The sequence below is a fragment of the Akebia trifoliata genome, chromosome 4 (genome assembly GCF_017979445.1).
Source record: "Akebia trifoliata isolate Shusen 1 chromosome 4, ASM1797944v1, whole genome shotgun sequence".
In the NCBI taxonomy this organism is placed as follows: domain Eukaryota; kingdom Viridiplantae; phylum Streptophyta; class Magnoliopsida; order Ranunculales; family Lardizabalaceae; genus Akebia; species Akebia trifoliata.
The window spans coordinates 24,637,480-24,698,427 of NC_141378.1; the positions used below are offsets into that span (position 1 = coordinate 24,637,480).

General features: G+C 38.6%; 2 protein-coding genes across 5 annotated transcripts; both read left to right on the top strand.

Moving 5' to 3' along the window:
• The first annotated feature begins 2,891 nt into the window (after positions 1-2,891).
• Positions 2,892-3,710, top strand: LOC147404569 (uncharacterized). The gene is made up of 2 exons (XM_086437862.1): positions 2,892-2,976; positions 3,055-3,710. Exons 1-2 carry the CDS (start codon positions 2,892-2,894, stop codon positions 3,708-3,710), a joined length of 741 nt encoding a protein of 246 aa, XP_086293988.1.
• Positions 3,711-20,795: 17,085 nt separating this feature from the next.
• On the top strand, positions 20,796-60,439 carry LOC147404570 (Thioredoxin family protein). 4 transcript variants are annotated; one of them, XM_086440585.1, is made up of 10 exons: positions 20,796-21,231; positions 49,591-49,629; positions 49,872-49,998; positions 50,390-50,451; positions 53,481-53,548; positions 53,943-53,992; positions 56,695-56,764; positions 59,107-59,230; positions 59,693-59,809; positions 60,160-60,439. In XM_086440585.1, the coding sequence occupies exons 1-10, from the start codon at positions 20,890-20,892 to the stop codon at positions 60,253-60,255; spliced, it is 1,095 nt and encodes a 364-aa protein (XP_086296711.1). In that variant the 5' UTR covers positions 20,796-20,889; the 3' UTR covers positions 60,256-60,439. The 4 variants fall into 4 exon arrangements, 1 of the variants encoding a protein (XP_086296711.1); XR_015177828.1 differs by lacking the exons at positions 20,796-21,231; positions 53,943-53,992; positions 59,107-59,230; positions 59,693-59,809; positions 60,160-60,439 and adding exons at positions 40,070-40,992; positions 46,372-49,330; positions 50,562-51,712 and having other exon boundaries at positions 50,340-50,451; XR_015177829.1 differs by lacking the exons at positions 20,796-21,231; positions 53,943-53,992; positions 59,107-59,230; positions 59,693-59,809; positions 60,160-60,439 and adding exons at positions 40,070-40,992; positions 46,372-49,330; positions 50,562-51,712.
• Positions 60,440-60,948: the final 509 nt, after the last annotated feature.

The window sequence follows — 60,948 nt, forward strand, 5'->3', positions numbered from 1 at the left end:
TATGCTCAGATTATGCTCAAATTATGCTTAGATTTTACTCAGTTCCAACTTAAACTCTTTCAAATTTATCACAGATTTTAAATCACACACTTGCATAGTTATTACATCAGTAAAGGGTAATTTTCTAAAATTCAAGGATCTGACACTGTCAGTAAGAGCTCTCGCTCAAGGACCTGACAACTTTTTAGTTCGAGGAGAGTTTTATCCTCAAGTATCCGAACACCTCGACGAATTGCTAAATTAGGCTGCAAAATGAACTGTCACTAGTTTTGGCATTCGGATATCGCACCATCTACCAAAATAGATTTGTTATCTAGTTTGCTTCAACCCTCTGCCAAAGAGGGGCATCTGTAGACACCCCATTTTTGTATTCGCCTAATTAATCAACTCGTCAACCCGATCGCAACGGTTTCCAATGATGGATGTTTATTCCAATGCTTTATTTTGTTACCAGATATGTTTCAGAAATCCGGATGAGGTATCTCGAACTGACAAAACCTTAGAAACCACGCTACGCTAGGAAAATATGACCCTAGAAACATAGAAATCATCATCTTGCAGACAAAAAAAAGTTTCACGATAAAAATCACTAAAAAATGACAAAATTATCAAAATACCCCTAACATCAAAATATCCTTAGAGCCTACATTACACTTAAGAAAATCAATTCAAACACATAAAACAAAAAATCGAAACCAAATAAATCATTTTGCCAATTTTAACAGAATTTAACAAAATTACGAAAATGCCCCTCATAAAGTTCACGATCATTTCACACAAAAAACTTCATAAATGATACAAACCAATATTTCCATTGAATTCCTTATGAAAAATCGATTCTAAAACATTCGGGAACATAAAAAAACTGACTTAAAACGCGAAAAGTCCTCTCTGGGGGCAAAACGATAATTTCATAATTTTCATAATTAAAATTTTTGAAATTAATAAATAAAATATTAAATAATTAAAGTGAAACATTAATGAAATTAATTTAAAATTTTGAACTAAAAAAATTGATCAAACATGCTCTCAGGAAAAATTGTTGAGGGTTCTCAAGATATTTCTTCAAGGACCCCTCTATTTGGGGGTCCAAAGAATTAAAGATATAATAGAGGGGGGTTCTCCAAAAAAATTAAAGTCAATCAAGCAAGACTAAAGTCAAGGTATTAAAGTCAATCAAGTAAGACTAAAGTCAAAATTAAAGTCAATTAAGTAAGACTAAAGTCAAAATCTTAAAGTCAATCAAGTAAGACTAAGGTCAAGGTATTAAAGTCAATCAAATAAGACCAAAAGTCAAAATCCTAATAGAGTTCTAATTAAATAATAACTCTATTTAATAGAATTCTAACTAAAATATAACTCTACCTAAAATAATTCTAATTAAAATACAACTCTACCTAAAATAATTCTAACTAAAATACAACTCTAACTATAAGAATTATAATCAAACACTTATTCTATCTAAATTAACCTTTAAAAAATCTATAAATAGAGGTCCTCACACCTATTTTCGTATCAAATTATAAATTCTAAGAAAAGTAGGTCAAAAAGTCCCCCTAGCCACCCATAAACCTTAGTTTTGAAGCCCCAACTCCTTACCTAACACCCATACTTCAATTTTAGCTTGAAAAACACCTAGAAGCCCTTCAAAAACATCCTAAAATCCATAGAAAAAATTTGAAGAACCCAGATCTAAGAAAGAGATACCTTGCCTCGGAGATCAGAAATCAGATCCAGTGACAGAACGAAGCGACGAGTAGTATACAAGAAGTTACTCAATCAGATCTGAGGGAACGATAAAGTTGTCTTCGAAAAGGTATAATTTTTTAATTTTTTTTATTGTCTAGGTTTTGTTAGCAATGTAATTTATTTGGAAAATTAGTAGAAATCGACTTTGGTCGGGCGGGGTTGGTGCCTAACACCTTCCAACCCCGTAACGTGATCCTTGGACCCTTTTTTTTTCTTTCGTAGATTAGTCATGTTTGCCTTTTTTAGAGTTAGTTTGGTTCCTAGACCGTAATAACTAGGTGGCGACTCCCAAACCTCAAGGGTCAAAAGCGGATCCGCGTACCCTACGGATCGAGGGTTCTTTCAACTATTTTCACCGATGATAATGAATTCGAAACTCCCAAGAGCGTTCCATGCACCGAAATTTGAAATCTATGACAGAACAAGGGATCCTATGGACCACATCCTTCACTGTAGGAGCCAGATGGTGCTATACCAGAATGACAACTCCTTACTCTACAAACAATTTCCGTTAACTCTGAGGCACGGAGCCATGATGTGGTTTTAGGCATTGCCAGCTGAATCAATCATGAACTTTTTCGAGCTAGAGGAAACGTTCGTCAGTCAGTTCGTGCACCTGCGGAAGAAGAGGGTCAGCATTAAAACCCTGTTCAACCTATTATAGGAGGTCGGGGAAAGTATCTGATCCTTCGTTACTCGGTTTCGGACAAAGGTGTTAGATGTAGAAGGCATAAACGAGGTAACTGCTTGTGCTGCATATATCGCGGTAGTCATTCCGGGAACACGGCTGCATTAATCATTGATCAAGTCCGACCCAACCCATTTGGAGGACTTGTATTCGAAAGTGGAAAAGTACATCCTCGTGGAGGAATTTGTGAAGGGTAGAAGGTGGAGCGCTCAAATAGTGGCCAATAGCGAGGGAGGCCACGAGGCACCAAAAGCACCAGCTCAGCTTGGGAAGGAAGGAAGTAAGAAAAGGCGACGAGAATCGAAGGACCAGTCGAGATAGAAGAGGGGTTGGGTATATACACCACTTAACGAAAAGTTTTCAGTAATACTTAGGTATATAAAGAGCAACCCCGACTTCATTCAGCCACCTCGGGGTTATAGGGAGAAACCCAGAAAACTATACTGCTAATATCATGGAGCTGAGGATCACCCAATCAAGGACTGTTATAGATTACGCCATATCATCCAGGATATGGTCAAAGCGGGGAAGCTTAATAAGTATGTCTCATCCAAGAGAGAGAGAGAGAAGGGAGACCCCTGTGGAGGGTGGATGAAAGTCTCGATCTCTATGGTCAGAAGAAGGAGGACACCGCGAACCGGAGGAGCGCAGGATAGTGCATACCATCATAGGAGTGTTGGGGACTAGAAGGCCGTCTAAGCAGATAATTCGGGAGAGAGTAAAGAGAATTCGACATGAGGTTGGTGTCAATCAGGTAGCATCGGGAGTATGGGTAACCGGGACGTCAAGCAACAGAACAGATGCACGGGCAATAACTTTTACAGAGGATGACCTGAGGGGAACGAAGATGCCCCATCAGGACGTCCTCGTGATAGCACTCCCAGTTGGGAACGTCGAGCTTCGAAGAATACTGGTGAATTCTAGAAGCGCAGTTGATATTCTTTTCTTGAACACAGCCAGAGAGATGGGGATTTCGGACAGTTTGGAACCGACCCAGGCCCTAGTGTACGGGTTTAACGGAGCTCCTAGCAGTTCGGTGGGAGAAATAACCCTCCTGATCACAGCAGGATCGAAAGTGGTAATGACGAGGTTCATAGTGATTGAAGCGAACTCAACCTATAACGCAATCTTTGGGCGAAAATGGATACACGAAATGAAGGCAGTCCCTTCAACTTATCATCAGGTAATTCGATTTCCGAGTGAAAAAGGAGTGATGGAAATCAGAAGTGACCAAAAGATGGTGCAGCGGTGTTTTCACCTGACCTTGAAGTAAGGACGGGACGCTGGGCCACTCCTTAGAAGAAGATGAAGGAGTCGCCCGTTGAAAGAGAAACGTTGTAACAGTTACAAAAGGAGCCACAACAGGAACGGATGGCAACAGTAGAGGAAGTTGAGATGGTAGATCTCGACGATAGTGGAGACCAGCTGGTTAGTGTCGGCGCCACAATGTTGCAGGAGGAGAGAACGACATTGGTCCAGCTACTAAGGGTAAACAAAGACGTGTTCGCATGGTCTTTCGAAGATATGCCGGGAATAGACCCTTTGGTCGCATGCCACAGATTGAATATCGACGGAGCCTTCCGACCTATTCGACAGAAGTTGAGGAGACTATCACCCCGCCTAAGGCAGGGGGTAAATGAGGAAATCGAGAAGCTACTAAGGGTGGGGTTCATCAGAGAAGTAGACTACCCCGAATGGATAGCCAACATAGTTGCAGTACCAAAGAAGGACAGAAAGGTGAGGGTATGCATTGACTTCACAAACCTCAATAGAGCATGCCCGAAGGATAGCTTCTCGCTTCTGAGGATCGATAGACTAGTCGATGCTACGGTCAAGCATGATAGAATGTCGTTTATGGATGGATGCTTGGGTTATAATCAAATCCCTTTAGTAGCAGAGGACCAGGAGAAAATGTCGTTCATAACCGAGCAAGGGCTGTTCTGCTTTAAGGTCATGCCATTCGGCTTGAGAAACGCTAGAGGTACTTATCAGAGGCTTGTAACAAGAATGTTCGACGGGTTAATCGGGAAAACTGTGGAGGTATACATCGATGACTTGCTAGTAAAGAGCAGGAGAGCGGGAGAACATTTGGCAGATCTCAAGGAGGCGTTCGACCGTTTGAGGAGCTTTCAGATGAAGCTGAATCCGAAAAAGTGCATATTTGCAGTTTCTTCTGGGAAATTCCTCGGACACATCATCATTAGGAGGGGCATTGAAGCCAACCCAGATCAGATCCGAGCTTTGATGGAGATGTTGAGCCCAAATAATCAAAAATAGGTACAGAAACTTGTAGGAAGAATAGCAACACTAAATAGATTTATTTCTCGGGTGTCCGACAGATGCCGTCCACTATTCAAACTGCTGCAAAAAGGGAAAAGTTTGACCTGAAACGAAGAATGTGAAGTAGCATTTAACGACCTAAAGAAGTACCTAGGGCAATCACCTATCGTCAGCACTCTAGAGGAAGGAGAGGAGCTAGGAATTTATTTGGCAACTGGCTCATCATCGGTAAGCTCGGTTCTTTTCAAAATTGACTTGGGACGGGAGTACCCTATCTACTATGTCAGTAAAACACTGGGTCCATCAGAGATGAGGTACACGAAGATAGAAAGAGTGGGATTGTCACTTGTTTATTTGGTACACAAGCACAGGCCTTATTTTCTATCGTACCGTATCCGAGTTGTGACTGATGGCCCTTTGAAAGAAATGATGTATAGGTCAGAGAAATCCAGAAGAATGGCAAGGTGGGCGGTGATACGACTTACAGTTCGAGTCACGAATGGCTCTGAAAGGGCAAATGCTAGCTGACTTCCTCACGAATTTCCCGATCGAGGATCCATACTGGGAAGAGTTGGATGAAGAAGATGAGATGGTGGAAGAGACATAATTGTAGGACAAGCATGCAGGTTGGAGGATGCTTGTCGATAGCTCGTCAAATTATTCCTGTTCGGGCGTTGGCATAGTGCTAGTGACGCCGAGCAATGACAGACTAGAGAAGGTTATCAAGCTCGGATATGGGGCATCGAATAATGAGGCAGAATACGAGGTAGTTATCAATGGGCTGAAAATGACAAGTGAACTAAAAATCGACCGAATTACATTGTACACCGATTCATAACTTATAGCAAATTAGTGCAACAAAAAGTATGCAGCAAGGAACGAACGAATGGCAAAATACCTGTCCACGGTAAATCGGGAGATTGGGAGATTCAACCAAGTAAAGATTTGTCGGATCCCGAGGGACAAAAATAGGCATGCAGATTCGTTGGCATACATCGCTTCAATGCTAGGGGAGTCAGAAAGTCGAGTTTTACCGATAAAGTACCTGCCCAAAGTAAGCATTGATTACAATGGAGGAGAGTATGCACAGGTAGAGCGAGTTTTGGGTGGATGGAAGTATACGTGGAATACCTACAGGCTAAGGCGCTACCACGGGATAAGAAAGAGGCAAAGAAGATACTACGCCAAGTCGAGAAGTATACGATCGTTGGAGGAGACTTTATAGGATGTCATTTGGGGGTCAACTTTTAAAGTGCCTTAACGAAGCAGAATCCGAGCTCATAATGGCAGAAATCCACGAGGGGATCTGCGGCAACCACTCGGGGGGACGATCGCTCGCCAATAAGGTAATCAATCAAGGTAATTTTTTGCTAAGAATGCAGGAGGATTGCAAGAGGTACATCAGGACGTGTGATAAATGCCAACGCCCCCATGCACCTCCAACCGGCCAGTGAACTCCACCCCTTGCAATCACCCTGGCCATTATCTGTATGGGGAATGGATATTGTTGGACTGCTACCTCAAGGAAAATGGGGTAAGCTTTTCATCTTGGTGGCTACAGGTTACTTTACTAAGTGGGTCGAAACTATTCCACTTACTCGCATTAGGGAGGAAGAAGTCATCAAGTTCACTTGGAAGCACATCATAACACGTTTTGGAATCCCCTATGCATTGATCTCTGACAACGAGACACAATTCAAAGGTAACCACGTGCAGTCATACTTCAGGGAACATGGGATCCGATCGCTTCAGTCATCTTCGAGGTATCCACGAGATAATGGACAGGAAGAAGCATCCAACAAGACAATCCTCGGAAACTTGAAGAAGAAATTAGCTGAGCACAAAGGAAGATAGGTGGATGAGTTACACAACATTCTATGGGCATACCGGATCACGACCAAGAGAGCAATAGGGTTCACTCCATTCGCATTAGCTTATGGAACCGAGGTCGTCATCCCGACCGAGATTCAAGTCCCTACTACCAAAACACAAGTGGTCGAGACTAAACTAAATGACGAGATGATAGCTCGGAACTTGGATTGGTTGGACGAGACACGAGAGAGGGTCATAGAAAGATTGGCACGATACCAGCAGGTGCTAAAGAGGTCTCATGATCGGAAGGTATGTCGCAGGGAATTGAAAGTCGATGACTTGGTGCTACGTAAAGTGTTCCCCAACATGAAGGAAATTAACAGTGGGAAGCTCGGGGCAAATTGGGAAGGACCTACATTATAAGCAAAGTCGGAGAGGCTGGCACATATCACTTAGAAACACCAACGGGGGATGTAATTCCGTCACCATGGAATGTATTCAACCTTAAAAAATACTATCAATAAAGGAGAAGTTATCTGTTCATGCGCTTGATCGCTCTGAGTAGCCTCGGCACCTCAACAGGAGCCGAGCCCAACTGAGGAGTTGGTTCAAAGTTAAAGCCTTGGCCCTTCACAGGTGCCAAGCTCAACTGGGGAGTTGGCTTAAAGGAAAGCCTCGGCCCTTCACGAATGCTGAGCTTATTTAAAGAGTTGGTTCAAATAAAAGCAGGGTTAATTATTTTTTGGGATTGTTAATAGTAGACCTAAAACAACAAAGCAAAATAAGGTAAAGCGGGACACAAGCATTTTAAGAAGTACGAATCTTTCATTAATATGGAAAGTAAAATTACATTCAGAATATGTAAAATTACAAAAATTGTATTACAAGACAAACAAAGAAAAGAAGGATCACGCGTTTGCTCCAACTTCGGCCTCTGCATCATTGGGGGTTCGTTCCTCGACTGGTGCTGTAGGAACTTTAGGAGTAGCGTCAGGAGTGGCTTCTGGCTTCGTCGTCGTTGCCTCAGCCTTCCTCAGCTTCGCTTTGAGCTTGTTGTAAGCTTTCTCCCAAGCTTCCTCCGAAGAGTCTAGTTGGGCTTGAAGGGAGTTGAGCTGATCCTGAAGGGCTCTTTCTTGCTCCACTTATTTTGCCTTCACCAGCTCTTTCAAGGAAGAAATCTTCCCCTCCGCTAGAGCCAGTAGATCTTTATTTTGCTTCAGCTCAGATAGTGCGCTATCTAAGTTTGATCGAAGCTTCAAGGAATTGACCACAGCCACATCTCTCTCCTCCTGAAGGTTGAGAACTCGACCTTCCGCTACATGGAGGTTGTGTAAGGTAGAGTCTCCGGCCTGAACAAGCTTGGCCATGGAGTGCTGCGCCTGATAAGAAAAAACAAGGAAATAAGGGTTAAAATTTTGTAAGTATAGCAGTAACGGAGAATAAAGAGGAAGAGGAAAGGAAACTCACCGCGGCCAATACTCGAAAAGCGTCGTTGCAAAATTTTGTCAGATTATCGGTAAAACCACGACGGGTTTTGTCTACATCTCTCAGCAGTGCGGTCACCTCAAAGACGGCCCGCGCTACCGCAGGATTAGACAAGACCGAGTCTTGGTTTGTTACTGGCCTCCCCCCAACCATGGGTCTTACCATCCAGGGGGAAGGGATGGGCAGATTTTCCCTCAGCTCAGAACCAGCCGAGGAGGCCTGAGATGGCTTTGGTGGATGGATGGTCACCTCTGGAGCAGGAGGGGGAGGTAGTTGGACCACCGGTTCGGGGGAGCGGGGCCCCCTCCTCAACCTCTTGAGAAGAGGTTGGTGGTCTTCTTCTTCAACAGCCACATTTTCCACCCCGGGAATCCCTTCTAGAGCGCTTGTAAACAGGATGGGAGGGACCTCCACGATATCCTTCTCGAAATCTGATCCCAAAATCAGGGTCAAGCGCTTAGATTGAAATGTCATGCTTGGAGGTCGGATGGATGGAGGTAGAGGCTCGGTTACGTAGTTGAAGAACTCGGGGTTTGATAACAAATAGGTTATCACCACCGACTCTTCAGAGAACTTGTCTTTGCTCGGACCTACAAAATATTCAAACAATGAGTAACAAATTCTAGGAGACAAAGAAATGTAGATTTCAAAAAGTAGATGAGAAATACTAAGTGAAACTCACCGTAGGGTTGAAGGATTGGTACGTCAAGGGGGGAAGCTCGTCCCCGGGAACTTTTTCCCACTGACCAGACAACTGGATCGGAAATAGGAACCATTCCTTGTCCGAGTCAGGAAGCTCGATCAAGGACGGCTTCCCTCTCCTCTTCGATAGGTAGAAGAAGCTCGGCCTGTTGGGATACTTCTTGAGGGCAAATTGGGCCCTAATGTCCGGTAGGCCGAGTTGCAGACCTTCTTCCAGTCATTTATTCATTAGCTTGAAAGCTTGAATTAGACGGAAGAAGTTCCCGCTCATTTGGCCGGGAGCCCTCCTGTAGAAGTTCATGACCTCTCGAGTTAGCCTGCTAAGGGAAACTCGGAGGCCAACCTTCAGTTGACCTCAGTATACCACAGTGGTACCTGGGGATCATTCGCGCTGGGTGAGGGTTTCATCCACGAAGGACAAGCCCAAACTGTTGGGGATACCAAAAGGATCCCGAACAGAGCCCAACGGGGGAATAAGACTTCCCCCTGGCCATTGGAATGGAAGAAGAAGTAAGAGGAGAGGGGAAGGGCCTTGATTTCGTTACCTTTTCCTTGTCCTTTCTCTTCGAAAAACCAGGAACTTCAGGCCACTGGATAACTGGAAGCACAATGGCACAATGAGGGTACAGTGAGGGCACAGTGTAGACAAAGGAAGCAGAAAAACAGAGTGACAGCAAGGAAGATGAAGATAAAAATAAAACTGAGAAACGGGGAAGGTATATATAGACTCGAAAAGCCTCCAGATGTGTATTGAGAATCAACGGTTAAGATCTTATCAACAGATAATGATGAGGCATTAAATACCAAGAGATCCGATATGACCGTTCGACCATTTCACGCTAATCAAGTAATTCACAGAGCGCCACGTGTACACTGTACATAATTACACCGTAAAAACCAACAGGCAGGTCACGTCTTATGAAAACAACCCCACCGACCGCCGTCCACGAAAACGAATGAGCTAAGTAATGATTCGTCATAATAAAATCATTAACCCAAGCTAAATCCCGCTGAGAACTTGCCACGTGTCAACTTTTCACATTTTAAAAGTAATTTCTCGAGCACCCAAGCAACTTGCCCGAGCCCTCGAGAGGGGTATTGTGGGGGAAATTCTCGAATATGGACACGTGGCTCGAATTATTCTCGGAAGCATGGACTTGAAGCTCGGATGGATTGCTTGACGGGCACCATTTACAAAACTCTTCGGATACACGAATGCTCAGCTCGAACATGCACCACCAACCCATCAAGTAGCTCGGATGGAGTACTCCGTGGATATCAAATGTTAGTATAGATTGGCAAGATGGATCTGACAGATGAGCCATTGATTGACAGCTCTGACAACCCATACCATGTCAGATCAGTTCTGATTACTCCAGGATTGGCAGAGCAGTTGCAACTACCCCTGCACCTGACATGCCAGAGAGTAAGCAAACTGCCCTGAGTCACATCGAAGAATGGCACAGAAAATGATCATTATAGACGCCTATATAAGGGAGAAGACCATGGAAAAAGGGGAGGTTTTTCTTTTCTTCTTCTATCTGAAAATAGATTAAGATTTATTTGAATATCACAGTCTCTAACGTGATCGTCGGAGTGGGCTAATTCGCAGGTCCACCCGAGTAAAGAAAGGAAGGAAAAGTGTAGAGCGGAAAAAAGCATCTACAGAAACCAAGATACCTATAAGAATGGGGGGGTGGCTATCCACAAAGGGGGAGAACTCATTCGCCCGATCAAGCAATGACCTCGAAACTAGAAACTTTCAGCCACCTCCCTCCTTCACCTTCTTAAACTACTCAAATTTGAATTCCATCTTCATGTATCATCCTCACAGTGGTGACGAGACAATCAATTGTGAGTTTTGAAGGAAACATAGTAGTCATTACACACGATTTCTACTTCTTTTCGTGCACCTTGAGGGAGTCAATCTAACCATCGAGTCGAATATACTTCTTGGCCTGATTGAAAGATGAGTTTTCATTCATATTTCATCATTTTTTTATCATTACTAATTCATGGTGGTATTGCATGTATCAATCAAGCATAATTTCATTGGATTCTTGATTTTTGGTTACTAATCTTATTAATGCAGCCAAAGATTGATCATTCATTGAATCCATGTAGGTTTCGAGTATATTAAGTGCTTGCTTCTTTGATCTAACTTTTGGTATTGTGAAAAAATTGTATCCACGATAAACTTATGTTGATTTTCAAAAATCTCTATTTTAGAATTGCATTCAAATTCTTTTAACCAAAACATGATGATTAATAAAAATTCAGATTTTTTTTAAAGAGGGCTTCCGTTTTGATCATGGTTTAAGTAGGGAAAGTATTTCCATCTAGTTTTTCTCTTTGAATGATTTATGCATGAAATATAAGTAATCAAATTAATTCCTAATTTAAAATCATGTGGTGTGTTTGAAAACTAGAATCACTAAAGGCACCGAGTTGACTCACTGATTTTCATGCATGCGGCATTAAAAAGTAATTTTCCTTTTTTCAAAATAGAATATGTGAGCCAACTCACTGATTTTGCACATGGGAAGGGTAAAATTGGTTTTCTTTCTATAAAAAATGGCACGTTAGTCAAGTCATTGATTCTGTGTACATGAGGTAAGATTGATTTTATTTTCATAGGAAATTCCCATTGTGCCAACTCACTGATTTTTGTGCACGAAGCACTTAAAATTGATTTTCTTCTTTTCCAAAATGTGACCATTGAGTTGACTCACTGATTTCAATGGCTAATGAATTGGATCGATTTAACTTTGATTTCATAAGGTTGGATGAGTTGACTCACTAGTTTTGATGGTGTATGGTTTGAACAAGGCAATTTTCTTTTGTGAGATAATGAATCAGCTCACTAATTTTGATAGTATGTGACATGATTGGATTTGGAATTTTATTCCGTAAATCATATAGGTCAACCCACCAATCTACATAATTAATGGCATTGATTAAATCGATTTGATTCATTAACTTTGGGGTGTGGTAATCAAAATTAGACATGCGTTGAAATTTTGGCAAGGAGAGATTTACAATATTGGTCATCTTTCATTTCCTTTAATGTGAAAAATTTGGAGAATCTATGTGATAAATGTTTTTAAGAAATTATAAGTCATAGGTTTAATTGGCCAACTCGATATAAAATGACGATGATTTGATTGGCCAATTTGGCATAAGATGATGATGAGACCCGACCCATTTGACTTTAGATCTTAACCTTGATTTTAGTTTTTGTTTTAATTTGACCCTAGGACATTAGTTTTACACTTTTCTTCTTCTCTACCATAGGATAGTTTTTTTTATCATAATAGAGATCAATCATCTCGATCCGGCAGGTTCAGTGTCTAACACTTTTGAAACCCGTAACTTGACCCCTTACCCTTATCTCTTATTTGTAGACCAACCCAAATCTTATTTGAAGTCCATTGTTAGTTCCTAGACTATAACTAGGTGGTGGCTCCCTTTCCCCAAAATCCTGCAATGTTCGATTTTTATTTTAAGAAGTGTCGAAGCGCTTTCAATGATAGTAAGATTTTGAGGTATGCCCTAACAACAATATCAGACAAGTTCACAATGCCAATTGGTAACACTCATATACTTTATCTATTTCCAAAAAATTATTTTTATTTTTCTATGATATTCTCATGAGACAATTTCATATTTAGAAAAATACTATCTAAGCGATATAGGTTTTGCACGAGCTCTTGGATTTTTAGTTCCATTTCATGGAGTTCGATACCACTTAAATCAGCACAGGGGTTGTGCACCTTCAAATACACATAAAATTTTCAATTATCATCATTTTTCTCTACAAAACGTAATTGAACACATTCTTTGTCTATTGAAGAAAAGATTCGCCTATTTACGAACTTACCCGTTTGTCCCTGTAAATACTCAGATGAGATTGATAATTGTTTGTTGTGTAATTCACAACCATATTATGGAAGTGGATCCAAATGACTTGTGTGAAGAATGGGAAACTCTTGAGGAAGAGGAGCACGGTGATTTAACCCCAATAAAAGAGATATCAACACTTGAACCGACAACAACATGGGCAAAATTTGGGAATATCAATTGGCTGAACTAATGTGGAATGAAAAATTTGATAGTCTTTATATGTAGATAATTTATTTTCTTTTTTTATTTGTGTTATTAGTTTTATTTATAATAGATAATGCCTTTTTGATATTTAAACATGTGAAATAAAAGTATGTTTTTTTAATAGTTGTGAAACATAATGTTATTGAAAATAAATTTATTATAGTACTTATGATCTTGGATGATTACATGTTATTATTCTCACTATCCTTTTATTTTAAATTATAATTCATACGATACACATTTGAACATTGTATAAATATTTATATATTTATTGTATTTATTGTATAAATATTTATAGATCCTCCTTGAGAAATTGCAAACTGAATTGGTAAGTGGAAAATGTACGAAAAAGAAATAAATGATGCTACTTACACTAAAATTAAATAAGCCTTAAAAGAGAACACAGGTGAAGTGATTGATACTTATTGGTACACCTGATGCCAAATCACAAGTCGAAACTCAAATAACGGAAATGAGAAGTCACAAAGTTGTCATCAACCACCACAAATCAAGCACAAGATAATAGGATGCGTAAAATCTGGGATTCAATAATAGGATGCGTAAAATATGGGATTCAGTTTTTGTATTTCAAATTTGAATATATATACGTTATATCTTTAATTGATTCACCAATTGTATTATAAATAGCAACACTTGTACACATATCAGTTATCAATAAAAATAAAAAATAGAGAATATTCTCATATATCATTTTCTTCATTCCTTTATGGTATCAGAGCAATAAACCAACGTCATCTCTCTGTAATTTTTTTCCTTCTCTTCATCATGACTACTACTCAGCCTACTCAACTTCCCCTCTTCAATCCCACCTCCTTTCTCAATATTACTAAACTCAACCGTACCAACTACCCCACTTGGAAGGCCACCATGCTTCCATATTTGAAAGGCCAAAAGGTTTTTGGCTACCTCGATGGTTCTCTCCAGCCACCGTTTAAGGAAATTGTTGCCGACAATGGCACCATGACTCCAAATCCTCTTTTTGACATTTGAGAAACTCAAGACAATTTAATTCTTAGTTGTCTCAATGCTTCTCTCACTAATGAAGTTCTTGCATAGGTTGCTCACTGCACAACTTCTCGTGAAGTGTGGCTTACTCTCACATCTTCTTTTGTTTCTCAGTCCAGGGCTCAAATCATCCAAGTATGGACTCAACTCTCAACAGCTTGCAAAAACAATTAGACGGCAAGTGAATATTTCATGCATATTAAACGTCTTGCAGACAACCTTACAATTGCTGGGCAACCATTGAACACTAATGACATCATTACTTATCTGCTTGCTGGTTTGGGACCAGAATATGACTCCCTTGTCACTACCATCTCTGCTCGCGATGAGTCACTGACAATGTAGGAGGTCTACTCTATGCTTCTTACTTGTGAAGCCCGAATTACACACCATTCCCAGTCTACTCCAACAACGAACGTGTCAACCAATGTAGCTGCACGCCAGTAGAATTTTTCTGGCTATCGTGGTTGTAGCAACTCTAGTAGAAGGCGTGGTTTTGGAGGCTCAAATCATGGCACTGGTATAGGTAATTTCTCATCTCGTAATTCTGATTTGTGGTGCCAACTATGTGAAAAATCAGGCCATACTGCCTCTTGATGTTATAAGTGTTATGATCCTCACTTTCTACCCCCCCACCACGTCGAATTGGACAAGCCAACCTCTCCACCAACCAAACGCGGTAGCCATTTGACCAATAATGGCATGTTGACTCTAGAGCAACGCACCATCTAATCAACAATTTCAATAATCTCAATGTACGTGGAGAAGACTATATTGGCACAGATCAAATCCAAGCCGGTGATGGTACATGTTTGTCTATAACCCACACTGGCACCACGTGCTTATCCACACCTTCAAAATCTTTTGTTCTTGATAAAATTCTTGTTGTTCCCCAAATCACAAAAAATATACTATTCAAAAATTTACTCGAGATAATAATGTTTACTTTGAGTTTCACAATGATTTTTTTCTCATCAAGGACTACTCGGGGAACATCCTTCATCAAGGCCATAGCAAAGATGGGTTGTATTGCTTTTCTCCACCACTTCCACGCATTGCCTCTTCTGTCTTTGTCGTTGTTCATATTTCCATCTCTGATTGGCATCGTCGACTAGGACATGCTAATTTTTGAACCGTCAATCATGTGTTAAATTCCAATAAAATTTATGTTCAAGTTAATAAAAGGTAATCTGTTTGCCCTGATTGTGAGATGGTCAAGAGCCACAATTTTCCCTTTTCAAACTCTGTTAATCATGCAACTCGACCTTTAGAACTAAGTTATTCGGATGTATGGGAACCAAGTGTTGTTACCTCAAGCTATAACTCTCGTTATTATGTTTGTTTTTTAGATGATTGTACAAAATTTATTTGGCTTTTCCCCCTAAAAAATAAATCTGAAGTTGAAAATATTTTTTTCCAATTTCAAACATTTGTTGAACGACACTTTGATACAAAAATTAAATCTATTCAAAGCAATTGGTGCGGAGAATTTCGTCGACTCAATACTCATTTCAAAAATTGTGGCATTGAACATCGTATTGCATGTCCTTATACTCATGAACAAATGGGTTCGGTTGAAAGACGCCGTCGTCAAATTGTTTAAATGGGACTTGCTTTATTAGCTCATTCAAATCTTCCACACTCCTATTGGGAAGATGCTTTTCAAATGACAACCTATATTATTAATCGTTTGCCAACTAAAATCTTGAATAACCACTCTCCGTTTGAAAAATCATATCACAAAAAGCCAAACTACGACTTTATGCGTGTTTTTGGTTGTGTTTGTTGGCCCAACCTACGACCCTATAATCGTCACAAAATTGATTTTCGCTCCAAAACTTGCATTTTTGTAGGTTATAGTATCTCACATCAAGAGTACAAATGCCTAGACTTATCAATAGGAAAAATCTATGTCTCTCGGCACGTAGTCTTTGATGAATCTCTCTTTCCATATCAAAAATTAGATCTTCCTTCTCTCGGTCACTCTCAGTCTGACACGACATCCCTTCATTTTAATTTGCATTCCACATGTCCACACACACAAATTTTAAATGCAGGTGCTCAAATATCTCAACCTCATCCAGCGCCACTTGAATTTGATCTAATGCCACACTACTACAACGACATTGCACCATCCAGATGATGCCAACGCTCCAGACCCGCATGCTGCATCAAGTTCGATGCATGTTGAAATTCCACAACCCAATACCTTGCCGAGCCAATTGTCTACGTCTGCTACAACACAGCGCATGGTCACACGGTCACAAACAAATAACCTCAAGTCGAAACTGCCTTACGTTGGATACATGAAATATCCTCTTCCAAAAGCATTCTTGTTGAAGTAAATACTTCTTACATTGAGCCACGTTGTTTCACCAAAGCAAATAACCACTCACAATGGAGGAATGCAATACTTTCGGAATTCAATGCCTTAATTCAAATGGAACTTGGGATCTAGTTCCACCCCGACAAGAATACAATCTTGTTAGGAATAAATTTGTGTACTGTGTAAAAAAAAAGGCGAATGGTAGTATTGAACGATTCAAAGCCCGCCTTATTGCCAAAGGCTTGCACTAAGAAGAAGGTGTTGATTTTACTGAGACTTTTAGCTCGGTGGTTAAACCAACCACAATTCGACTCGTCATCTCTCTTGCAGTCTCTAATAATTGGCCACTACACCAATTGGATATTCAAAATGCATTTCTTCATGGATTTCTACAAGAGGATGTTTATAAGTAATAACCACAAGGATTTATTCATCCGGATTATCCTTATCATGTTTGCAAATTAAAAAAAAGTCTTTATGGCCTTCGGCAAGCACCAAGAGCATGGTTCTCTCGCCTCACGGATTAATTGCAAACAATCGACTTTAAAGGCTCCAAGGCTGACACCTCTCTCCACACTTTTCAGCAAGGAAAAATACAAATAATCATCCTCATCTATGTGGATGACATAATTGTTACAGGTTCAGATACTAAGGCTATTGATCAATTAATTGGCACTTTATCTTCAATTTTTCCAGTTAAATACCTTGGGCAATTATCTTTCTTCCTTGGTGTAGAAATTTTGCATATGGGTGATGATTTGTTCTTAACCCAGTGCAAATACATTGGTGATCTGTTACGAAAAGTAAACATGGACAACGTGAAACCATGTGCAACTCCCATGGCAACCACCTGTTATCTCTCTAAATTTGAAGGTGCCGAGTTCAGTGATCCTCAATTTTATCGGAGTACAGTTGGAGCTTTGCATTACCTTAGTTTTACACGTCCAGATATCGCTTATAGTGTTAATCGCGTAAGCAAGTTCATGCATCAACCAAAAGAACCCCATTGGCAGGTAGTGAAGTGAATCCTTCGATATCTTAAGCATACCATTCCATTCGGCCTTCACTTTACTAGACAAATTAATCAAGCTCTTCATAGCTTTAGTGATGCTGATTAGGCGGGGGATATCGACCATCGAAGAAGTGTGGGTGCTTACTGTATTTTCCATGGCAAGAACTTAATCTCATGGAGTTGTAAACAACAACAAACCGTGGCAAGAAGTAGCACTAAGTCCGAATAAATCTCTTTCCAACGCCGCTGCGGAACTTCAATGGATTCAATCGGTTCTACATGATTTACACATTTATCTTCCTCACTGCCCAACGTTATGGTGTGACAATATTGGGGCCACATATCTCTCATCCAATCCAATGTTTCATGCCCGAACCAAGCATATTGAAATTGATTTTCATTATGTGTGAGATCAAGTCCACAAAAAAAACTTCAAGTTTCGTTTGCCTCTTCAAAAAACCAGTTGGCTGACTTGCTCACCAAAGCGTTGAATACTCCTCGATTCACTTTGTTACGTGCCAATCTTCAATTGCAAGATCTACCATTTCGATTGCGAGGGGATATTGGTGCACCTGACGCCGAATCACAAGCCAAAACTCAAGTAATGGAAATGAGAAATCACAAAGTTGTCATCAGCCACCACAAATCAAGCACCAGATAATAGGATGCGTAAAATCTGGGATTCAATAATAGGATGCGTAAAATTTGGGATTCAATAATAGGACGCCTAAAATCTAGGATTCAGTTTTTGTATTTCAAATTTGAATATATACGTTATATCTTTAATTGATTCTCCAATTGTATTATAAATAGCAACACTTGTACATATATCAATTTTCAATATAAAAAAATAAAGAATATTCTCATCTATCATTCTCTTCATTCCTTTAATACTAAGAATGCTAGTAATAGGACTAGGAGTTTGGAAAAAACGTGTTAGTGACATGAAAGAATTGGAGAATCTGAACAGCTTTGGTTGGGATCCTATGAGGGAGATGATTACTTTTGATGAATCAATTTGGGAATATTTGATTAAGGTATAGTGCTTAAACATTTTTACTCTATAAGTTATAGTTTTTGGTAATTTCATTTGATATTATTATATTGTTATCATATAGAAAAGGACAAACCTCAAACATTACAAGGATGCACAAATACAAAGAATTGGCCATTGTGTTAGGTCGTGACATTACCACAATAACAAGTACTGGAACTGTTGAAATTTTAGAGGGTTGATTGAATTACAAAACCACCCTTTAATATTCATTGGGTATTGATCTTAAGGTAAAAATCCAATCCGACATTTTGCTTTTTGTGTTAGTTGAAGCATAGTTTTTTTTCCTTGCGTTATTTTAGTCTTATATCGACTTAGAGTAAAGTTGATTTGCAACTCTTATAAGATTGTATTTCTATTAGTTTTAAAGTTGATAAAAAGTAGTAGTCGGGCTCATGCACGTACACAAGGACCCAATAGGAAATCCAAGATTCCAATTAGGATTTGGATCTACTGATCCGAAAATCTTAATGCGTGTGTGCGCGTATAAGATGCACTCAAGAGGATTTAGACCTTACGTGGGTGTGTGCGAAAGCCTATTTTATTTAAATTTTCAATCGTGTTTTAAACGTTGGTGTTTTGATTATTCTGATTTCATTTCTATTTTAAACAGTACAGGATGAAGAGGTTTGTGACTATTCTGAACAGTCACTTTCTCTTTTATCTACACACTTCTATTAAGTCAATAACACACTTCTTTAATCCCTTTTACTCATTTTGTACTTACTGTTTAATCGGCATTGCTATATATCTACTGCATTTTGAGAGCACACAATATCGTCAAGTTTGAAGTTATGATCTAATTAGAGTACCATCTTGGAACGTGGGTTGTTGTATCCTGGAAAGCGAACGCCTATAGATTGTGGTACTATAGCAGAGGCAAAATTCGCTTTAGGACAATGCTTCGTGCATGCCTCAATCATTTCTTATGGGTAAAGTATTTTTTATTGCATTCAATTCCAAAATCAAGAACTTTCTCAAACTTTTTCTCTCTCTTTCCATAGGAAATCAATACCTTTTTTCAATAGGAACATGACCAATGTTAGATGAAAAAGTTTCTCCAATTGATCTTATTGAAGATGAAAACATAGAAACTCATAGTATAAGGAGTCAACCGTTTATTCTTGATGGAGGCCCTGGTTCACAGGTAAGAGCTCAGAAGAAGAGAAGTAGAAATGGAGAGACTAGTTTGCATGATGATTTCATTCGCATCAAGGAAATCATTGGTAATCTTGCAAATGTGTTTGAAGCACTAAATGAAGTACATAAACAAGAATCAAAGTCTTTATTGATAGATGTTATAACAAAAGAGATTGAATTGATGAATTTTTCCAATATTGAGGACAAGTATAAAGCATGGAGTTACTTTCAACATATGAAAGTTTTGCTCGTGTATTTACGTTAATGTCTGACATGAACTCAAAGCAGTATTGGCCAATGAGGTGCTTAAACTGATACTAATGAGGATTGTTGTTTGATTTACTAGGATAGGCATTTTTCTTATTCTATTGTCATAAATGGTGGATTATTTTTAACATTTTTTTTTTCAAGTGACATTTGGTATGGTGGATTATATATGTTTTTGGGACTTAATATGATATATTTCTTGATATTTAGTATGTGTTTTATCTGATTTATCTCTAATAAATTGAAACAATATAGTTACTGGTATGGTTAAATTTCATTAAAAAAATAAACATATATGATTTTTTATTACAATTTGTTGGTGAGAGAAATCACGATATTTAAAAAAAATATTTGAAAAAAGAAAGAAAAAGGTGGAATGTACAAATTTACATGTGTAAATTTACTAATTCCAACTCTAACTTGGCTTGCCAAATGTAGGAGTTGGAGTTCTATACAACTCCTAGACTGAATTCATTCAAGAGTCAAACATTGGAGTTCATTTTAGGAATTATAATCAACTCTTACAAATCCAACTAAGTAATTCGGTTTGTTAATCCAACTCTAATTCCAACTCCAATTCAAGAACCAAAAAATTAATTTTTTAATTGTTTGTGGACGCCCTTATCAGTTCGGTAGGCACCCTTAAAAGCATTCTTTTTTAGGGTAATTATAAAAGCACCCCATGAATTAATAAGGGTAACACACACCATAACCGAATTATTTTGTTTTATATAGGTTAAAAGTTTCAAAATGAGCTGATGTTTTGTAAGGATGACCTCTATGATAAGGAGATCATCCTCACATATCTCCTCACAAAAAATTAACTCATTCCGAAATTTCTAATCCTATCAAAATTATATTACAAAAAAATGGATTCGATTCTTAAACTTATTTTGATGGGGTAAGATGTTAGACGTTTCAGAATGGGCTGATTTTTGGCGAGGATGATCTTCTCATCATAGAGATCACCCTTACCAAAACTCATCTCATTCCGAAACTTTTAAGTCATATAAGACAAAATAATTCAGCTATAGTGTGGGTTGCGCTTATTAATTCGTGGAGTACTTTTATAATTACCCTTTTTTTTTTATAATACTTTGATTTGGGTGTGATAAATAGAAGTAGTGGCTCTATTTGAAGCGCTCGGCAATATAAGCTCCATCATTATGCAAGAAACTTGATTTGTAATTTATAAGGTTAAACATTTCCAACTTCTCACCACTCCTTCCCAACACCCAATCATGTTGTTATCTCTCACAATCTCTCAACCTCTTCACTTCTCAGACTCAGAACCACCACCTCATAATCTTTCCAAGAACACCATAAAATCTTCATTCCGAATCTCTCACATTTCTTCAAACACTAATAAGAGTAATTCCTCAGCTGGGTCTTCAAAAATCTTCAGAAATGTCAATTGGGTTTCCCTCAAAAGCACCAAATTTCATGTAAAATCTACAGAATCAGATACAGATACCGAACCAACAACTTCCCAAATATTTGAGGATAAAATTACAGGTTCTCAAAATGGTGGGCAATCGACCAATTTCTTGTCTCTTCTTTGCCCACTGCTCAAGCTCTTTGCTGTAAGTCTCTCTCTCTGTTATTTTAATAGTTGTTTTGCTTTCCTTGTTGGTAGATTTTAGATTAACGATCCATCCGTTTTATGGGATTGCTAGTGTTATTTGACAATTAAATGTTTAAAATTTAGTGGTTCACTCTGACTTGGCTGATTTTCTTGTCGAGGATCACCCTTTGATATGTTTAGGTCAATCATCGCTTGTATTCTTTGATAGGTCACACCTTAATTTCTGTTTTTACTCTTTTATTTAAGATTATTCTACATTTATTGTGGTTTTGTCATTTATGAAATTAGTAGCAAATCTATATTCTATATTAGATGATAACATAATCCTCCTTTATCCTGGCTTGAGATCCTGTTTAATGTAAGCGAAACACTAAGTAGTTTGGGCATGTTCAATAAACACAAATAATAATCCCAGTTAGAAGGAACCTGCAAGTTGAAGGTTGTTAAAAAGTGAGAGAAAGACCATAAAGGCTGTGGGTTCAGGTAATAAGATGAAATATGAAGACTCTTGAATAACTAGAAGAAGTGGATTTAGATAGAATTGAATGGAGGAACATGAACTCTTTGAGCCTTAACTCCCTTAGACATATGCTGGGCCATTTGGTGAGAAAGAAACCAAAGGGTTTTCCTAGGGGTGGAGATTAGCTTCAAAGGGTTTACTATGGAGGTTTTGGGGTGGTTGTTTTTTGGAGTAAACTATAACAGGACTTTAAAGGGGTGATTTTTTTGTTAGGAATTTGTCTTTGGATGGGAGTCTTTGTGTTCATAGTAGTGTTGTAAGCATTGTTTTTCTTTGTAATTGGGATGATTATCTGAGTTGCCTTTCTTCTAATTTTAATATAGCTCTTTTACCTATCAAAAAAAAAATTATATATATATATATATATATATATATATACTAGGGTTTGAGGCACGGGCATTGTAGATGCTCTTTTTCACACTACCTTGAGATCTCCCTTGAAGACTCTTAACTCGGTCGAGCTTGCAATAGGACCACTTCGACGATCAAGTTAGAATTAGTGCCGAGCTATTAAAGAGTTTTCTAAGAAGAATTTTTCTAACTTTTTAAATGGATTGTAACCTGGTATTTATAAGAGTCCTGATTGATAGATTTCCCAAGATATTCTCAATGATTCTACTCAGAGTAGATGACCTGCTCTCTGACCTGACAGCTGCAGGAGTTGCTGCAACCGTCCTGACAGGTCTACGGTGGTTACAACCGATCTGTCAGGCTGTGAGTTGTCACGTTTGTTCCATCAATGGTAATGCTATTAACGTGGTCACATAAACATTAAGTGGTCCAAGCTAGCTACATTCGTCCTATATGCCACGGTAATACTTCTAATACTTAGAGGATTGGTAACTATTCTAATAGTAGCCACGTGTCAGTAGTTCCGAGAATTGCTCTTCTCAATACCTCCTCTCGAGGTCTTGGACACTCGTTCGAGGCCCCGAGAAACACTATAACTGACACGTGGCAAGCCCGCATTGGGTGCTGACCTGTCTTGGTCCATTAAATGCATTGAATCATGGCGTCCGATCACACTTTTTGAGGATGGCAAATGACATGATTGCCCTCGTGAAGTGTGCTCCGGACCATTGATTTAAGCGGCGGATTTATGCGCTGTCTACACGTGGTGCTCTATGAATGGTTGATTGTGCACGCACGTTTGAACGGTCGTATCGGTTCTGACGGCATTAAATGCCTTGACGTCCTTATTATTACTTCGTTTTTTAGGGGATCTTGGCCGTTGATCGGAGTTTGTATGTCGAGGCTCCCCAAGTCTATATATACCCCAATTCCTTTCATTTTTCGTTTTTACCTTTTGGTTTCTCTGCTCTCGTTCTTTCCCTTTCTCTGTGCTTCCATGCGATCTTCTGAGCCCGGTTGCAGTGAAGGCAATGCGAATTCGTCCAAGTCCTTGCCAAGTTCTCCCAAGGTTTTCGACGACTCCCAAAAAGGTTAGAGGTCAAATGCCCTTTCCCCTATCCTTTTAAATCCTTTTCTCTCCCTCTCTACCCTTTGCCATGGCCAGCGGGAAGTCTTATTCCCCCGCTCGCCCTCCGTTGGACGCGGTCAAGGATACTTTTGGTATCCCTGACAGTGTGGGCATGTCCTACGTGGACGAGCCCACGATGTGCCAAGATTTTGCCCCTAATAACACCGTGGTATTCTAGGGGCAACTGAAGGCGGGCCTCCGAGTCCCTTTGGGCAGGCTGATTCAGGAGGTACTGAATTTTTATCGGAGGGCTCCCGGCCAAGTGAATGGGAACTTCTTCCATCTCATTCACGCTTGCGAGCAAATGAATGAGCAGTTAGATGAAGGCCTCTAGCTCGGGCTTCTCGATATCAGGGCACATCCCTGAAAAGGAGCCCAAATAAACAAAGTTTCTTCTATCTTACCAAGAGGAGAGGAAGATGTCCTTGATCGAGCTTCCTGACTTGGACAAGGAGTGGTTCCTGTTCCCGATCCAACTGACCGGTTGGTAGGAGAGCGCTCCTGGGGACGAGCTTCCCCCCTTGAACTTCTCTTCATTCAACCACCACGGTGAGTTCTACTACTCATGTTCTCCAACTTATGCAATTGGTGTATGCTTTTATTGTTATGTTGTTGTTTAACCTTTCTATTCTATACCTGCAAGTCCGAGCAAGGACACATTCCCAGGGGATTTGGTAATGATCACTCACCTTCCACCCAAGCGCTGACCCCCAACCCTCGATCCCAGAGGACATGTCGCTTCGTTCCAACCGCCCAACACCCACCTTAGACTCTGATTCTGAGGAAGATGTCATGGAGGTGCCACTGACCCTCCTTAGGGACGAAGAGGAAGAAGAAGAAGAAGATCATCGGTCTTTTCTCAAAAGGCTTCGAAGGGGGTTCGACCCCCAGCCTTTGAGGGTGGTCCTTGTTGCTGCTCACTCTTCACTTCCTCCCACTCCAGCAAGCTCCGGCCTGCTGCCTGTCGCGCCCTCTCAGACCTCCTCGGTTGGGTTAGTGCTGAGAGAGAACCTCCCTTTCCCTTCTCCATGGGTGGTGAGTCCCAAAGTGGGGGGCAAGTTGGTCACTGATTGTGACTCCGTGCTAGCCAACCCTGCGGTGGCATGCGCGATGTTTGAATCGTCAGTCCTTCCAAGGGACTTGGTGATTACAAACAAGGGCTTTGCTGAGGATTCGACAAAGTTCTACAATAAGGCATTCTGGGCTTTGACTGCTATAAGTTCTTTTTCTCCCCTCCTATCTTTTTAATCAACACACCCATTAGTTTCCAGGCTCTAACACTCATTCTTTTTTTTTTCTATAGGCGCAACATGCTATGACTAAGCTTGGTCAATCCTGGGATGCAACATTGACCAAGCTTAAATGTTGACAAAGCTTGGTCAATGTTGCGAAGAGCAATTCTCAGAGCTATTGACTCGTGGCTACTGTTAGAATAGTTATCAATCCTTCGAGTATTAGAAGTACTACCGTGGCATGTAGGACAGATGTAGTTAGCTCGGACCATTTAATGTTGATGTGACCACGTTGACAACATTACCATTGATGGGACAAGTGTGACAACTCACAGCCTAACAGATTGGTTGTAATCACTGCAAACTTGTCAGGGCGGTTATAGCAACTCCTGCAACTGTCAGGTCAGGGAGCTGGTCATCCACTCTGAGTAAAATCATTGAGAATATCTTGGGAAATCTATCAATCAAGACTTCTATAAATACCAGGTTACAATCCATTTAAAAGGTTACAAAAATTCTTCTTAGAGAACTCTTTAATAGCTCGGCACTAATTCTAACTTGGTCGTCGGAGTGATTCTATTGTAGGCCCGACCGAGCTAAGAGTCTTCTAGGGAGATCTTGAGGTAGTGCGAAAAAAAACATCTACAGGCATCCTCTTTTGGGTTAAGGGGTAAAAACTGAAAAATGTAAAATTCTTCAAAAGTGGGTGGTTGTGGGGCCCCATACCACCTTAATCATCCATTGGTCAACTTTTGGCATTTTCACACTTTTCAAAGAGAAATGATAGCCACACTTCTTGGTACCAGTTTGTAAAAGGGCCTCCAAATCAATTCCACCTTTTTTGGTATTTCTATATGTCCCACCCCTCTTACATCTAAAAAATAGTTTAGGTGTCTTTCCCATTTGAATAAAATTGGATTGAGAGACAACAACAGTACCAACTTATTGGCTTGTGTCTCGGACCCATTGGCTCAAGTCTTCATGAGTTTCGAATACCTACAAGATAATTACAACATGATAATTATTATTTCAAATTAACATAACAAATCATAATCAAATGATCGATTGATAAAAAAAAATTATATACCTCAATCAGTAATAAAAGAATGTGAGACATCCGCAGATAAGTTATCAATAAATGGAGGTCCCTACAAAAAAAAAAAAGAATGCAAATCATTAAACCATTAATAAAATTCGAAAAAAAAAATAATCCAGTACAATTCGTTATCTACCTACTAAACCATTCAATAACTTTCAATGGTTGCATATTGAACATTTTCAAAATGTTTGGTAGGTACATACCGAATGCATTTTCCCATGGGATCCCATGTACATAATTGTTCGGTATGAATCTATCGAACTAAGAAAATAAATTCAGTAGAAATGTACTGAAAATTTATGCTACCATACGGTAGTTACATACCGAACAGTTTTGTGCATCGGATCCCATTGGAAAATGCATTTGCTAAGTACCTACCAAAATAATTTTGAAAGTCACTCGTATGCAACGAAACTTTCACAGGAAGAAAAAAAGTATGTCTCGATCAGGTGTCAACCCAAAACAAGTTTTTAAAGCAATTTGGAGGCAAAATGAGAACAACACATCCACTATAAAGACAATTTATAATGCTAGGACCCATGTGAGAATAATTGAAAGAGCGGGATGATCACAAATGAAACAACTATTGAAGAATCTTTCTGAAAAGGAGTACATTGAGTGACATAAATTTGTAAAGGATACATATATCATAACCGATCTTTTTTGCTGTCATCCGGATTCGATAAAGTTTGCAAGGTTTCCAAACATATTTTTGATAGATTGCACCTACACAACTAATCGATACAAGATGTAGTTGTTGGAGATTGTGAGTATTACATCTACGTAGATGACATTATCGTTAGTATTTGTTTACATGGATGCTGAGAAGGAAGAGAATTACGTGTGGGCATTAGAGCGTATTAGGACAATCTTTAACCCAGAAAATCTCCCAAAAGTAATTGTGATAGATAGGGAGATTGCCCTCATGAATGCAGTCAAATGGGTATTTCCCTTAGCACAAAACTTTCTTTATCGTTTCTATATTTCTAGAAATGTTTTGGCTAAATGCTAGAAGTTTGAAGGAAAGGATGATTGGACTAATTTATAATATTGTGTAATGAATTAGTTGTGGAGGGATAAAATCATCTTTCATCCGGATCGTTTATCCGTACTATCAACACGCATCCCGAGACATGCACGTGGCATCATTTGAAAAGAATTCTATCTTATTAAGGAAGAATCCCATTTTAAAAGGGTTCTTACCCTTTTTTATGTAACTATTAATTTGGATAAGAGTAATATGGTCAATTGTAACCTAATTAGGGTTATGACTCTTCTTAGAGATTTTCTATTTAAAGGCCTGGAGGCCATTGTAAAAGGGGAGAAGGGAAATGAGGTAAAAAGTGGGAGGAAGGTACAAGAAGAGAGAGAGGAGGCTATGTAACCGTGAGATCTATAGTGAAACGGCTTCCTACGCCCGTAGATGTAGGCACGTTTGCCGAACTACGTAAAAAACTCTTGTCTTCTCTATTTTTTAATGTTCTTTTTATTGTTTTGTGGATTGAGTGATGGAATCGTGATTGAGGTCGATCTATCACAAAAACGACCACAATTGGCGTCGTCCGTGGGATTCTAAAATAAGGGACACGACGTACACATGGAAATCATGGGCGAGTGGGAGTTCGGTAACTCATGGATCGGAAGCAAGTTTGAAATTCAATGATTCGTAGATTGGGGGTAAGTTGAACAATTGAATGTGGAATGTGATCAAGGAAATTTTCCAATGATTCGCGGTCTCATCATCTTCGATCTTGCTAGACGGCTTTGAATCGGAATCTAAGTTGGATTTATAACATCAGATTGTATATCTTTAGTACAATCCTCAATTACACGGATCGGGATCTGATTCTGCGATTTGTCAATTTCTAATAGATGATTCACGATATCTGATCCGTCCTCATGATCAGGAACGTGTGTTAGATCGATGGACGTAGTGGCCGTGGTTTGACCGGAATCCAACAGTAGGTCGGCATAACAGACGAGGCAAGTGGTGTGAAAAGCGAGCCAAACGTCGATGCATTCAGGATAGAACACGTGACCACAATTTTCTTGGGCAGTAAGAAGGTACACATTCAAGTTGTGGATCTCTTCAAATCCATGGATTCAGTTGGGTGTCAAGACTCAAATCTTCGAGATGTCATCCAGATCATCAATTAAATGATAGGTTGGAGTGAAGCTCTTTCAAAAGAATAAGATGGAAAGATGAAGGAGAGGTTTAGCATCTCTAACGATTTTAGGAAGAGATACGTTTGGAGCTCCATCGACTCTGTTTTGTAACAGAATACAAATAGGGCGAATAAAGGTATGTGTTTAAAAAAATATATTTCTTTAATGTATAACTTACACATCAACTATTGGTGTGTAATGCAAGCTACTGTTTCCACATTGGTGAAAGGTACTTGAAAAGGAAATATTGTTGGGGTGTACCTATGGGACATCGAATTTGATGTACATTATAGTATGTCAGAACATAGAATGGTAGAAAAGTCTTAAGTTCAAGTCCAGCCCAATAACAAAATCCTAAAGCCCATGGGTCAACACATGAACATAGCTCAACAGAGGCTTTTGAGGGATGATTTAGCACATTATGAGCTATCAAAAGGGAAGTGGATTCCAACTACTAAGAAATCAGTAGTGCCTTATTCTCAATATGGTCTCGTGGACCCTGGTATATGATCACACCATCAGAGAGGGGGATGATGTCATCGAAGAGATCGAACGTCTCAGAAGTTGGCTGCAACAGGGACATCAAGATGGTGGCTTCGATGCTCGACAAAAGTTCTCTTAGACTCATCCCCACATCTAAAAATTGCAATATGGATACCTTCAGAACAACTTGGGTTTGATCAGATCGTGTCTCGTCACTAATAATTTGGGAAGGGACATCTTATGGCCAATGATAGAGTCAAGGTCGCTTTGATACAAATAAGACTTCAACCATAATACCCAGGATTGTTTGGTGGAAGGTGATCCACCGTATCTCAATTAAAGAGGTTCGTGTTGAGATAGGAACATTACGACCTAAATAAAGAGACGTATCGCAAATACGGTGATACAACCAGATATTTATGTTAAATTCGAAGTTATTGAATTTTATTAATTGTCGAACAAACAATAGTGTCGAACGATTATATGGTTTGGGGCCTCAGGTTATACACATAATTAAGGGTCTTATGTGACCCTATTTATTACACGAGTTAACTCATCATGAAAATAAGGTGGGGGCTAACGGTTGGGGGCTCCGTTCATGGCCGTAAGATGGATTACATATGATCCAATTTATTTTTTTTTGTTGTCCAGACAAATAGAAAATTTTGGGGGCTAATTTTATACCCAACTCGGTCGAGTCTACAGACTCCGTTGAGTTAAGTAGCTCAATTTATAATCCATTGTTATATGTTTGGGGGCTTAGTTTGTGCTCGTAAAAAGGGTCCCATGTGACCCAATTTGTTGCTTAGGAGGCTCGATTTAAAAGTAGTATGGGGACTAACCTCATACCAAACTTGATGGAGTTTAAGGACACTATTGAGGTGAAAGGTTCAGTTCATAATTCTAACCCATCGAGATAAAATAATTATATTTTATGAACTTTGTGATCTCCGTTTGTTCAAGTTTTTCAGGTCGATTCAGCAAATTTTTGTAAAGCGAGAAAGTCAGTTCCTGCTGGACACCCGAGTATTACTCTATGAGGTGAGTGATGCGAAAACCAAATAAGGCTGGTTCCTCCTAGACCCAAGAATCACTCTATGAGGTGAGTGATGCGAAAACCAAATAAGGTCAATTCCTCTTGGACCCGAGCATTACTCTATGAGATGAGTGATGCGAAAACCAAATAAGGCGAGAAGGTTGGTTCCTCCTGGACCCAAACATTACTCTATGAGATAAGTGATGCGAAAATCAAATAAAGCCGATTCCTCCTAGACCTGAGTATCACTCTATAAGGTGAGTGATGCGAAAATCAAATAAGGCGGGTTCCTCACAGACCCGAGCGTCACTCTATGAGGTGAGTGGCACGAAATCCAATATGACCGGTTTCTCACAGACGCTTGAGGACCCGAGTGTCACTCTATAAGGTGTGATGCGAAATCTAATATAGCCAGTTCCTCACGGACCCGAGCATCACTCTATGATGTGTGTGATGCTAAATCCAATATGATTGTTATTCTATTGTTTATCAAAGTCTTGGATCGTTTTGGGATCCAAGCCCGATCTGGGACTTTGGTTGGTTATTTTATTATTTAAGCCTTGGATCATTTTGGCATCCAAGCTTGAGTTGGGATTTCGGTCGGTTCTTCTATCATTTGCCAAAATTTTGACTCATTATGGAAATCAAGTCTAGCTTGCGGTCAATTCTATTGTTGAAATATTTACTTATTATGGGAGTTCAACCGAGTTGAATATCAAGTTTGCAAAAAATAAGCGCGGGGGATCAAGAATCATACTAGTTTGATGGTGTTCAATCAACTCAGAAGTATTTCTCAAAGGTGGATCTCGATACATCGATCTCCACCTTCGAGAGGGGGCTATATAGAGGGATAAAATCGTCTTTCATCTGAATCGTTCATCCGCACTATCAACACGCATCCTGAGACAGACACGTGGCATCATTTGAAGAGAATTCTATTTTATTAAGGAAGAATCCCAGGTTCTTCCTCTTTTTTATGTAATTATTAATTTGGATAAGGGTAATATGGTTAATTGTAACCTAATTAGAGTTAGGACTCTTATTAGGGATTTTCTATTTAAAGGCCTGGAGGCCATTGTAAAAAGGGAGAAGGGAAAGGACAAAAAAAGTGGGAGGAAGGTAGAAGAAGAGGGAGAGGAGGTTATGTAACCGTGTGATCTGTAGTGAAACGGCTTCCTGAGCCCATAGACGTAGGCACGTTTGCCGAATCACGTAAAAAACCATTGTCTTCTCTATTTTTTAATGTTCTTTTTATTGTTTTGTGGATGGAATGATGGAATCGTGATCGAGGTTGATCTATCACAAGAACGACTTCCACATTAGTCTTGTGTGTTACTTAAAAGGAATATCTAGAGTACTTACATGAGTTGGAGTCGCAATTTTCAAAGAAATTCCTAAGTGCTATCTTGGACATCAAGGATAATTAGTTAATTCCATACAAACATGCATTTTTTTTTTGCAGTATGGACTGATCAATATTTTCACTATGGCAATACTACAACAAACAGAGCTGAGAGTGCTCATTCCAAGCTAAATAGACACCTTGGTTAATCACAAGAGAATTTTGAGACTTTATGAGACAACAATTCTTTGTTGTTGTTACAATTGGTAGAGATCAAGGCATCTTCCAAGAAGAGCTTGCACATTGTCATGCATGGGTTCATGCATACATTGTTCAAGGAGTTGAGAAATTTCGTATCTAAATTATACTCGAGTGCATTATTTGTGGAGGTTGTTTTTGTGATAAATCGACCTCGATTAAGATTCTATCATTCAATCCACAAAACAATAAAAAGAACATTAAAAAATAGAGAAGACAAAGGTTTTTTACGTGGTTCGACAAACGTGCTTACGTCCACGGGCTCAGGAAGCCGTTTTACTATAGATCTTATGGTTACATAGCCTCCTCTCCCTCTTCTTCTACCTTCCTCCCACATTTTTCCTCCTATCCCTTCTTCCTTTTTACAATGGCCTCCAGGCTTTTAAATAGAAAAGTCCTAACCCTACTTAGGTTACAATTGACCATTTTACCCTTATCCAAATTAATAATCACATAAAAAAGGGGAAGAATCCTTTTAAATTGAGATTCTTTCTTAATAAGATAGAATTTTCTTCAAATGATGCCACGTGTCTGTCTCGAGATGCGTGTTAATAGTGCGGATGAACGATCCGGATGAAAGATAATTTTATCTCTTCACATAACTCCCTCTCGAAGGTGGAGATCAATGTATCGAGATCCACCTTCGAGAAATACTTTTGACTTGATTGAGCACCATCAAACTAGTATGATTCTTGATCTTCTGAGCTTATTTTTTGCAAATTTGATATTCAACTCGGTTGAGCTCCCATAATAAGTAAATATTTCAATAATAGAATTGACCGCTAGTTGGGCTTGATTTCTGTAATGAGTCAAAACTTTGACAAATGATAGAAGAATTGACTAAAATCCCAGATTGGGTTTGGATCCCAAAATGATCCAAAACCTTGATAAATAATAAAAGAATCGACCGAAATCTCAGATCGGGCTTGGATCCCAAAACGATCCAAGACTTTGATAAATAACAACAGAACCGACCGAAATCCTAAATTGGGCTTGGATCCCAAAATGATCCAAGACTTAGATAATAAAAGAACCGACCGAAGTCCTAAATCGGGTTTGGATCCCAAAACGATGCAAGACTTTGATAAATAATAGAATAATTGACTATATTGGATTTCGCATCACTCACCTCATAGAGTGACGCTCGAGTTCGTGAGGAATCGACCATATTAGATTTTGCATTACAAACCTCATAGAGTGATGTTCGGGTCCTCAAGTGTTCGTGAAAAACCGGTCATATTGGGTTTCGCGCCACTCACACTCATAAAGTGACACTCGGGTCCGTGAGGAATCGGCCTTATTTGGTTTTCGTATTACTCACCTTATAGAGTGATGCTCGGGTCTAGGAGGAAATGGTTTTATTTGGTTTTCGCATCACCTACCTCATAAAGTAATCCTTGGGTCCAGGAGGAACTGACCTTCTCGCTTTATTTGGTATTCGCATCACTCATGTTATAGAATAATACTCGGGTCCAAGAGGAACCGACTTTATTTGGTTTTCGCATCACTCACCTCATAGAGTGATGCTCGGGTCTAGGAGGAACCGGCCTTATTTGGTTTTCGCATCACTTACCTCATAAAGTAATGCTTGGGTGTCTAGTAGGAATTGAAAAACTTGATATCCCAAAGTTCATAGAATATAATCATTTTATCTCAATGGGTTAGAATAATGGGCTGAACCTTTCACCTCAACAAAGTCCTTAAACTCAATCAAGTTGGGTACGAGGTTAGCCCCCATACTACTTTTAAATCGAGCCTCCTCAAGTAACAAATTGGGTTACATGGGACCCTTATTACAAGCTCGAACTAATCCCCCAAACATACAACAATGGATTATGAATTGAGCTACTTAACTCAACGGATTTTGTAGACTCGACCGAGTTGGGTATAGAATTAGCCCCCAAAATTTTCTATTTGTCTAGACAACCAAATAAAATAAATTGGATCACATGTGATCCATCTTACTGGAACGAATAGAGCCCCCAACCATTAGCCCCTACCTTATTTTCATGATGAGTTAACTCGCGTAATAAATAGGGTCACATAGGACCCTTAATTATGTGTATAACCTGAGCCCCCAAACCATATAATTGTTCGACACTATTGCTTGTTCGACAATTAATAAAATTTAAGAACTTTGAATTTAACATAAATACCTGGTTGTATCACCGTATTTGTGATACGTCTCTTTGTTTGGAAGGTCGTAATGTTCCTATCTCGACACGAACCTCTTTAATTGAGATTCAGTGGATCACCTTCCTCTGAACGATCCTAGGTATTATGGTTGAAGTCCTGTTTGTAGCAAAGAGACCTTGACTCTATCCTTGGCTATAAGATGTCCCTTCCCAAATTAGTAGTGACGAGGCACGATCTGATCCGTCCCAAGTTGTTCTGGAGGTATCCATATTGCAATTTTTAGATGTGGGGACGAGTTTAAGAGACCTTTTGTCGAACATAGAGGCCACCATCTTGATGTCCCTGTTGCAGCCAACTTCTAAGACGTTCGATCTCTTCGATGACCTCATCTCCCTCTCTGATGGTTGGATCATATACCAGGGTCCACGAGACCATGTTGAGAATAAGGCACCACTGATTTCTTCCAAGTGGTTGGAATCCACTTCCCTTTTGGTAGCTCATAATGTGCTAAATCATCCCTTAAAAGCCTTTGTTGAGCGATGTTCATGTGTTGACCCATGGGCTTTAGGATTTTTTTATTAGGTTGGACTTGAACTTAAGACTTTTCTACCATTCTATGTTCTGACATACTATAGTGTAAATCAAATTCAATGTCCCATACGTACACCCCAATAATATTTCCTTTTCAAGTACCTTTCACCAATATGGAAATAGTAGCTTGCATTACACATCAATAGTTGATGTGTAAGTTATACATTAAAGAAATAATTTTTTTTTAAACAACATTTATTTGCCCTATATGTATTCTGTTATAGAACAGAGTCGATGGAGCTCCAAACGTATCCCTTCCTTGAATCGTTAAAGATGCTAAACCTCTCCTTCATCTTTCCATCTTATTCTTTTGAAAGAGTTTCACTCCAACCTATCATTTAATTGATGATCTGGATGACATCTCGAAGATTTGAGTCTTGACACTCAACTGAATCCATGGATTTGAAGAGATCCACACAACTTGAATGTGTACCTTCTTGCTGCCCAAGAAACTTGCGGTCACGTGTTCCATCCTGAATGTATCGACGCTTGGCTCGCTTTTCACACCACTTACCCGTCTGCCGTGTCGACCTATTGCTAGATTCTGGCCAAACCACCGCCACTACGTCCGTCAATCTGACACACATTCGTGATCACGAGGACGAATCAGATATCGAGAATCGTTTATTAGAAATCGTAGATCAGATTTTGATCCGTGTAATTGAGGATTGTAATAGAGATATACAGTCTTATGTTATAAATCCAACTCAAATTCCTATTCAGAGCCATCTAGCGAGATCGAAGATGATGAGACCGTGAATCATTGGAAAATTTCCTTGATCACACTCCACACTCAATTGTTCACAACTTTCCCCCAATCTATGAATCATTAAATTTTAAACTCGCCTCCGATCCATGAGTTATTGAATTCCCACTCGCCCTGATATCCATGTGTATGTCGTGTCCCTTGTTTCAGAATCCCACGGACAGCGCCAATTGTGGAGGTCATTTTTGTGATAGATCGACCTCGATTACGATTCCATCATTTAATCCACAAAACAATAAAAAAACATTAAAAAATAGAGAAGATAAGGGTTTTTTACGTGGTTCAGCAAACATGCCTACGTCCACAGGCTCAGGAAGTTGTTTCACTATAGATCTCACGGTTACATAGCTTCCTCTCCCTCTTCTTCTACCTTCCTCCCACTTTTTTCCTCCTCTAGACCTTTAAATAGAAAATCCCTAAGGAGAGTCCTAACCCTAATTAGGTTACAATTGACCATATTACCCTTATCCAAATTAATAATCACATAAAAAAGGGGAAGAACCCTTTTAAATTGGGATTCTTCCTTAATAAGATAGAATTCTCTTCAAATGATGCCACATGTCTATCTTGAGATGCATGTTGATAGTGCGGATGAACGATCTAGATGAAAGACGATTTTATCCCTCCACATTCTTCTCAAAGATAAGTGATCAAAGACAGTTGGATTAGATGTCGAAGCATGTGGGTGTGTGATTTGCCGTACACAATGTCTTTTGTGCACGCATGAGATCTCTTATTACAAGTTGGAAGAATGACTGATTCCTATTGATTATGTACACTCTCATTGGAAGAAGTTATTTGATATTTATATTGTCAAACTGGAAAGTGAAGTTGATTGTGTTATTGAAATGGTGTTGTTTATGAAGAAGTTTGAAAAATCACGTCACATTAAAAAAATCAGGCTTGTGAAAAAATTGGTCGAACCAAAGACAATGTCATTCGAGGAGCCATTGGTGAAGACTTCTGTTTGGGGTAGACCACAGGGGTCTGGGTCTAAGAAACATGCCAAAATCGATATGTCAACTAAATGGGGTCCTTTAAAGTTAGAATGTGCTATTTCAGTTGAAGACAAGTTATCCTAGAATCAGTCTTCAAAAACTTGTGAGATCATTAAGATGCATCCCAAACTAAAACAGAAGTTATCTTTTGGTTGCACTTATTCTTTAGACGGTGAGAAATATTTAGTATGCTTGCCTCATAGATTAACGACTTCCATTATGGATGTGAAAGACGTCATAGGGGATGGTCATTGTTGATTCAGATCTATTGCCAGTATTCTTGGGATGAAAGAAGACAAAAGTCGGTATCAAGTACTGAGAGATCTTATGGAAGAACTATCTTTTTTTTTAGCACAATACAAGAACTTATATGGTTATAGCAAGCAGTTTGAAGAGCTTCTATGTATCCTTAATTATTTTGAGGACAATGCCCCGATCGAGCATTGGATGACCATGATGACCATGCTGGTCATTGGACATATTATAGCTTGCAACTATAACATAATCTTGGTCCACTTATCTAGAGTACAGTGTCTCACATTCGTACCCCTTCGATCACCACCACCGATTGGTATGGAACCCAAGATCAATGCTATTCGACGGGCATTTTATCCAATTATACATGTCCGAAGGATTCCCAATCCCAACCATTACCATTATGTGGAGAAAGCATAGGAAATTAGAGATTCAGGTTGGGCGGGAATCTTCTTCGATCGGATTGTGTAAATAAAACCATTGAACACACCACACAAATATAAATTGTTTTTTTGGTACCCATGCCCCTAATCACATGTCCAAATTGTTTTCTAGTGACCCGTGTCCCCATTCCATTCACCACACAAACATAAATTGTTTTTAGGGTCCCATGCCCCCATTCACAACATAAACATATATAGTTCTTTTGGGACCATGACCATGAACTCAATCATTCCTCTATGACTTCTTTTATTTTCCCTTTAATTTATCTTTATAATGTTCGACATCTTCAACGCCAACTTGTGTTGTTGTTTGAGCTACTGGAGTACTTAGTAAAATATGATTGAACAGTAAAATGTTTACCACCTCTCGTTCTCTATCCAACGAAGCATTTGGGTCTTGATCAGCACTCAACTCTATAAAATATTCAAGTAGCTGAATTGTCGTTATGATGCATCTGTATCATAAAATCATGGTCAGTCAAGTGCACGCTATTGTTTCAATATTTCAAAATAAAAAAATTCAAAAAACAGTACCCATTCTTCATTCTCAACAGCAGTCTGTGCGAGAGGATCCTCTGTCCTGGACTGGGGATCTTCGTTGAGGGTTTTGAACCCATATGTGTGTGATATTATGGAACCATGATAGACATCCATTACCATTTTCCCATGGGCTGTTGATGGGTTTTCCACGTTTTCTGGGAGATAACACGTGATTATCTAGTTGTCCCAATATTCGTCCAGGACTGGATATAACACCTTATAGGCATTCGTTGTGGATCCTCTTCTAGCACAAACTGGTGCGAGTGGGGCTGTGCGGATTAGATTGAATGACACAGAATTGACTAAGAACACAGTTTGGGTGGTGTAGAAGAATCCGGAAATCTGATCTCATAGAATCAAGAAAATAGGATATTCTTCTTGATTATTCTTGATTACTCTTAACTTTCTAGAATATTCTTGTAATGTTCTACAATAGGATAGTTGGTTTATTATTCTAGAATATTCTTGAAGTTCTAGATTATTCTTGTAATAGGATAGTTGGTCTATAAATACTACTATTGGGGCATTTGTAATGATCATCCAAGAATTCTCAATAAATTCAATTTTTCTACATGGTATCAGAGCACTAGGTTCTGATCTAGGGATTACCTATGGCGGGTCAAAATCCGTGGAAGACGGCTTTAACCGGTGCGACTAGTAAGGACTCAGTGGTGTCAGGGGAAAGCACCACAAGTCCGAACCTGAACTCCTCCATCTCATTTAGTGGTTCAGAAGGGTCCACGAATTCGTTCCAATTAAATATCCACCGTCTAAATGGAAAAAACTACACGGAATGGTCGCAAATCGTTCGTTTGATTTTGGAAGGCAAGGGGAAGCTTGGATATCTGACAGGAGAAGTGACAAAACCTGCCGATGTAGATTCGACTCTCAAGACCTGGAAATCAGAAAATTCTTTGATTATTGCGTGGTTAGTGAACTCAATGGAACCCGCAATTGGCAAGCCCTTCATGTTCCTGCCGACGGCCAAAGATGTTTGGGAAGCAGTCAGGGATACGTATTCCGATCTAGAAAATTCTTCGCAGATTTTTGGTTTAAAATCCAAACTTTGGCACGCGAAACAGGGTGACCGAGATGTAACCTCCTACTACAACGAGTTGATGACATTGTGGCAGGAGTTAGACCTCTGTTATGATGATGTCTGGGAGTGTGCGAATGATAGTGTCCGGTTCATGAAACGACAGGAGAATGATCGTGTATTTATGTTCTTAGCAGGACTTAACAAAGAATTAGACGAGGTGCGGGGCCGAATTTTAGGGAAAACTCCTCTGCCAACAATTCGTGAGGCCTTCTCAGATGTTCGGAGAGAAGAAGCACGGCAGAGTGCGATGCTTAACAACAAATCGGTTCCTAGTACTACTAACTCGGAAGTAGAAAGTTCTGCCCTTGTAACTCGAGATTTTCAGGAGGAGGTGAAGAAGGATGGTAAGCGTTCTGAACGGCCGTGGTGCGATCACTGCAAACGTCCGTGGCACACACGGGGAACCTGTTGGAAAATTCATGGCAAGCCTCAAAACTGGAAGAAGAAGTCTGGTGGAGCGGGGCGTGCACTTCAGGCCAGTGTCTCGGATCAAGAGCAGCAGTCTTCTTCAAATTTGTTTCCTTTCACCAAGGAGTAGATAGACCAACTGTACAAGATTCTCGAGTCTCAGAAAAATCCTACTTGTTCTTTGGCTCAAAAAGGTAATTACCTGAAAACAGCTCTCATTGGTGTCAACCCTGATCGCACCTGGATCATCGATTCAGGTGCAACCGATCATATGACAGGGTTGTCAAATCTTTTTTCTTCGTATAATCCTTGTGCAGGTAATCAGAAAATTAAGATTGCAGATGGCTCTCTTTCAGCCATTGCAGGAAAATGTTCTATTATAGTATCTCCATCACTCACTCTTCACGATGTTCTTCACGTTCCCAAACTTTCCTGTAATCTTTTGTCTGTCAGCAAGCTAGCCCGTGATCAAAATTGTCAAACTAATTTTTTCCCAACTCGTTGTGTGTTCCAGGATTTGACCTCGGGGAGGATGATTGGCAGTGCTAAACAGAGTGGAGGACTCTACTTCCTTGATGATGGATCTGAATCGAGGCGACAATCTCAACAAATAAGTTCCTGCTTAGAATCTATTTCTGTTTCCAATAATAATATTATGTTATGGCATTTAAGATTAGGTCATCCAAGTTTCAAATATTTAAAACATTTATTTCCTAAGTTGTTTGGCAATAAAGATCCATCTATGTTTCATTGTGAAATATGTGAATTTGCAAAACACCACCGTACATCTTTTCCTTCACAACCATATAAACCATCAAAACCTTTCACTATTATTCACAGTGATGTTTGGGGTCCTAATAAGATAAGTATACCTTCTAGCAAGAGATGGTTCGTCACATTTACGGATGATCATACTCGACTCTGCTGGGTGTATTTATTAAAAGACAAATCAGAGGCCGAACGCGTTTTTAAAAATTTTTACAATATGGTGCAGACTCCATTTCAAACTAACATACAAGTTTTCAGGAGTGATAATGGGAAAGTATTTTAACACGACCTTGGGAAATTTTTTTTTCTTGAAAAAGGAATAATTCATCACAGTTCTTGCATCGATACACCCCAACAGAATGGTGTTGCAGAAAGAAAAAATAAACATCTGTTGGAGGTGGCTCGTGCATTACTTTTTATAACTAAAGTTCCCAAGTATCTATGGGGAGAGGCTGTTTTAACTGCTGCGTACTTAATAAACAGAATGCCCTCCAAAGTTTTACAATTTCGAACTCCTTTCCAAGTTTTCACAAATTGTTTTCCAACTACTAGACTTTCTGCTGATCTACCTCTAAAAATATTTGGTTGTACGGTTTTTGTTCATGAACATCGAAAAATTGGAAAACTTGAGCCCAGAGCTATAAAATGTGTCTTCATTGGTTACTCCCCAACTCAGAAAGGCTATAAATGTTTTGACCCGATATCGAAAAAATGTTTTGTCACAATGGATGTTACATTTTTTGAAAAACAACCATATTTTAAGGATATTCATCTTCAGGGGGAGATTTTTAAGGAAGATTCATTTAACTCGGGCAATGTTTTTCTCTCAGATGATGTGTTTCTCTTGCAAGAATCTGAGTCTAGTATCTCTGCACCTACAGTAAATGGCCAAGATTCATTCCTTGAAAATCCTCCTATTATGAGTGATGTTTCCCCTGAGTCTAGACCTACATTTGAAAAACAATTTAAAAATCAGAATTCTGAACAACAAATTTTGGAAACCGAAAATAAGGAACAACCTACTATAATGTCACAACATGATAATAGATTTAAGGATGGTGACCGAACTTGGAAAGGGATTGTTTACTTGAAGAAGAATCATAAGAAAAGGAAAGACGAATTGACTCTACAGCACAGCCATGATTCTGAACCAAGGACGAATCAACAATCTGAGTCTTACAGGTAATTCTCTTTCTCTTTCCAACAGTCAGTCTAAGCCTTCTGATTTAGACATTCCTATGGCTCTTCGTAAAGGGGTTAGATCTTATACTAGTCATCCACTGTCTAAATTTGTATCATACTCGAAATTGTCATCATCTCTTGCTGCTTTTACCTCTCAATTGTCCAGTGTAGAAATTCCTAATAGTGTACAGGAGGCTCTAAAGGTTCCAAAGTGGAAGGAAGCAGTACTTGAAGAGATGAAAGCTCTTGAGAAGAACAATACTTGGAGTGTTGAAGCATTGCCAGCTAGGAAAACCACTGTGGGTTGTAAATGGGTCTTCACTGTGAAGTACAACTCTGATGGTTCAGTGGAAAGATATAAGGCTAGGTTGGTGGCAAAGGGATTCACCCAGACATATGGCATTGATTATTCTGAGACTTTTGCTCCTGTTGCAAAATTAAACACGGTGAGAGTACTTTTATCTATTGCTGCTAATCTGGACTGGCCCTTGCAACAACTAGATGTGAAGAATGCCTTCCTCAATGGTGACTTGGAAGAAGAAGTGTACATGGATAGTCCACCGGGCTTTGAGGAGAAGTTTGGCTCAAAAATATGCAAACTAAAAAAGTCCCTGTATGGTCTCAAACAGTCTCCAAGGGCTTGGTTTGAGAAGTTCACACAGTCTGTCAAAAAACAAGGATATTCTCAAGGACAAGCTGATCATACCTTGTTTTTCAAGTTTTCTCATGAAGGAAAGGTTGTTGTGCTAATAGTTTATGTTGATGATATTATTCTCACAGGTGATGATGTGATCGAAATAGAGAGATTGAAGAAGAGCCTTGCTTTAGAATTCGAAATCAAGGATTTGGGAGCACTAAGATATTTCCTTGGCATGGAAGTTGCTCGTTCAAGGAAAGGAATCGTTGTCTCTCAACAAAAGTATATTCTTGATCTTTTGAAGGAAACCGGGTTAAGTGGTTGAGTTCGAAACAGAGAGAAAGATTAAGATTTTATTAATTAGCCCTAATTAGGCTACTTAAGTTACATAAGATAAACAGAAATAAAGAAGGGAAAAGACTAAAATACCCTAAGGACTTATTTAACACTCCCCCTCAAGTTGGTGCGTGGATATCAACAATGCCCAACTTGGATAAGACTTCTTCAAAGGAAGCTTTACTAACACCTTTAGTAAGAACATCAGCAAGTTGTTGAGAAGTAGGAACAAAGGGAGTACAAATCTGACCAGAAACTATTTTTTCTCTAATGAAATGACGATCAACTTCTATGTGCTTCGTTCTGTCATGCTGAACCGGATTTGCAGCTATGTTAATAGCTGATTTATTATCGCAATATAGTAAGAAAGGAACCGGCACAGGAAGACATAAATCAGCTAGTAAGATTTTGAGCCACAACAACTCGCATACTCCAAGTGCCATAGCTCTGTATTCTGACTCAGCACTCGACCGAGAAACCACATCCTGCTTCTTACTACGCCAAGTTACCAAGTTACCACCAACTTTAGTACAATACCCAGAAGTAGACCTTCTATCAGTCACTGAACCAGCATAATCTGCATCTGTCCATGCCTCAATGCGAAGATGACCATGATTGTTGAATAAAATACCTCGACCAGGACATCCCTTAAGGTATCTAAGAATACGATAAACAGCAGCAAGATGAGATGTTCGAGGCGAGTGCATAAACTGACTTACAACACTAACAGCATAGGCAATGTCAGGACGAGTCATGGACAAGTAGATCAACTTTCCCACAAGACGCTGATATTGGCCAATATCTGACACACACTCCCCCTCAGAATCAGCCAACCTGTGATTCTGCTCAATAGGAGTATCAGCTGGTCGAGATCCAAGCTGACCAGAGGCACTGAGTAAATCAAGAACATACTTACGCTGAGAAATAAATATACCAGACTTAGACCGGGCAACCTCAATGCCCAGAAAATAGCGTAGATGGCCAAGATCCTTAATCTCAAATTGACGGCCTAAGTAAGTTTTGACCTCGGTAAGGCCATCGGCATCATCTCCAGTAAGAACAATATCATCCACATACACAATAAGAGCAACAGTTTTGCCTTGGGAGTGACGCAAGAACAAGGTGTGATCAGCAGAACTCTGATGGAAACCAAACTGATGCATGGCCTTAGTGAAGCGCTCAGACCAAGCACGAGGAGACTGCTTCAGACCATAAAGGGACCGGCGAAGACGACAAACATGGGCAGGAGAAGCAGAAGGAAGAAACCCAGGAGGTTGGATCATATAGACTTCTTCTTGAAGATCACCATTGAGAAAAGCATTCTTGACATCTAACTGAAAGAGAGGCCATCCGCGGATAGCAGCAACAGAAAGGAGAACACGAATGGTGGACATCTTGGCGACCGGAGCAAAAGTTTCCTGATAATCAATCCCATAAGTCTGAGCATAACCTTTGGCCACCAGACGGGCCTTATAACGAGCAATGGAACCGTCCGGATTATGCTTAAGCGTGAAGACCCAACGACAACCCACAGCTTTCCGTCCAGGCGGAAGAGGAACAATGTCCCAAGTTTGAGTCTTGTCAAGAGCAGTCAACTCATCAATCATAGCTGCATGCCACTCAGGATGAGCAAGAGCATCTGCAACAGTAGTAGGAAGAGAAACAGAGGAAACAGAAGCAAGAAAACTCCGATAGGAGGGTGATAGTACAGAATCAGATAAATAATTGGAAATGGGATAAGTACAAGTGCGCTTACCCTTACGAGTGGCAATAGGACGATCATCATAGGAAACAGACGGAGGCGGAGCTGGAGGCGAGGAGGCGAGCTGGTCGGACATCGAAGTGATGGTAGTATCACGGGGACGGCGAGAGTAAACCTGCAATGGAGGAGAAGACGAACTGACGGGGAGTGGAGAAGGAGGAACAGGCATGGGAAGGGGAAATAAAGAAGGAAAAGAATCATCAGGTGAATCGAGAGGAAACCACTCAGATTGAATACCAACGGACCCACTATAGTAAGGAGTATGCTCAAAAAAAGAAACATCTCGAGAAATGAAACGCCGACGAGAAGGAGGATGGTAACAACGGTATCCTTTCTGGGTAGAGGAATAACCTAGAAAGATACATTTTACAGCCTTAGGGTCAAGTTTAGTACGAGTGTGGGCAAGAACTTGAACAAAGCAGACACACCCAAACACGCGCGGAGAAAGTGGAAACACAGAACGATCTGGAAAGAGCTTAGAGAGGGGTGTAGCAAACTGAAGAACACTAGAGGGGGTCCGATTAATAAGGTAAACAGCAGTAAGAACTGCATCGGCCCAATAGGATTGAGGCACATTCATGCCAATAGAAATGGCACGAGCTAACTCTAGAATATGACGATTTTTGCGTTCTGAACGACCATTCTGCTGAGGGGTCTGAACATTGGACATTTGATGCTCAATGCCAGACTCTAAACAAAGTTTCAAGACCTCACTATAGGTGTACTCAGTACCATGATCAGAACGGAAGGTTTTGATGGTACAACCAAATTGGGTATGAACCATAGCAAGAAATTGCTTGAAGATACCATAAACCTCACTCTTGTGTTTCATAAGATAAACCCAAGTGGTTCGACTGTAGTCATCGATGAACAAAACGAAGTAGCGAAAACCAAGAAGGGATGGGACAGGGGAAGGACCCCACACATCAGAATGAATTAAGTCAAACATAGCAGGAGTAGTAGTATGCATACTAATAGGATAAGAAGAACGCACATGTTTAGCTAATTGACAAGTTTCACAAGACAAATCAAACAAATTGTTATTATGAAATAAAGTAGGGAACATGTGTTTCAAATATCCAAAAGAAATATGGCCTAAACGTAAATGCCAACGCATTACAAGAGCCTTATTAGACTGACTACGACTACTACTAAGCTGAAAAGCAGAATAAGTGCTAGGAGAACCGGGAACGTCCAAGAGATACAATCCATTTACTTCATGTCCAGTGCCAATCGTCCTCTTCGACTCCAGATCCTGAAAGACACAATAAGAGGGATAAAAGGTTACACTGCAGTTCAAATTTTTTGTAAGACTACTAACAGATACAAGGTTAGTAGTAAGTTGAGGAACATGAAGTGTGTTAATTAAGGATAAAGAAGATGTAACAGGTAAATGACCTTGACCAGCTATGGAAGACAAAGAACCATCAGCTAGTCGGACCTTGCGATGACCAGAACAAATACTATAGGTTTTAAATAGGGAGGACGTACCGGTCATGTTATCTGAGGCACCAGAATCAATGATCCATGGTGAGGAAGTGGTAGAAACACTGTGTGCAGATGCTAAGGTACCTGAGTGAGCGAAGGTAGAAACTGGCTGTGATGAGGTCTCTATCTGATTGAAGAATTTTCTGAACTTGTCAAGCTCGGCTTGGGACAGAGATACCGAATCCGACGAGGAGGTAGTAGCTGAAGGAAGTGCTAAATCATTCGTCTGCTGAGAAACTATATGAGCTGAAGACCGTGGAGACTGTTGACGATGCTGATTAGGACGACCATGAAGTGCATAACAGCGAGCTTTCACATGACCCAACTTTCCACAATGATCACACTTATGTCGCTGACGAGTAGGCAGAGACCCACTGTGGGACTGTGAAGAAGGTAGACGAGCAAGCATAGCGGAGTGATCTCCCGTAGAAAGGGGTATGACAGCTGCGCGACGACTCTCATCAGCCAAGACATAGGAATACGCAGTCTGTAGGGAAGGAAAAGGATCCATTCCCAATAAATGAACTCTCGCATACTCAAACTCATCCCGGAGACCAGCCAAAAACTGAAAAACCCGATTCTTGTCCAGAATTGATGCATACAATGTCTCATCAAGAGGGTCCTTCCAAGAGTAATACGAAGAATAAAACGTCAACTCTTCCCATCGAGCACGTAGTTGTGATATATACGTAGTAACAGAAGAGTCACCTTGTGAGAGTCGAGAAATCTCACGCTCTAGGTTAAAAATTCGGACATTGTTTTGACGTTGCGAGTAAATACTCTTTGCGGAATCCCATATCTGTTTTGCTGTCGAGGAGAACATAAAACCGGCTGCAATGTGTGGTTGCATCGATGAAACTAGCCAAGAACGGACCATAGAATCGTTAGCAAACCACTGTGAGTAAGAATTGTCAGTTTGTGTAGGTTGTTTGTCCGCCCCTGTGAGATAACCGATCTTCCCTTTTCCACCAATGAACATTTCAACCGATCGTGCCCATAGAAGATAGTTAGGACCATCTAATTTCACGGTAGTGATTTGAATACCAGGAAAGTCGGTTGAATGAGACGGAAAACCACTCGACCCATTACTAGTACCAATGATCGAGGAAGAGGATGACTCAGAGGCCATTAAATAATCCGAGTACTTTGGTTTGAAGAAAGTTCAAAAAGATGAGAGCACAACTCCTTAGGATAAAGTGATCGCAGCACCCTAAAGGTGACAATGCACGATCAAAAGAACTATAAGGGCTGATTAAATACTGTTGTGAGTGATCCAATTAATCATTACCGCAAGTATAGGTAATCAATGAGCAATATAAGCGGGAGAACAGCCTCAAAGAGCACTCTAATGTGATCGAAAAACCTTCGTAGGTGTTCAAAAACACTGCCGGCCTCCTCTTATAACCACTACGTGAGTTAAATAATTAAAATACAGCCACCTGATGAGTCGTACAGGTCAAAACAGCAACTTGCTGTGCTGAAAAAACTTATATAAACCACTTTCTGTGATCGTAGATGTCCAAACTGCTCCGATAGGTGTCGCACGACCTCAATACAGCCACCAAAGGCATCGCACGACCTCAATAAATCCACCAGAGGTGTCGTACGACTCCACTACAACCACTAGAGGCACCGCACGACGTCACTACAGCCACCACGACTCCACTACAACCACTAGAGGCACCGCACGACGTCACTACAGCCACCAACGACGTCGTATGACTTCAGTACAGCTACTAGAGGTGTCGCACGACGTCAACAGCATCGTTGCTGTGAGTATAGCCTGATCGCAGGCTTTGAATCACGTTAACTCCCTATCGCATGGAGTTTTTAGCAACAAATAACCCCCGTAGGGGTGATATAGGTTGAAGACGAGTGATGTAGGGGCTTTGGTTTCAAAGAAGAGTGATTCGATTGAGTTTGTAGAGGAAGAAGAAAGAGTTCGAGTTCGAGTTTGAGTTCGAATCAGATCGCAGGCTCTGATACCAAGTTCGAAACAGAGAGAAAGATTAAGATTTTATTAATTAGCCCTAATTAGGCTACTTAAGTTACATAAGATAAACAGAAATAAAGAAGGGAAAAGACTAAAATACCCTAAGGACTTATTTAACAGGTTGCAGACCGGCTGAGACTCCCATGGATCCCAATGTAAAGCTTTGGGAAGAGGGAAGTGTTCCTGTTGATACTGGTAGATACCAGAGATTGGTTGGAAAACTAATCTATTTATCTCATATTCGACCGGATATTGCCTTCTCTGTCAGTGTTGTTAGTCAATTTATGCACGCACCTTATGAAGAACACCTCGAGGCGGTCTACCGAATTTTGAGATATTTAAAGTCTACTCCTGGAAAAGGTCTATTTTTCAAAAAGACAAATCAAAGGAGTGTTGAGGTATTTACTGATGCAGATTGGGCAGGTTCAGTGAATGACAGGAGATCTACTTCAGGGTATTGCACCTTTTTGTGGGGAAACTTGGTTACCTGGCGAAGCAAGAAGCAAAATGTTGTTGCCAGAAGTAGCGCAGAGGCTGAGTTTAGAGCAATGGCTCAAGGGATCTGTGAGGTATTGTGGATATACAGAATCCTCGAAGAACTCAAGATGACTGTGGAACTTCCTCTGAAGCTGTACTGCGACAATAAGGCTGCAATAAGTATTGCTCACAATCCTGTCCAGCATGATAGGACGAAGCACATTGAGATTAATCGACATTTCATTAAGGAAAAAATTGAAGCTGGAACTGTTTGCTTGCCGTTTGTGCCTTCTAGTCAGCAAACAGCCGACATCTTGACTAAGGGGCTTGCTAGACCTAACTTTGAACATCTGATAAGCAAGTTGGGCATGATTGACATCTATGCACCAACTTGAGGGGGAGTGTAGAAGAATCCGGAAATCTGATCTCATAGAATTAAGAAAATAGGATATTCTTCTTGATTATTCTTGATTACTCTTAACTTTCTAGAATATTCTTGTAATGTTCTACAATAGGATAGTTGGTTTATTATTCTAGAATATTCTTGAAGTTCTAGATTATTCTTGTAATAGGATAGTTGGTCTATAAATACCACTATTGGGGCATTTGTAATGATCATCCAAGAATTCTCAATAAATTCAATTTTTCTACAGGTGGTATAGCTCAATGACATCAAAAACCTTAAACAACCACAGTAAAATGATATTTCTAAGCAATGGATGTTGCACCCTACTTCCACTATATGGGTCCCAATGAACCTCTAATAAAAGTAAATAAACAAGTTATACTATTGATGTTAAAATATATACATATGCACATAAATGAACAATATTATAATCAAAACTTACATCTTGCATGTTTAATATGTCAAGCGTCTCATGAATCACATCCAAGATTTGTATGAATATCTCTTGTTTGTGGTCGTGGATTCCAACAGATGACCCAAGAGGATCCCTCATTGTATTCTAGGTGCGGAGGGGGTCTACCAATCATAAGATGCTTGTTTATCCAAGCCTGCTTATCTATAGTTAGAAATCGAATCAAATTATGAAGACAATTGTAACGTAGAATTTCAAATATATACCTCTAAGAGGTTTAGGTACCTTGCAATCTGTTTGACACCAGATCTTGAGGGATATCTCGGTTGATGGTAGAGAAATGTTAGAACCCAACTCCTTATGCATATATCCAACTCAATCAATAGTTGTAGGTACATGAGTGGTACCTTCTTACCAGTCTTGTCAACGAATAATGTGCAACCCAATACGTGTAGGAGATATCTCCTCATACAACAATCTTTCCTTTCATCTGAAGTGTCTTCGGGAACTATATTTAGTATTGATCGCAACCACTCCATTCCTATGGAAGTAATCAAACTCAACTCCTGAACAACCAAAGATCTTGTAACCCCCAACGAATTGATGATCAAATCAATGGCCCCATCTATAGAAAAGCATGGGTGTTGTCACTGCTGCACCCAGAATTGGTACTCCCAAAATTTGCTTGACATCATCAATTTTTATGGTTATTTCTCCAAATGGTAGGTGGAACGTATTTGTTTTTGGTTGCCACTTTCAACAAAAACTGAAATAAGAATTTTATTTGTGTATGTATAAGAATATTGAACCACATCCTTTAGACCCGATTTGTCAACTGTATTCCTAACCCATGCTGACTGATCTTTTAATTTCCAGTCAGCCGCCTTCATCATATGTTGTACGTATCTCAAAATTTCTTTACCTATATATTATACAAAAATTACAAAACATTCAACCATAACGAATTAGAAAAAATAATAAAAATTATAACATATATATATACCTCTCCAACCCAAATATGTGAAGCAATGTGGGTATTGAAGCTCTGAAGAATTGATGGATCAATGGGACCATCAGGGAATCCCTGCCTATTGACCGTCGTGTCTTCTGCACATTGTGAGGGTCCAACCTCTTCATTTTTCCCCTCCTCTAGAATTGTGAGTTGTGTGGTGGAAGTAACATGACGCCTTCTATATGATGTTGTCTGTCTTTGATGAGTATACATTGCTAAAAAGTGACGTAAAAGTGCATGAGAAAACTAGCAAGTATCATTACATGTATAAATTACTTGAATACCTCTCATAGGCATTTCATCAAACATGAGACATATTCTTCGAGTGTATAGCTATAAACTAACAGGAATCTAGGTTTTAACTTAATGATTAATAAAGAGAGATTTTATTGCCACACCAACATTTGCTAATGCCACACCAATTCATATGTAAATCACCAAAAAATTAGCACACGTTTGGGGTGGCGTTAGCAAAATTTGGTGTGGCAATAACAGCTCTCTTAGTAAACTATCTTAAAAATTGAATTATTAATCGAACTAAACTATCTTTTATAACTTACATGCTTGATTGATGAGTGCCTTGAAGCAATTTATGACATGTAGAGCCTCAAACTGAAAATGGAGATCTTGAGAAGGCCTTGAGCAGGTTGAATAGCTCTTCAAGAGGGCGTGAGGAAAACTTGATCAACTCAAGATAGCTTGATCAACTTAAGATAGCTTGAAAAACTAACAAAGACGATGAAGAAGTTATAGAGATTTTGGGTTCTGTTCGGTAGGTTACTATAAGTTTTAAAAGAATTCGGTGTGAGAAAAACATATATATACTTGCTGCATACGCCCACATGTTCGGTGTGTTATATGCATAAGTGGGTGTGGCGAGCAAAAATGTGGGTGTTAATAGCGCACCCCTTTTTGATAATGATGAAACTGTTGTTTTAGATGTAGCCCAAAATCAAATGGTTATGATAGTCTTTTATTTTTATCTGCTCTTTAGCTTCATTTTGATATGTGTATTTCTCGTCATGTCTGCAGGGAGGGGATCCTTCTCAAGAGCGGAACGACTTTATAGAGGTAGGTTCTACGCAAGCCTCATGTTTAGTTCCTTACTTTTGTAGGAGTTGGTTTTATGAAGTCTAACCGTGCATTGTTTCACCAACCATGCACTGATAGTTTAAGAATTTATCTGAATGTATTTTGAGAATCGTTTGCCTCAATTTTTTAAATATTGGAAATCTGTTATTATGCATTTTATTTATAGTTAGGAATAATTGAATTCTTATTCTTTTTGATACATTCCTGTTACTCAACTGTAGGTTGCAACATCATCATTGTCTACCCTTACAAGACTTCCATGGGGGTCGAGATCACTATCTGAGAATTTGCATGATCAAGAGATTTCTATAGAAGAACCTCAAATGCGTATGCAACTCTTTGAATTTGGTATGTTTTTGTGATACATCCCTGCGCACCTATTGACTAAGTGTAACTTACACTAATTGTAATTCGCAAGGACTAATGACATTATGCACTGCCATATATGATATTAGATGCGTCCACCTTTTTCAGATGAGAAATATAAATTACACATAGTGTCACGAATATGCTTAGGTCTATTGAACTGAAAAAAATATTGTATATGACGCTATATGCATTAGCTGACACAGTCAAAACCAATTTGCATAATTACACAACGAAACACCAACAATGTAGTTTTTATCACATACAGAAGTTTACATAGCTCCTGCTGTTTTAGTCTTGAAATTTCTCTTTTCTGCTTTTAGGGATTGCAATGATTCACAAGTGGGATGTACTAAATAGTATTTGTCAACAGAGGCATGCCCTTTCTGCCGGAGAGTTCGAGAAGCCATTACTGAATTGGATATTTCTGTAGAGGTGCGTGATGAATATATCCTAGATGATCCCGGCATTTTTACTATTTCAACACTATAGGTGGTTAAATGGTTTAGGCTTTTTATATTGTTAACTTATTTTGGCAAGGAAAGTGTGTTCTCCTTTTCTCCTTCTTGTGGACTATGGTACTTGGATACTCCAATACGCTTGGAAGTATTATGGGGGAGTTTGAAGTTCAGTTCACTTTCAGTCTTTTTTAGTTTGTGCGTGCGTGTGGTGTCATCAACCTCTGTTATAATATCCTATTTAACAATATAAAAAAAGCATCAACACAATTAGACACCGATGGGATATCAAATATTGATATAATCAAAATTCTATTTTTGTCATTCTGTTATTTTATTATCATATCTCATTACATATTCCATGTTTGTTTTCTCAATAATATAATCGATGATGGAGCCTAACTATTCCATAGCTAGTCTAAATCCTACTTCATTGAAGCACATGTCTACCCATGGGAGTGTATATTAAAATCTTATTGTAAAAAGGTTTTTTTGTTTTGTTTTGTTTGCAATATTAGAGGTATCATTCTTTGGCATGATGTAAATATATCAGCATCAATGCAGTTTATCCCAAAGGTTTGGGGTCAACTAAAGGAATTTTGTTCCTCCATTCAATTCTTTCCAAAGTCATGTCTTCTATTATTGAATAGGAAAAAAATAAAAAACAAAAACAGAAAAGAAACTAGCTTAGCAAAAAGCCTAAAACCTAAAATATCAACATATGGAATGAGAGATCTATCTTTGTAACGTGGGACATTTCCTATTTGCACAATCCTTAGATATTTGTCAAAGATTGATGTGATTGATCTTTCTCCGGCAAAGCTGGTGGATTTTGATTTTCTTCTTAGGTGAGATAAGTTGGTTCTAGTCCTCTTCTTGGTGAGAAACAGATTCATGTCTTCTTCTCCAGCAAGTTGGGACACTAGTGTGATGCTTGCCCAAGAGACTTGGACAGTCAATATGTAACAATCCAACAAACTAAGTTGCAGAGGTTTCTTCACCCTTATACAGACTTGGATGGACAATCATTAACATATCAAAATTGGTTACTTATTAATTTCATTAGTGGCCACTAACCTTAATTTATTGTCTTTTAATTTTGTGATTGCATGGAGCGGGCTTGATAATGTAATCATCATGCTCAACGATGACTCGATTTCTTGTTTAACTCAGTCAAGTTATGCACTCGCCAAGTGGTTGGATTGTGCTCAACCTGCTTATCATTATTTGGAGAGAAGGTATTAGAGATGGAGAGATTGAGTTGAGCATTCTGCTAGAAGACATATGGTTGAAGATTTGAGTGGCTTGGCCAAGCCCTACAATCATATGTAGGGTGATTGGTTTCTTTAGCTGTACAAGTGAGTGTAGGGTACTTGACTACGCCTTTAGACACATGGGTGTAAGGCGTTTGGCTTTCTTGGCTTAGCCTCCTACACTTCTGTGTCAGGTGTTTGGTCCTCATGGTTCCTTATTGTGTAAATATCTACAATTTGCATATCCCAAGGTAAAGATGCACAGATTCGAATGAATACTTGTAATGAATCTTGAGGATCTTATTGGAGAAAATTAGACTCCTACATGTACCATGTCCCATATCTTGGTAAATGAGGAATGTATTCCTTGTTTCCTGTAGTAGTTTCCATATTATTATTTGTATTTAGTATCATAGCTTGTGGATACCCAGTATTTTGAGCTCCATGAGCTCATCTATCTAGTATTTTCGTGAACATCATAAAAAACAGAAGCTTCCTTGGTTGGGGCATGGTTGACCTTTCAGTGGTTGAAGAAACTTTACATAATTACTCTACGACATGTTTTGGGATAATATACAGTTATATGGTACTAATTTCATCATTATTTGAGTATGTTTCATCTTTCATGCCCAAGAAGGGTTAAATTCCGTATATAGGTTCCTAGACCGTTGATGTTGTTATAAGTTTATTCTCGAAAATTAACTTGGTGAATAAAAAAGGTTCCAGCTCCCATCGTTGGCGCTAAACAAGATTCCAAGAGGTGAATTATAGGCATTAATGGAAGTTTATTCTAAAACATTAACTAGGTGAATCAAGAAGTTTTCACATGTCACTACTAGCACTAATCTAGATCCCAAGAGGGGAATTATAGACATTCCTTTTTTATCCCATCTTAGTTAGATTTAAGGCATTAAATATCAGTTTTGGTGGCTATTTTGGTAAGCCAAGAAATTAATCACTGTGGGAATTAATATAATTTTCACGGAAATGTTGCATAAATGATGAAAAGATTTAGGACATTTACATTGAAACTATTAAATTGGGGTGTGGAAATGAAGATTAGTAGTGTTCCACAATACGTTGTCATCCTAGATCCCAACAACAATAATAATAGTGTCACACTACCTACATACACCTTTATATGTAAAGCAAATATTGAAATGAACAAATTGTAAGTACTACTACATTCACACACTATTGTTAATTAATTAATTAGATATGTATGAATAGATTACTAGCATGTCCAACCAATAAGAGCATGGACCAATGTATTTGAGTGCTTATTTGAATGTGCTAATATGCGTAGATTAATTGATATAAGATGATACATAGATACCTAGCTAGTCATAGTCCATTTTTCTTATTTGTAATTTACAAGTAATTTACAAGTAATCTGGTTTATTGATAAATTTGTTATTTTCTTTTTGTAGTGTAATGTTTTTTTTTTCTTTCTTTTTCAGATGAAATTGAATGCATGATGGTTGTTAAGTTGTTGTATGATTTATATATTTATAAATTTCCTCTAACATCTGCATCAATTCTCTTAATTTTCTTATTCTTTTATTATTGTTAATTTTTATTATGTCCGGTGGGTTTGATCTTGTCGACATGATGGTCTAAGGTTTGGCTTGACAAACTGTTTGAGTTTTAAATCATTTGGTTGGCAAAGGGCAATCATTTGGAGAATATCTGTATCAAGTTTTCCTATGCTTCCTTATTACTAGTTGAAGTTATTGGCTTGGTGATAATGCAGGTCTATCCTTGTCCAAAAGGCTCTGTAAGACATAGGGAAATGGTTAGGAAAATCGGTGGCAAAGAGCAGTAAGTATTAGTTTTGAGAAAATTTTCTTGTAATGCCATTGCAGATTACGTATGAATAACTTGTAAGATGATGTATCATCTTACGAAGTGAGTTGACCTTGATATGCATGTCCGTGCTTGTAATCCATTTCAGTAATCATTGAGGTTCAAGGTCGAATTCATAACTCATCCAAGTCATGAAGAACCTCAATGATGGTCCATAATGGATGGCAGATAACCCACTTGTGTTGTGGTCCATCTTCCTTAAGCTAATGCTTTCATTTCTCTTAATTTATTTGGAATGGAAAACTTATTTAAATTATGCCTAAAGATCATTACATTTGGATATTGCTTACCCACCCTAACTTTGATCTTTTCATAAATACTTATAAACTTACAAAAACCTTTCATGCAGGTTTCCTTTCCTTGTTGACCCAAATACTGATAAATCAATGTATGAAAGCGGTAAGTAGTCAAGTTTCAATGTACATGGATTGGTATCCACTTGTGCTTTTTGACTATTCTCATGGTCCCATGTTTAAGTTGGGTAATTGCTTTACCAACTATATTGACGAAGCACACTGAGAATTTGTTTTGAGAATATCCAATGGATTTAAGTAAGCTGTCTTTTTTTTCCCCCATGTTTTAGTGGTGAGTGATCCCTCCCTAAATTCTGCTTATATGACATAAAATCTAAGGTACAAAGTGGCTAGTGTAGCTCGACAAGACTATAAACAAAATATAGTGGTAATCTTGTGTACCACTTAGGCTAGTTTAGTGTACATGCAATATGGTTGGACAGACTATTTTTTAGGTCCCAGTCACTTGGCATATTTTCTAAACAAAAAATTTGACCAGTTTGGTGATCCTAGTGTTAGAGTATGTAAGGGTAATTATGTCTTTTCCTATTTTCTGAGCATTCCTATAAACCCATTCTCTCCTTGTAATAGTTTAGGGTTTTCTAATGCATATGAATCTCTTTATTTTCTTTCTATTTGACTAACATGGTATCAAAGCGGGTATACCTCAGGGATGGGTTGTATTTGTATCTCCAGCCTTGCGTGGAGGGGGAGAGCCGAGTGTCTCCAGCCCTGGCGTTGAGGGGGAGTGTTAACATAGTCTCACATCGTTTAGGTACTCTTGGGATGTGCATATGATCCATAAAACTAATTTTATTGAGAATTCTTGGATGATGATTACATTTCCCATTGGATTTATATAGATTCAATAAATCCATGAATATGGAAAGATAATCAATCAATCCAATATAATCTAGGTAATTGATCCTAATTGAACCTAATTGGTGCAGATCTAAGATCTTCAAGATATGTGATGGGATACACCATAACATTGGTATAGTGTATCTCATGCACATTATTACATTGCATAAACCTTATCTCTATTAAAGGCAAACCACATTTTTTGAAGTATGAACTAGAAAAGTGTTGTGAAATTGCACATGTTACAGGCTTACAGCCACAAGGTAGCTTGCACCTTCTTAGAATGAAATTTTGAACAAACAAATATGAAGCTTTCTTACATTAGATATTATAACATATGAATAAAATACAGGGGAGAGATATTTATTGAATCTAAAACTTGGTTGGACAATCTTGACTCCTAGACCAAGTTTTATCAATAAAATTTCCATTTATCTGCGATCTAGGCATAGTTAACAATCGATTCAATAATTCTTCTCATTACCTCTTGTGGGAAAATAATCCCACAAACAAAGGAATTGTACAGTACGAAAGGGATTGGGCACACATACACATGGTTCAAGGTGACCATCGAATTGTACGAGAGCGACTGTTTTAGTTCCTTAATGTCTTAGTTCATGAGGCTCTCATTCTATGAAGATGATAACAAACGGTTGGTAGAGAATAAAGCAAAGTCTTGCTTAGACTCTCCGTCACCATAATTAATATCAAGGTGACAAATTTGGTTTTGGGATGAGTTTTCATACTCACGATTTGAGGAGAACAACTTTGGCAATCAGAAAGGTCAAGTCCAGGTTATTCTAATGCAGTAAAATTTGGACAAGGTGTTGAATGGTGAAATGGGGAAGCTGGTTCTCAAGGTCAAGTTATAGTTGTGATTGATCTTGATTAAAGTTTTACGTGGATGAATAGTCACCCATAGGGTTGGGACGACCTTATTTTCTTATGTTGAAAGCCTCTTTGACAACCATTATTTGTCCTATATGGGTTAGAAATTTCGGAATGGGATGATTTTTTTTGTGAGGGTGATCTCTATGGTGAGGAGGTCATTCTCACACAAGTTAGCCCATTTTGAAACTTCTAATCCCATAAAAAATGGTTTACAAGTTGAAGAATCATAGACCATCAATTTTTACTGTTAACTTCTAAACTAATTTTGATGGGATTAGAAGTTTCGAAATGGGCAGATTTTTTGTGAGGATGTTCATTGTCAAAATAAGGTTGTCTCCTGATCTCATAGAGATCATTCTCGCAAAAATTCAGCCCACTGTGAAATTTCTAACCCTGTCAATGTGGTTTACAAGTTAACAATAAACGTTAGCAGTTCATGGTTCTTTTCAAAATTTCATGATGGGCTGAAATTTTGTGAGGATGATCTCCTTACCATAGATATCAGCCTCACAAAAAATCATCCCATTTCGGAACTTCTAACCCATGTAAGACCTTTTGACAATTGATCCCTATATGTATATATATGGGGGACATTCAAGGGACATAAGTAAAAAACACATGTAAAAACAATCATTTTCAAAATATGGGTTACAAGTTTCAGATTGAGCTGATTTTTGGTGAGGATGATATCTATGATGAGAAGATCATCCTCACAAAAAATCAGCCCAATCTGAAACTTCTAAATCCATCAAAAGTCGTTTACAAATTATTGGTAAAAAATCAACAGTCCGCATTCTAAATCACTTTTGATTGGGTTAGAAGGTTCAGATTGGGCTGATTTTTTATGAGGATGATCTTCTCACATAGAGAACAGCCTCATAAAAACTCAGCTCAATCCGAAACTTCTCCATATTTTGAAAAATGATTCTTTTTACTTATGTCCCTTGAACGCTCCCCTATATTTATTTATTTTTTTAAACCAATACCTTTGATGAACTAATGTCAACTTAGAAGCTAAATAAAGTTGATTCATTTTGTCTTCTTCAACACATGCAGGTGAGATTGTGAAATATCTTTTCCAAACATATGGGCAAGGAAGGAGTCCATCTATTGGCCTCTTGGAAAGGTATGATAGCTGTGCGCATTTCATGCAAAATTATGTTTTATAGAAATATAATTGTTGGAAAATATTATCAATTAAATGATGTTTTACCCCCCCCCCCCCCCCCCCCCCAAAAAAAAAAAAAAAAAAAAAAAAAAAACTATTTAGATACCATGTCTTAAACATTTCCAGCCTTGGTTTTGTGTTCCCCTTAATCTATGTAATTGCCATCAATTATGATATTATTTTGTACTAGTGGGTGGCATGTGTGGTTGCAAATGTGCTAGAAAAATCAGTATCAAGGTTAGACTTGTATTTATAATTAATTTAAGAGCTTGGTTTAGAAATTTTGAATAGATAGTCTAGCTTTATATCATGTTGTGTTACATATTTAGTGCAAGGGAATTTGTGTAATTTTTAAAAAATAACTAGTGTGGATTCGCATCAAAAGTACTCACCTGCCTCTCATTAGAATAGTAATAATGTATTACAAGGGCATGTTTGTATTTTAATAAATTAATTAGTGTGGATTTACATCAACAACACTCACTCTTCTCTCATTAGAATAGTAAAACTGTATAAAGATACTGCAATTAATATAAATTCTCCAACATAGTTATTCAAAGTTTATTAAATAAAGAGAGTTTTAATGTATGCATTTATCATACATCATATAAGCGTGTCTTTGTGGGCCATACTTCTCCTCTCCTATTAACAAATCCATAGCTTGGTACACGTCTGCTTCAAGCTACTAAGCGTTTACACAAATATTGGTACGTGAATCTTATTTCCCATCAAGTGAAATTTATTGATGCTATTTTTATTATACTTAGTTGGTTTGGGCTTGTAGGCCAAATGGCCTTAGGCCTATGCCTTAGTGGTTTTGGACTCGAGCATAAGGATTAGACTTTTTTTATTTTTTTATTTTTATTGATATAGGGATCAGACTTGATGACATGTTTGGTGGAAATTGAGCTTGACAATGAATATTTGTTACATGGGATTTAATATAGGATGGGGTACGCAAATACAGAATTAAGCCTTGACCTGAAGCTGACATTATCATCATCATCATTAAAGTTTTATCCCAAAAATTTAAATCCACTAAAAGAATTTTGTTCCTCAATTCAATTTATCTTAATCCATGTCTTTCTCAATTCTATAGTCTTCATATTTGCTCACTACCTTAATCCAGTCCTTTTTTGTGTCTTAGAAGCATGAACCTGCACATTCTTTCTCACTAAGGTGAAGTTAAGCATAATTGAACCTCAAGAAGTAATACTTATTTTGCGCTCATCAATTTTTACTCACATCTCATCCCTGTTGGTGATTTTGGTAAAGCGGCATTCACGTTCTGTCCGAGCCTTTTACTCTCTTTCTCTCTTGTCAACCAACACTACATTAATCACATTCAAATTATATTATTACAAATCCTAATATGTGAATGTGTGCAATAGACCAATAGTTTGAACTTATTTCTTCTGGCATGATGTAATACTAAAATATTAACTATTGGTTTAAAAAACTAAGACATTCAAGCATGGTAACAACATATTGTATATATACCCATATTTATATTTTTGTCTTTGGAAATGAAAGTCATACACTGTTCTCGTACCAGTGTCAATATCTGGATTTGGGCATCTTAGAACATACATCTACAGAGAGAAAAAAAGAGTGTAATTTACCCTTAGTTGAAGGAAAGAAGTTTTCTGGTATAATATGTTATTTAACATGAACACAGGCTCATAATGGACATGGATACCAAGTTTCTGCAACTCATAAACCCAATATACTAGAATCTGTATAGTTCACTTAATATTCTATTTATTAATTAGTATATTTTAAAATAAAAGGTTACAATAAAAAAGAATGTGTGTTGATTATAGGATATACATGAAAATCTATACAGATTTTTTAGGAAAAAAAAAAAAATTCAAAATTGTTTTGAACAAGTCTTGGTATTGTTTTCTGAATTTCATAAGATGTAGTGAAATTTAACTTTGATGTGTTCATTCTGCTCAAATCAATGTGTACATTGTTCTGCCATCAAAGGAGAATAACCAAGAAATTAGTTCTATTTTAGGACTGAAGCGTAGTATATATCTGCTAAGAGTTGTACTCTGAATTTCATGATCTCTTAGACAAGAATAATAAGTCTTGTTGGCCTTACAACCTTTCTGTTTGTTGGGAGTTGAGGAATCTTCATCTAGCAGGATATAGTTGGATTTATCACTGATTTTAGAAACTCAATATTTATCTTGACTTTGGTCTGGTTAATATGAAAATCATCTAAATGTCATTTTGGATTATTTTTAGTTTGGATGTTCTTAGAACTAACAGTGATGTCTTTCCAATCGATACAGCACCTTGATCACAGGATGGATGCCAACTATTCTTCGTGCTGGCCGGGGAATGACATTATGGGAAAAAACAAAAGTAGACCCACCACCAAAGAAGTTGGAAGTTTTCTCATACGAAAACAATCCTGTAAGACTTTTTTTGTTTTGCATTGCCAACACACTCATATATCACTTTATATAAATCGAAGAGGAAAATAGGTAGCAAAAACTTGTTCCCTGTTTCCCATAATTTAAGGTCAGGTGGAATGCATAAAATTTGGTAGTCAGTGTATAGTGGTTTAGTCTATCTTTTCTTCCTATTTTACCCCCTTGTAGGGCATATATTACTTTCATGTTAGGCAATATTCAGTGGAGACCATCTTCACCAAATTTTAATCCATTATGACGTATTTAACCTCATTAGAGTTGATTTGGTTTGAAAATTCTGAAATGCTCTTTTAAACTGTTCTCAAGTGAGCTTCTCTTATGGTTAGTGATATCTTATATATATAATTTTTTTATTTTTTTGACAATGATTATCATATTAAGAATGACATATGTATGGTTGGATTGTCCAATGTTATCCGAATTTATTTTTCTTATCTTTCAGTTTGCACGGATTGTTCGTGAGGCGCTCTGTGAATTGGAACTTCCTTACATCCTCCATAATGTGGGAAAAGGGTCATCGAGATCGAAGTTACTTCTGCAGACATCTGGTTCCAATGAGGTAATCGCTTAACAACTTCTACTCAGAAATCTCCATCTACTTAATGGCCAAAACTAAGATAAATTTAATTAAAAGGACAAAAAAAATTATGTTGCATCTTACGTGTAAAAGTACTCAATATCATTATGAATTCTACATACTCAAGATTCATATGACTTATCGACAGTTATACATGCATGATACAAAGCTTGCGACTCAAATATGCATCTGAGACCTTACAAGAATACCCTCCAAGCCTAGTGATATATAGTTAAATCCAATGCTTTGATCTCCTAGGCTAAGACCATATCTGTTTTTGGAGTATTAAACCATGAACCATGGATGATGGAATATGTTCCTTCTTTTTTCAGGTTCCATATCTTATTGATCCTAACACAGGTAGTCAAATGGGTGATTACAAAAAGATCTTATCATATCTGTTCCAGACATATGCTGCCCTAGAATAATGGCATTTTTTGCTGATACGTCACGATACCATCCGTAGAAGTACTTTTTAATCGTCCAACAATGGGATTGTGGTTTTGAGTTGCCATATTCACATATACAATGTAATGGGATGTGACCTGAGATTGTTTACATCATTTTTAAACAGTTGCAATGATTGTTATTAAAATTAAGATCGTTCTTCTCGGATGTATTTTTTTTTTATTCTGCTCTCTTTGACGTTGTTTTCTCTCTTACACAGATATTGTGTGACCTCCATTGCAGTTAAAGAATTTTCGGTTGAGGACATGAGTGATATACCAAAGAGATTTCATAGGTAAAAATAATTAAAGAACGTGATGAACTCATCCAAGTAGGATGATCTAGGAACAGCCAGGCCAAACCAATGGTCCAACCTATTCTGAGCCGATTTCGTAATAAAGAAAGTACATTTGAGAACTTTTTGGTTCAGTTTTTAGGGTACTTGTTCGCAGATCCTCCTTGACTCGATGAGGAACTCAAAGTAAATTTAACATCGATTCATCCTGAAAGGATGGATTTAAATCATTGAGTTGAGTTCATCAAGTAAGTTGGTATATAGGGAGACTTCTGTGGGGTTTGGGGTGCAATTGTTCTCTTCCCTTGTTTTTATATCATAATTTACAATTTAATATATTGAAATAATATTTTTGAAATTTAAAATCCCCCTCTCCCCT

Excerpts from the sequence above, each read along its gene's own strand:
- LOC147404569 (XM_086437862.1), top strand. The coding sequence starts at position 2,892 with ATGGAGCTGAGGATCACCCAATCAAGGACTGTTATAGATTACGCCATA. Across the intron at positions 2,977-3,054 it reads AAAGCGGGGAAGCTTAATAA|AAGAAGGAGGACACCGCGAA; the intron begins GTATGTCTCATC and ends CTCTATGGTCAG.
- LOC147404570 (XM_086440585.1), top strand. The coding sequence starts at position 20,890 with ATGTTGTTATCTCTCACAATCTCTCAACCTCTTCACTTCTCAGACTCA. Across the intron at positions 56,765-59,106 it reads TCTATTGGCCTCTTGGAAAG|CACCTTGATCACAGGATGGA; the intron begins GTATGATAGCTG and ends CAATCGATACAG. Across the intron at positions 59,231-59,692 it reads TCTCATACGAAAACAATCCT|TTTGCACGGATTGTTCGTGA; the intron begins GTAAGACTTTTT and ends CTTATCTTTCAG.